Consider the following 72,089-nt stretch of genomic DNA (forward strand, 5'->3'; position numbering starts at 1 on the left):
TGTGTTTACTTTCACTCTAACCCTGCAGGTTCTTTAATTTTTCTTTTTCTTCTTCTTTCTTTTTCCTCAATCTTCGAAGTTTTTATCCAAGAACGGTTCTCACACCGTGCTTGCCAGGTAGGAACACTCCAATGCCAAAATCTGACAAGAACAGTTAAGAACTCACTTGAAGAACCGCCATAAAGATGCTCTAACCCCCACTTGACCGCGTTGATGAGTTAATTTTAAAACAAATGAAGCCTATATATTTCTACTATTTAAGGACATGTGATAAGAAGAATTAATCTTGATTATTTAATTTTAAGTATATGGTCAACAAACTCAATTAGAGAATAATAAGTTTAAGTAAAATTAATATTGTTTACCTAATATATAGGATTATTCATGTCATTTTAATAATTTGACGTAGTATTGATATAACACATTAGATGAAAATGCAAGAGTATATGAGAAATTAAGATATAACTCTTTCAAGTGTCCTAAAAATTGATATGTATTTTAGATAATAAGACTATAATTATTAAGATTAATGACAAGATTAATAATTGGAATTTCTACTTCATGATCATAACTTTTACGCTTTACTTTTAAATTATATTTTACATTTATTGTTTACTCTTAAACAAATATCTTTTATTAGTGCTGATTTGACTTGAAATATTCTACATTTATTTTTTTGCTTTAAAACAAATATCTTCCTTAGGGGTGATTTAACTTGAAATACAATTAAATACTAAATATAAACATCTCATTAAATAAAAATTCATAATATGATTTGATATTTTACTAAAGACTAACTCATTTACCTAATTAGTATTTTTGTAAAAAAAAAAAAATACAAATATTTTTCATACTATATTCTTGTTTAAAACATTGTTGGATTTCAAATGTGAGAGGTTTTGTGATCAAAATTCAGATTATGATTTTGTAAAAAAGAAAATCAGATGCGTGAAAATTATTAGGTCTTTTTGCATAAAATAACATATGTTTAAAAATACTATTTAGTATAAAAATTATTAGTTCATGACTTTTGACTAAGGGAAACCTCTTTTGCTATAATATTATTTACTTAGTCCCATATCACTGTTAGTTTCTTTTTTTTTACCATGTAAGTTCTTAATAGATACATGTGATGAAATTTTTCATAAAAAAAGGTTAGGCAATGAAATAATTAATATTAATAATGTAGTATATAAAGTGCTGATTTTCTGAGTTGTAGTTTCACAGCGTTGTTTGTTCTCCTTCTCTTCCCATCCTTCGTTCCTCCTGTCCTGGCTCCCCTTTCCCCCAATGCTGTAATTCTCTTTCTCTTCCCACATTTTTCTTCTATTTTTTAAACCTAATCACCCTTCTCTTTCTCTTCCTCATTCTTATTTCATTCAACTCTCATTCGTAACACAACCAACCCTTTTCGCCCTCTTAATTTTCCCTATGAATTCTCTCTCCCCCTCTCTCTCTCCACACCCCATTCAGCCTGCTTCATTCTTCACTCCTTTTTCTTCATCCGGTTTCATTGCAATTTTCTATTGAATGCATCTGATTTGTGTTTGCAATAAAGACCACATACCTTGAGTTCACAGGTTTGATATATTAAAAAGCATTTTTTTCTTCGTTTTTGTGCTCTTGCCTGCATATGAATTCTGGGTTTAGTCTGTATTTTTGGCATCTGGGGTCGGGTTGTTTTGTGCTGTGGGGTTTTAGGTCTGTTTGTTTTCGTGTTTTGATTTGTTAACTTTGGTTGATGACTAGGGTTTTTTGGGGTGGAGGGGTGCCTGTGTTTTGGAGGGTGGTGTTATCTTATTCAATGGTTGTTGGATTTGTTTGTCTGAGGATTTTGTATTGGTGAACTGTTTCAGTGGTTTGGAGATTTGGGGTTTGGAGTTTGAAGGTGTTGGTGTTGGTTTTTGCTGTGATTTTGTTGAGTCATGAATCGTAGAGTGAGGAGGAAGGTGGCGAGGAAGAACAAAGGGAATGTGGTGCAGTCTAGTTTCCCTGAAGATCAAGATGAGGTTTTGGATTTGGAACCCCAAAGGCAAGGGTTTGTTGATTGGAAGTGCTTGCCCGATGATACAGTAATTCAGCTGTTGTCATGTCTGAGTTATCAAGATCGAGCTAGCTTGTCGTCAACTTGTAAGACATGGAGGTCTCTTGGCAGCTCCCTGTGTTTGTGGAGTTCTCTGGATCTTCGTTCTCACAGGTTTGATGCCGGCATGGCTTCATCGCTTGCTCCCAGGTGTGTGCATCTTCAGAAACTCAGGTTTCGCGGGGCAGAGTCTGCTGATGCGATAATTCATCTTCGAGCTAGGAACTTGCGTGAATTGAGCGGTGACTATTGCAGGAAGATTACAGATGCAACTCTCTCAGTGATTGTGGCTCGGCATGAGTTACTTGAGAGCCTTCAGCTTGGACCGGATTTCTGTGAGAGAATAAGTAGTGATGCTATTAAAGCAATAGCTCATTGCTGTCCTAAATTGAATAAACTTAGACTCTCAGGCATCAGGGACGTAAATGCTGATGCTATTAATGCCTTGGCTAAGCATTGTCCAAAGTTGACTGATATTGGGTTCATTGATTGTCTGAATGTTGATGAGGTTGCGCTGGGAAATGTGTTATCAGTTCGTTTCCTTTCTGTTGCGGGGACATCAAGTATGAAATGGGGTGTGGTTTCCCATCTTTGGCATAAACTTCCTAACCTGATTGGGTTAGATGTTTCAAGAACTGATGTTGGTCCATCTGCTCTTTTAAGAATGTTATCCTTATCACAGAATTTGAGGGTTTTAATTGCTCTGAATTGTCCCATCCTTGAAGAAGACACCAGCTTCTCTGCTAGCAAATATAAAAACAAGTTATTAATCTCTCTTCGTACTGATATTTTTAAAGGGCTGGCTTCTTTATTGTTTGATAATACAAGGAGAGGAAACAATGTATTTTTAGACTGGAGGACCTCAAAGAATAATGATAAGGACCTCAATGAAATTATACCCTGGCTTGAGTGGATGCTATCCCATACACTTCTGCGTTCTGCTGAGAGTCCCCAACAGGGTCTTGATAGTTTCTGGGTTGAACAAGGTGGAGCACTTTTGCTTAGTCTAATGCAGAGTTCTCAAGAGGATGTTCAAGAGAGGGCAGCCACAGGTCTTGCAACTTTTGTTGTAATTGATGACGAAAATGCTAGCATAGATTGTGGAAGGGCTGAAGCAGTTATGCGAGATGGAGGCATACGCCTCCTACTTGGCCTTGCAAAATCTTGGAGAGAAGGGCTTCAATCTGAGGCAGCCAAGGTACTCTTTTTTCCTCATTTGTGTATATAATTTGGTCAACCTGATCATTTCTAGTCACTTTTACTTGTACTGTTGTAAGAAAAAAATGATATTTGCATTTTGTTGAGGTAGTACTCTTGATATTTGATGCCTTTTACATGCATATTTCACTAGAAATCTTAGCTAGCAAAAATCTGACACAATCAATGTGTATTTGTCCCAACTTTCTAAATTTGTGTAGGCCATTGCAAATTTGTCCGTCAATGCCAATGTGGCCAAAGCTGTTGCAGAAGAGGGTGGGATTCAGATTCTTGCTGGTTTGGCTAGGTCAATGAACAAGCTGGTGGCGGAAGAGGCTGCTGGAGGATTATGGAATCTCTCTGTTGGAGAAGAGCACAAGGTTGGAATTTGGATTTTGTATCTTGTTTAGTTTTTCATTTGTTGAAATTTAATGCTTAAAGTATAAACTAAGAGGCTTCCATCATAGGGTGCCATTGCTGAAGCTGGTGGAATACAAGCTTTAGTGGATCTTATATTCAAGTGGTCCTCTAGTGGAGATGGAGTTTTAGTAAGTTTCTCTGATTTTATGGTTATGAGCTTGCTAATGCCCTTCTATTATCCAGTAATGTTGCTGTTTTACAATGCACGTGGCAGTTGGTTGATTACATGGTTTTTATTTTTCAGGAACGTGCGGCTGGTGCATTGGCTAATTTGGCAGCTGATGACAAGTGTAGTACAGAGGTTGCACTAGCAGGAGGTGTACATGCTCTAGTGATGCTTGCTCGTAACTGCAAATTTGAGGGAGTGCAAGAGCAGGTAGCATTACTTTTTATTATTTGGGTACCATCCAGTTCAGTTGCTAAAATCTTTGAAGCTGTTTTATTTGGTAGATGATACCTGCCAATTGAATGTTGGAACTTATGATAGTTATTTTAAAATACTCTTATGATTGTGTTCGTGATTATCATTCTTAGAATTAGGGCCTAATTCAACCCCACAAGACTAGCTTGTAAGGTGAGGACTACTCAAGCTGTATGAGCTATATTTGAGCCATATCTCTAGTTGATGTAGGAATAAACACTATCCTCGAGGCTGCAACTAAGGCAGCTCCCATAAAGGCTGCAGCTAAGACCGGCTAGGGGTGACTGCATTTAAGGCGGCTTTCCAACAATAATTGTTATTTCCTTTTTGCTCCTGCCAAGGTGGTGGGGGCTACGAAATTGTGTGGTTGGTGGGATTATTTGAACTTTTACCTACTAATCATTAACTAAGAAATTGGATGTCTTAGCAATGCCTAACTCCTGTTGACATCGGTGGTGCCATCGCATTACAAGGTGCTTACTTGCATCTAGAATTTCAGTCCAATTCTTGATTCCTTAATTGAATTTTTGGGACTTATATTCTCTATGACTCTATCTTATCTCAATGTTGTTAAATGGCAGTGCCATGGCAGATTTTTTGCCAACCGCCAGAGGCAATTTGTGAAGGGAGGCCTGCTATGGCAGCGCCATAGGCCACAATGGTATGTTTATATGGTGGAATTTTGGCCTTCTGCCATATTCTGCCATCTACCATTGATAACACTGTCTCATCTTTCCTATTCTGGATAGACAATGACGTAGACATAAGTGGAACAAAAATCATGCATCTACTATTTCTACGTGCAGCTATCAAAATATGCATGGAATTTCTTTTTCTCTCTGCTGACTTAGGACCATCAGTTACACCTTCTGCAAGTTACTTGAATATGTCATTTCAGTTTTGATGGAGATGTAGTCTACATTGTGTCTTATTCTGGTCAATGGTCATGTGCCAGTGCCACATGGGGGATGACATGCATGTCTTAGATGTGATATTGCAAGTATAGACAATGCTAATGATGATCTAGCTAAGAGATGCTTAATATCATCTCCTATGAATCAGCATGTCTTCATGTTTACCTTAATTACAGATGCATGTGCATTACTTTTTAACTTAAATATTGATTCTTCAGTTGTATGTTTTTTAAAATCTTGTCCTCTCCATTGAGGGATGCACATGAATTGGTGTGGGATGATTAACATAACTACCTTTAAACATCAGGCTGCTCGGGCATTGGCTAACTTAGCTGCCCATGGAGATAGTAACAGTAACAATGCTGCTGTTGGACAAGAAGCAGGTGCCCTTGAGGCTCTTGTTCAACTTACTTGCTCTCCCCACGAGGGTGTCAGGTAATCTTTAACTGGTCTTTGCGTGTGCGGGTGCGTGCTATTGTACTTTTTTTTAACGGTGTGTGCTATTGTACTTTTGTATTGCTTTTATCCTTTTGTTAAAAAATAAGGGATTAGATGAACTAGAGGAAGATAGATGGAGGAAACACATGTGAATATGTTTTGCTTATGAGACTCTGAATAATTGTGATACAAAACATTGACTTAACACCTGTATTAATAAATTATATTTCTCAACACTCCTGCTTAAGTTTGCTACAGATAAACTCACTTAAAATAATATTAACCTTGAAAGTTGTAACTTCTGTATGGACTTCACAATGACTTGAACCACAGTATGATCGGAAAAAAAGGGGCATTGCTTGTAGAAATAGGCTTCACAAATCCATCCATTTATACACCTTTACCCAACAGTTTAAGCTTGTGGGATAATTGATTCATGAAAGGTTTACCTTTAATGCTTCTTCTTTTGACCTGTGATCTTGTACCTTGAAAAATATTGCATTCACTCCAACATTGCTTTAACTTTCTGATATTTATTCAGGCAAGAGGCTGCTGGTGCACTTTGGAATTTGTCATTTGATGATAGAAATCGAGAGGCCATTGCCGCAGCTGGTGGAGTTCAGGCCTTGGTAAGTTTTGTACCATTGAAAGCCAACTTTATTTAAATAGAAAAAATAGATAGTATTAAATAGAAATAAATAGATTCAAGGGATGATAAGAAACATTCCAAAAGACTGAAAATCTGAGACAGATAAAGGGACATACCTGCACTATAAACGATTGTTGAATTTAGAGCGGGGGAGTGAGGGAGAGAGACTGGGAGATAAAATGGTATTGCTTTCTTCTACAGCACATCCTTGACGCAGAACATCCATATTAGAGATATAATATTCTACTGTTAATAGTCTTCTACAATACATTTTTGAATGGATATAAAGTGCCTTAATTCAAATTGTTTTTCCATGCATGAGAAAGAACATTGAAGTTAATCCATTTTTAGGGAACAAATTTCAATCATAAAAGTGAAGTTAGACTTTTTAAAATGCATTAATGTTAATTTCTATTGCAATCATGATTTTGTGCAATAATTTTTTTGGAGAGATTATGAATTAATGTTTCACAGTCATTTTCAATTTTATTTGATAGTTAATATGTAGAGGCTATAGAGATGAATATTTTTTTTTTCCTTTTCTGAAGAAAAATAATCTTTTATGGATCTTGTAAATCCTTTTACCAGATCATTGATCTTGTAGAACTGTAGGAGACTGAAAAGTTTAGTATGTTGATGTTTTGATACTGTGGTTTATATAGGTTGCTCTTGCCCAAGCTTGTGCTAATGCCTCCCCTGGACTTCAAGAGAGGGCTGCTGGTGCTCTGTGGGGATTATCAGTCTCGGAAACTAACAGGTACTTTTAAGAGTTCAGTTTATATCTTATCCCAATCCCAATGATATTGCTCCCCGAATCTTATTCTTAAGACTTTTTTTGGAACTCTTATCGTATATGATGGAGTATTGGGGTAGGCCATTTTTGTAATAAAGATGATATTTCTCTTTTATAACTGATTGATTACCTTATTTCAGAATTCAGAGTGTAGTATTATTAGTTTTTGGATTTAGATGAGTTTATTGTATTGGTCTTTTGCTTTCTTGTGTTCCCTTTCATTATTTTATCTCCTTTTTTTGGTTCCTGAGGATTCTTTGTAGGTCCTTTCCTTTTTTTTCTTGCTTCCTTTTTGACAAATCCTTTTTTCTTTTCTTTTTATTTATAAAAATAAAAAAGATATTTAGTTTTGAATCTTTTCACCTGCTTTCATAATTCCAATATTTGTTATCCTATCTCCATTCTTATTTTGAACTTAAATCTTTATGATGAGCCATTGAGGAAATTTGAAAATCTTAGAATAGGCTTTCTACCACTTTTTTTTTCCTTCCTTTTCCTTTTAATTTAATTTTTACTCTTTTTCGACCTTATTGCAATATCTTCTATGATTATCTAATTCCAAATCTCTCTCTTCCATTCCCTTCAGCTAATTCCATATAGGCATAGGTTTAATTATTAATATCCTTTTTTCTGATAGAATTTTGGTTATTTGTGTGGGGTATGCTGGTGTTTATGTAATTGCATATTATTTTAGACTTCTCAGTGTTATGGGTTCAGACTTATCCTGTAATTTTGTCTTTTTTATTCCTCCTCATTAATTCATCATAATAACTTAGTCTGGAGTCAAAATCTAGCATAAATCATTTATTCACTTAAATGAAAATATGGAATTAATGACATGAGTGCAAGGCATGAAGGGAATGCATTGGAATCACATCAGACAGTCAAGTGCCATTGATTCTTCTGATATCTTAAATGTGGTATACATGCAGTGGAAAAGCCAAGTTTATGAGTGTTGCTAGGCTTTTAGTGGTGGTTGATTGTTGTTCCGTTGTGGCACAACAGGGAACAACTCTATGGGGATCTGTAACTGTGTAAACTTAGTCTCTATTCAGTTGACTTTTTAGGAGGGGAGGGTGATTTTTCTGCTTGGATTCTTTTGGAATGTTGGGATCTTATTCAATTAAAATTGGTGCATTTTCTTTTGTAAGTGCTAATGTCAGTTGATTCAAGTTTCATTTTTGAAATGGAATTGTAATTCAACTACTGAAGAGAAAGAAAGTATTTAGTTATTTAACCTCTTTAGGAAATAGAACATTCTGGGTGGAGATTGCGTTTGTTGGACTGAGTGCTAATCTCTAGGCTAAAGCTATAATCAAGGTGCAACTTTTTTCTACTTAAGTGCATTTGTTCTAGTGCTTTAATCAATCAGACTTCCACCAACCTCTGCCTTGTCAATGCAGAATACTGGCAAAGTTACCCATCCCCCTCCCCTTCAGAGAACTTGCCTCTGGCAGTTTTGTGCCTTTCTAGAAATTGAAGTCACGACCTTTGATTCTTATACCATTTGTTTGATTGATCGCTTACAGAAGGTTAGTGGGAAAATTAATGGCTTAGCTAAGTCTGAAGAATGAAGGAAAAATATTGAGGGTTACCTGAGAAGCATATGTATGGGACAATGTTATCAAAATTACGAATTTTACTTGTAAAATCACACGATCCTGAGTTTTTGGATGGCTTCTGTGCTCGATTCAGTGTGGGATCGCTGTGGAGTGGATCGTACTAGGATCGGCAAGCAAATTCACTGAGTTGAAGACCCGCAACATTGTAGGTTGGGCAGCCCAGTGCAGAGAAAACCCATTTTCGTGGTTTAGCCCTAACAAGCATTTCCCTTTATGCAAAGTTTCTCTTCTCCCACTCAGCCAACTGATTCGTGTCACCTCTACTTTGCCACACAGCATGACATACTCTGTTCTTTCTCTACATTCTCTGTTTGAGTTTAACACGCCTCTTGTTTTGATTTTTCTTTCTCCCCATTTCCAACCTTTCCCTCTCGGATTGCTTTTAGTTGTGTGTCTTGTTTCTTTTTGTTTCCTTTTTTTAGGGTTGGTTTCTAATCCTCTCTCTAGGATAATTTTGGTTTATGTGGATCATATTGATCTGGTTGTGTCTAAAACTCACATTGGGCACGTTCTGGGCCTTTGAAATAAAGCCTCTGATTTTGGTTTCTACCTGCCCCTCTTTCTGCTTTTTTTTTTCTTCTTATTTTTTCCTTTATAATCATTAAAAAAAACTAGTGTACCCCAGGGCCCAGAGGCTCCTCACCTTTATAATCATTATTAAATATTAAATTGAATTAAGATATTAATAGTGTGATCAAGCTATCAAAGGAAACTAAATAATATGATTAAACTGCTAAGGAAACTAAATTAAAATAAGGAAACAAGAAACTAAGTAGTTAATTATGCTGCTTTAGCGGCAATTTGCAGGGTGTGGTTGCAGATTAGCAACAAGCATGGCATGGCGCAAAACGGTAGTGCGGTGCAAGTTTGTCGTCGTGGTTGAAGCGGCCGTGTTTTGCAGATAAACTGAGGGCCATGGGCATAAGTGGTCGTGATTCTAAAGAGGCGTCAATTTTTTTTTTTTCTTTTCTAGCGAGGCAGAAATGTTCTGCAACTTCTGGCAAGGTAGAGATGTTCTGCAATTCTGACGATGCAGAAAGAGCTAAAGAGAAAGTGAGAGATTAGGTTTTCTTGTGATTTTGGTGAGACAGAAAGAGTCGGAGAGAAAGATTAGGCAAAAGGAGTTTTCTGAAAGAAGATGGTGGCTGATGGGAGAAAGAGAAAGAAACAAGGGTTTCTCACTTTATTTTACTTTTTGGGTCAGAGTGGGTATTGGGCCTAAATCTTAGATTGGCCACTCATTTATTATACTATTGTAAAAACATAAAGTACTCTATAAAATTTAAAAATATAGAAAAAATATTTATACATAAATAAAAAATATAATAATTAAATGAAATGCATATAAGTAGAAATAAAATAAAATAAGAATAAAAATTGTTCTGAAACATTCTTACTTGCAATGCATGATTTTGTTTCTTTTCTTTGACTAATATATGGATTTGAATTTGGTAAAAGAAAGTTGTCATTCCATGATATCATTATCTTTTTACACTAGATTATACTTATTTTTTTTTTATTAATGTTGGTTTTTGTTTTTTGTTTGCTTAGTGTTGCCATTGGACGAGAAGGAGGTGTTGCACCTCTGATTGCACTTGCACGGTCTGAAGCAGAGGTAACTTGTTCCCTTGATGTTTGATGTTTATGGATATTTTTATTAATTGATGCTAGATAAGTACATAACAATGTACTTGCACGGTCTGAAGCAGAGGTAACTTGTTCCCTTGATGTTTGATGTTTATGGATATTTTTATTAATCAATACTAGACAAGTACATAACAATGCCGAAAAAGCATCCCATTTTGGTGTATTAATTAGTTCATTGTTGGTCTTGTTATTATTTACATTCTTTTTAAGTCGCTTTAGAAGCTGTTTGCACTTATATTGGCTTGTTCCACAATTCTTTTCTCTTTTAGGGTTTATTAATAGTTTTTCATATTAATTCATAGTTTGCATCACTTGTTATCTGGGTTATGCAGCTGGTTTAACAGAACAACTTATATTTGCTGCTAGCTGCTAGGCTGTTGTCAGCATTTTCCTTTGGTTTTTAATAAAGTGCCTTCTCTTGGTTATGATAAAAGGTTTACTTTGAGTTATTGTTGTCATAAACAAACAATCACAAAAGGCTTAAGCTGATAAGTGAATACATGTGAATGGTTTTTATATTACAACTAACATTCCCTCTCATGCAAGAGCTGTTTTGGCTCGTAGTGGGGATAATTCACAGGGCTACCTATCTTGTGTTGAAATTCAACTTTTTACTAGAGGAATGGGGTTGCAAGGATTGAACTCTAGACTATTTTCTGATACCTTGTCATAAATCAACAATCCCAAAAGCTTAAGTTGTTAGGTGGAGATAAATGAATGATTTATATTACATCTCTAACAATTGGAGTTTTGGAAATTCTTACCATATATACTAAACCTTTTCCCAGATGAATCTGATGATAGAAAGAGTAACAAGTAATGGCTTTGGTTGCATACATATATACATATAATCAAGTGTAACCATTGTGCCAAAAGCCTTGGTCTTCTTGGCGGCTGGTGCATCTTTTAATGTATCATGGACTTCCATATGAATATCTGGTCTTGTTTTTAAGCTTTCATTATTTGTATTTAGCCTCTTGTGGACAATACTTTGTTGTGTATATTACTATGTGAGTTTTGGCTCCTTCATACTTTGCCCATAAGTATTTCTCATCTCACAAGCATTTTATATATTTTGTCTGTATACTTTTTTACCATCTTTATCTGTTTATATATGTAAAATCCTGATTAAATTCAAACTACTTTTCACTTTCCACTTTCAGGATGTTCATGAAACTGCCGCAGGAGCACTATGGAATCTTGCTTTCAATGCTAGTAATGCTCTAAGAATAGTAGAGGAAGGTGGAGTATCTGCACTTGTTGATCTCTGTTCTTCATCAGTATCAAAAATGGCACGATTCATGTCTGCGTTGGCATTGGCATACATGTTTGACGGGAGGTAATTAATTTGATTAAAACCTGCTGTGTGCATATCACCCTTTTTGTTGGTTTCTTAGAATGCTTATTTTCTTATTTGATTAATGTCCTTTATTGAAGCTTGTTGAGATATTATGTTTATTATGGAGATATGATGGAGCTTTGATTTATGTTGTTTCTGTTCATATTTGATTTGATTTGTATTTATAGTAGAATGAATATGTGAAGCAAATGAAAATGACTTTACTGTAGTAAAATAAATTGTTTAACCAATGAAACTTTGGTATAAGAGATCATTTTATGCATGTTATTTGAGCATCATGATGTGTTTTGCAGAATGGATGAATATGCTTTAGTAGTCACTTCATCTGAAAGTATTTCTAAGAGTGTGAGCTTGGATGGAGCTAGAAGGATGGCTTTGAAACACATTGAAGCTTTTGTCCTTATGTTCTCTGATCTACAAGCATTTGCGGCTGCTGCTGCATCATCTGCTCCTGCAGCATTAGCACAGGTTACTGAAGGTGCGCGCATTCAAGAAGCAGGACATTTGAGATGCAGGTATTTTTTTCCCCTCCTTATACTCTAGTAGAAGTAGCTCTTTTCATTACAGTTGTACCTTACTACCTCATACAAAGGTCTTATTTTCTGATTATGCAAAGCCATCTCCGGTTTTTGTGGATTTGGTGTCAAAATTTTATTTGTTGCAACAGTGCATACAATTTTAAGTTTTTAGCACTTGCACTTTTCTTCATTCATCTGTATTCATGCAGCTTATGTATTTATTATGGGCATATAGTGGATATTTTGACCAATCATATTCTGAATGCTTGCTTCATGAAAGTGTAGTGAATATTAAGTAAGAAGTGAAAAAAATTATCTACAAGTATGTTTTGTTTTCTTCTTTCAAAGTGCATTTTTTACTCAATGATAATGTTTAACTGAGAAGTCTCCCACATGTTTATTTCATGGACCATTAAGACGGGAAGGAGTTACACAATTATTATATGATGGTTTAATATATCTACCGTATTTTATTTGATTGTTTCTCAGTGGTGCTGAAATTGGAAGATTCATCACTATGCTACGGAATCCATCATCTATACTCAAGGCTTGTGCAGCATTTGCTCTTCTCCAGGTAACTATAGCAAGTAGCAACATACTTAATTTTCTTTTTTATATCTATATTTGGTTCAAATTTTGGCGTTCCTATGTGTTGATCTTTCAATTGCAGTTTACCATTCCTGGTGGACGACATGCCATGCACCATGCTAGCCTCATGCAAAGCCTGGGAGCATCAAGAGTTCTGCGTGGTGCAGCTGCTGCAGCAACTGCTCCACTTGAAGCAAAAATCTTTGCCAGAATTGTTCTGCGCAATCTTGAGTATCACCAGATAGAGCAAGCACTAGCGTAGATGAGTTCATTTGTTGTTTACAGTCCCCTTTCTCAAACCATTTTGGACTTCTAATATTTCACATGTAGACAAACTGTCCAATGTGTCATAAGAACACTAGTCGGTGACCGTGATGCATGTGATGTGAAGCAAGCTATAAATTGACATGTTTCTATTTTCCATCTTTGGAACTGCTTAGAAATTAAGATGTATTTCTTTCCTCCCCTGTACCAATCTCTTCATATCAAGGCTGCAACAAATAGGCACCTTGACATAAATTTTATTGCCTTGATGTTTTTTTTTTCTTTGTATTATTCTACAGTATTATGTATAATCATGATTTTAGGTAAATTTATTTAGGGCTGGAAATGCTTATTGTCCTTTTTAAAAGTCTTTTTTAGTCTTTCATTTATGCTTTTAGTTTTAGACCAAAAAACATTTATTCTTTTAGTTAAAGTTTGCTATGATTGAAATTTTAAAATTACTATTATTACAAAGACAAGCATAACTGTGTTTGTTTGCATTTTTATTAAATTTTAGATATTTTATTATTATTTTATTTTATTCACAAACCATTTTTATAATTTAAATTGTAAATTTTAACTGAAATTTATTAACTCAAATAATCCTGTCACTATAAGTTTTTTTAGGAATAAATAGTTTATCTACTGATAGGTTTGTTAATCGATTTTTTTATAATAAGAGAATATTAGAATGTGTAACTTGTTACTGTTAGTCTGTTAGATTAGTGTTGATTCATCATTATTAGTCCGCCTATTTTCTCCCTATAAATACCTCACTCTATCACATTATCATATATCAATACAATCATTCTTTTTAGTTTTTAATACTCGATTTTCTCTTTTTCAAGTTCAAAATTAGAGGTTGAAAAAACCTAGCTCCTGCACTCTGATCCCAATTCACTGTAAATCCCTTCTTTGACACCATCGGAGAATGAAGTTCCACCACCAATTCATTGAATGATTGAACACCATTGCCTTATGTTCAAAAACATTTTTTGATCGTTCACATCATCTATGTTTTGAACTCGATAATAAAAACTTTCTTACGCTGAATTAACAAGTTGAGTCCTATCTTGAAAACACATCATAATGTCCCAATCAATAATTTTAATATTAATAAATTAAATAGTAATAGTTGTCATCAAAATACAAATAAATAAAATTTATGTATTTTCTTGATCAATTTGATTTTTTCTTAAAAGAAAGTATGTGAAGAATAATTTACAATGAAGGATTACAAACTTGTAATGTTGAAAGTTATACTAATTTTTACATTATTGATAATTTCGTATAGAATGGATCTTCTTTATCGATTACATAATTTCTACTTTTAAATTGTATATTAATTCACACAATACGCATGACAGATGTGCATGCGTTTAATTTTTATATCCTATCCGTATAAAGAGTCTTATATTATTAATCAATTAAAAATTATTTTAAATATTACTTTGAAAATTTGTTACAAAAGTCAACAATATTATTATATGTCACGATCTATTATTGGGAAAATGTAACTCAATACAATTTTTTTTGGACAAAAACTACTGCATACATGAATAGACGTATTTGATTTCTGTTTGATTGTAACTTTTTTTCTCAAGTTACTATCTCCTCATAACAACTGATGCTTTGATCTTTTTTATCCCCCAAAAATTAATGTTTTAGAAATTCAAAGTCTAATTAGCTATCTTTTCTCAATTAAGCCCTTATTTAATGCCATATCCTTTTCATAACTATTGATGTTTTATCACTGACAATAAAATATTAAATAAGAACATTTTAATTCAAATATAATTATACTTTGCATTCATTATATATTTCTCAATTCATATTCATGATTTAAAAGTGGTTAATTTAAATAGCACATATATATGGCAATGAAGGAATCCAACCTAAGACATTTTTGTTCACAAATTTCAATTTTATCAATTGAACAAACCTCACTGACAATTAATTTATAATTTGTTATTGCTCATTACTTTTCTATGTCTCAACATTGCTTTGAATTTTTTCCATTGTCACAATAAAATAAATAGAAATTGTCTTTTGCTTTGTATTACAACAAATGCAAGATCTCTAGTCCAGATTATTGCTTCTTGATTAGTTCTTTCACACAAAAGATAAAAGAGTTTCATATTTCTCAAACATTCTAAAAAATATAAAGACATAATTATATTAAATACGAGAGAAAAAAATGTTTTTGTTCATTTTGTGACAAAGAATAATTGTTGAAGGCAGGTTTTTGTGGCCAAGACTATGCCAACCCAAAGTAAAACAACAAATAATTTTCAGACGAGTCTTCCAAACTTTGCCTGTTAATTTTATTATAGGTGATGACTCTTTATCTTAACATCTTCAACAATCACTGAATCAAGAGAACACACAAACGATAAATATATACTTAATTAAATAGCGACAACAAATAATACTTAGAAAGATAAGACATCCCTAATAAATGGTATTGTATGTGATCATCATGCCATTGTTTATGACTAATTCATTTGCATTTCATTGTAGTCTTACCTACACTTTCATTATATTATTGAATTGATCATTCAAAAATTCTGGAAGTGTATGCAGTTTGTATTCACAAAGAGTTTAATGATTATACATGGTTGATGTAAAATTATTTTACCTATTAACTAATAAAAAATCATTGTTAGTATATTAAGGTAATTATTATAAAAATTAACAAACAGAAGGTGATTTGTGAGAAAAAGAGTGACAAAGTTTCATTATTAGTAATTATTAAGCAAAAATAAGAATGAAGTTAAATGAGCAACCCCCACTATGAAATTCAATACTTAAAAAGAGGAATTAAGATATTTACCTTAGGCCATTATGTTTTGATATTTGTAACATACTTGAGTAGCATGTCAACCACTTCTGATGAGACCTTTGAAGTTGATTTCTTTAAATTTTTAATCTTAGCATTTGTCTCCTCCTCAAGCCTTTTTACATTAGATCCAGAACTCCCAGTGTTCTAAGGAAATTCAATCCAACAACAAAGTAGTGAAATATTATGAATCCAATGAAAATATGTCCTGTTTTTAATTTTGATCTATAATACTATAAGACACCATTTTATACCTCTGAAATTGACTTTTGATACTCCTCTTCAATGTGAGATCTGTATTCTGTTGCCTCCCTCTCTGCCTCATCCTTTGCCTACTTTAACCTTTGGGTCCTAACTAAAAAATTAAACACAATTCATTCATTCATTCATATTAAATGATGATAAGTTTATATATAAGAAGCACAGCTTTAAATTATGCGATAGTGGTTGCCTTATTGTCGCGTTTCTTGATATGTTGAGAAGTTATAGGCAAATGCAGCTACAATTGTGGTCATGCAGGGATCACAAACACTTAAAAAACTGACGTTACAGCTAAAATCTCAACTCCAAACCATTTTTTATAAACCTTGATAACAATACTATAAAAAAAAAGGGGGTCTTACAATTTCTTGCATTAGAAACAATATGTTGGGCTTCTTGTTCTGCAATCAGCAGCATCTGAATGCCTCCTTGTCCTTTAAAGGGATCCATGGTAACTGTATATCAACAATCAAAGAAGTTATTATGATTGTGAATTCAATTTAAATGGTTTGATCATCATCAACATTTAACTATTATACATCAAAATGAGAAGAGTCTTAAGAAACACAACATGAATTTCTTACCTATACAAAGGAAACTATTCCAAAACCTTGGTGTATGAGGGATAACTTTGACGTCATTTGATGGAGATTATTGTTTTCACAATAACTCTCCGAAAGCAATGGGAATAGTTTTGTTATGTACCAAGTCAAACCGCATATCTTGTGTTGTTGAACAGTAAAATGGTTTGTTATAAAGAAACAAGTGTTAAAATAATTCATCAAAGAATTTAAATTTTATTTCTTAATTTTGAAAAAGTACTTAAATATGACTAATTTATTATTTTAATTAGTCGAGGAGCAAAATCGAAAACACTTTATTTTTCTAAATGAATAGATTATTTTTTGTATTAAATTCACTATCAATGCTATTCACATACAACTTTATTCAAAATATAAAAATTTATTGAAATTATATGTTTTTTAAAGGCTTATTATAATTTATTAAAATTATATGTAAGATTGAATTATATGCAGACAAATAAAAAATATTAATAAGACAACATCACTCACTCACTAAGAATTACATGAATAGGGACATGACGACTAAGGGTGCAAGATGCAAGGAGGTACGAAAAGTGAGTGTGACGTGGCAATTAGAAGAGGGAATGACAAAGGATATTTTTTGAAGAAAAATTTAAGAAAAAGAGAGATTATTTCGATCATGGGTTTATGTTGATGGTGGAAATTATTTCAATCTTCTGGAATTTTGACCTTAAATTTTGATATGACTTTTCACTTTTGATTCTAACAAATAATGTGTATGTATTTTGAGACTTTAAAATAAAAAAATTAGTTGAGTTCTTTTTAGTCACACTAATAATGTTTAACTTTCAATTGAAAAATATATAAGCGTATTTAACAAAAACTAGTTTATAACTACTTTAAGCCTATAAATTAAGAACTAAAAAGTTGAATACTTATAAATAAGTTAGGAATAAGAATAACTTAAAAATTAATAAAATGATTTATCAAACACACTAAGTGAGTCAAAATCTAAATTAAAAAATTCAAGATTTTGATGCACAAACATTTATCTAAATTTGATTTGTTAAAATTAATTTTGATTGTGATTTTGGTTTTGTGTGCTTGAACAAGTATGAAATCTTGTTAAAATCAAATTTAATTATGATTCTAACATGTAAAATTGTAATTTAAATTCAAAATGTGTCCATTTGTAGATTTTTAAGTTATAACCATAACTAAAAAATGTTACCAAACTATAATTATTTGAGTCCTTAAATAAAACCAAATGCAATGAAAAGTTGGTAATTTCATAAAGAAACAAGAAATATAAACTACAAATTTAATTGCATAAATTAAAAATAAATGTATTAAATTGGAAACAATAAATATACAAAGTAAAAAAACATTTTGAAATTTTAAGGAAATAAAACTACAAAGATCTATGGAAAACTTAAATTTCTTAAAATGTAACTTCACATTAAAGTAAATTTGAATGAATAAACTTTAAACAATAAGAAGGAAATTATGCAATTAAAAACGAGTAACTAAAAAATAAATATATTGCAATGAATTGTAATGAAAAGCGAATAAAATTCTTGAAATATATATAAATTGAAGATTAAAACAAAAAGGAAGCTAGTAGAAGAAGAATTACAAAAATTTAAATGACTTGAAATATAAAGAACTTGAGAAATCCATGGAAGCGAGTAAATGGCCAGAATCAATGTAAAGACTTTTATTTAAATGTGGTTGAAAATATACACAGTATTTGCATAGTATTTTTCAACAACAAAAATGATTTACAAAGAGTCCTATTCATAGATTTTTGGCTCTTAACAATCAAGAAACCATTATCTAATTAGTAAACAAAAAACTAATAAAGTTAACTTCATTTCCAAACACAAAGACAAAGACACTCTAGTGTTACCCTCAAACGTGGAGGAGGGGGATCACTTTACCAATGCATCCAATTGATGTGGCAGTGGAATCTCTGATAACCTCATTTCCAATGCCACATAAATATTGTTGCTGCAAGCACCCGTTCACGGAATCCATATGATGAAATAAATGAAATGTCAATGGAATAAGCTTCCGAATTGAATTCCTCCGAAAATCTCTTCAGAAGAAACCGGTGGGTAGCTGCAGCGGACAAGCTAAAATGCGATGTAGCAAATTGGTGATCGGAAATTAGAGAAAGCCAATACTTACATATGCATTTATAATCTTAACAGAATATCTTCAATCAACTCTCGTTAGCGAGAGTCTGAGGCTTTTCAATCTTTTCTTCTAATAAGTGAACCATCGAACCACTATTTTTTTATTTTTTTTATAAATTCTAACGGGTAATAAGTGAACAATTGAACCATTATTTTTTTTTTTTTATCTAACCATAGATATCCTATATGGAGACAATTTCGAGTTGAATAGAACCACTATACACCTATTCTTATAGGGCTAAAAAAAATGTAAATAAGGAATGATAATATTTAAAAGATAAAAGATTTAAAATTACAAATAAATGAGATATTTGTGTAATATGAATTTTGTGTATATATATTTTTAAATTTAAGCATCGTTTAGGATAAATTGGATATTATTTCTGATTTTGATCATAAATAATGTGTTTTTAGATATATATATATATATTTTTTTTTATCTTTTACCATTTTCAAATTCTTTTTTCTTAATTTATTTTCACATTTGAGATCATTCAAACTTTGAATATGGATATATCACACCGATTTAAAGATAGCTTTCTGTTTAACATAAATTAAATTTTAAGATTACTATATCTTAATTAATCTTACAAATTTAATTGTAATCTTAATATGATATATCCAAATTAATCACACGTATTGATAGATGATGACAAAGTGTTAAAATCCCGAGCATGTCATACTCTTTTTCCTTTTCCAAACCTAATGCCATGCAAATGTAATTCCTATGCTCAAGCACTATGTGTACAGGGAGCAAATTTCTGCCTAGTTTCAAGCACCGTGACGTTAGGTATCCAGAGGAGGCTTCCAACTCCATTTTTAAGGTTTGGCATTAAGTCTTCAATGCAACAGCATTAGACCTTCCTACCTTATTAGCCTTAGCAATTAGCTCTTCACCTAAACAATCAGTTCACAGCTTGGTAATCTAACTAATGCTCAAGATTTGTATCAAAAGAACTATAGAGATTGAAAAATGTAAAGAAACAACATATACGCACATTTTAGTAACTATCAAAAATTGGATAAAGGAAAACAACAAAGTCTGAAATGTGAACTTAATTTGAACCTAATTACTAAAGAAATTATCAAACTTTCTAAATCAGCAATAATATATATATATATATATATATATATATATATATATATATATATATATATATATATATATATATATACTAGCTAGGTTAAGCAAGGATATCGTAACTAAACCCATGCATATAATATAAAAGGGAAATTTTAACTTTTTCTTCTTACAACATAAAATTATAAAACTAAACAACTAAGCCTACCAAAAAAATAGTACTAAAAAATTAATATACGTAAGAGGTTAATTTATATACACTACTAATGTAAATTTTTTACAGACATTTAATAAAATTTGACTATTTTGCCAGGTAATTAATATGGTTTGGCAATAAAGTAGATATCTGTGTAGAAATGTTTTTCAGTAAGTCAGAGACTATATATGTATATATATTAAACTCATAATATATATACATAATAATGAGGTAAAGGTATTTTGAATGTTACTGAGTGGTATTTATTACATAAGGGGCAAAAGGTGTTGTCCTTGTGGATGTATCGAGGTATATGTGAAGGTGCAGTTGTAGTTTTGAGGTTCTTGTTCAGTTGCAATTTGAGGTTCTTCAATTGTAGTTGTAGTATGAGGTTCTTGTTTAGTTGCAATTTGAGGTTCTTTTTCAAATGCAATTGTGGTTGGAAGTTTTTGTTCAGGTGTAGGTTGCACATGTGTCTTTGTGTCCTTAGATGTTGTATTTCCAATGAAGGTTAATTTTATGATCTTAATAGCAATGAGAGCCAAAAGTGTAGCTGAGGGCACAAACACAACATCAGGTATGGCATTCATAAGTGCAAGTTGAGGCACTACTTGTCCTGCTTTCTTATCCATCATGGCTGCTGGTGGTGCCACTATTGCAGTGATTAACATAGATTCATCTGCTTTGTTCAGATTCACGTTCTCATTAATGAATTCAGTGAACATCTTTTGGTCTTCCTTATTAGTTTCTTTCCATTGTTCGAACAAGTCCTGGAAAATGAAAGTTTGAGTAGAGCTGAAAATCTTTTATAGTTTAATGCAAAAGTTTGAATGAAAAACATGATAAGGTATAAAGTGTTTTCCCCAAGGAAGTTAGAGATGGAAGATGAAAAACCTATCCATAAACGTGTGGTGTTATAACTTTGACACAAGGATATATCAATGTCATCTAATTTTTTAGAGCTAAATGATCTATTTAGTTTTTATTTATTTAGTGTCATTATTTATTTTTTTAAAAGTTCAATTTGATTATTTATTTCATTTTTTGGTTCAGTTTAGTTATTTAACTTTTTAAAAATTTTATTTAATTTTTTATCTTATTTTTTGTTAAGTTTAATCTTTTATCTTTTTTTTTTTCAGTTTGATCCTTCAATCTATTTAAGATTAATATCATTAATCATTTAAAAATGAACTTTTTTGGTTCACTTTTCTCCTATCTCCCTCCACTTTATTTTTAACAAAAAAAATCTTAAATGATTATTGCATTAATCTTAAATGGATCAAAAAATTAAATTAAAAAAAAGATAAATAATCAAAATAATTTTTTTAAGATAAAGGACTAAATTAAACAAGAAAAAATAAGATAAAAGATCAAATTAAATTTTTTAAGAAATAAAAAATTAAACTAAATAAAAAAATAAGAATAATTCATTTTACCAAACTTTTTATATTTTAGAAACTAAGGTGAAGTCTTAAACATCTTTTGGACCGAATTAATATCAAACCCTTCAAAGTTCAAAATGGTAGTTAATTATTGGATTTAGTCTTGCTATCAGAGAATTTAATACTATTATGTTAGTGAATGGAAATTAAACTATATGCCTTAAGTTATTATAAATATGATGCATGCAAAGGAAGTACTACATGTCATCCTAGAGGATAATTAACCTTTACATCCTTGTATGATGGTGCAATATAATGCTTGCAAGGCCATGTTGATAGTGCAGCATTAAATTTATTAGCAAGTATGAGTGATAAATATAAACCACCGTTAATTTTGAGAGTCGACAAGAAGATTAACAAATGATGCCAAGTATGACTTATATTGTGTTAATTATAAAATATGATTACGTTTCACCTAAAAGATTAATCGAGACTATAAATAAAAATCTATATCCAAATCATAAGAGTCTTAATCATTACCATCCTATGAAACTTTCATTTTCATTGTCTTCATTTAATTACTTATCATTCCAAGGCAATAACGGTAGACAAGATAACATTTTCATTGGAATTGAATTACATAGTTACTTGAAGGTATCAAGAATTCCAACTTTGAATCCATCAACAAATTGGTTATACAATGTATTCACTACCAAGTTCAATAACTTGGTCGTTGATAGCCCTGAGGTGCAAAATCAAAATGTGGTATTAGCATGTGAAAAATTGATGAGAATTATGAAAGGAAAGAAAATTAACAACAACCTTTTCCTCCCATGAAGCTCATCGGAAATTCGCAATAATTTTTTTTCGTCAACACTTGAACACAAAAGCTGCAATTCAACAAAGATTTTGAACACAAGGTAGGAGGTGATAGGGAAGTGGGTTAATGATATCTCTAACTTTGCCGTTAAAGAAAAGGATGACTTTCTCTGTACACTACAAATACTAATATAATATCCAATGTTTAACTATTTATTTATCTGATTCTTGGCCTGGAATAGCTTGCGACTATACTCAAAGTAGAATATAACTTGTTTGAATAAAGGCAGCTTATATTAATCTATCTTCATTCACACTCTGGATTCAAAGTTGAGAATCAATCTTTGTGGCTCGTCCCTCTCTATTTTATCTATATATATATATATATATATATATATATATATATATTACTGTGATACGTAAGAATATGAGAATAAATAATAATTAATCTTAGATTAAAACTACAAATATTAGTAAGAAATTATAAACTCCTTTTATAACACTATCATTGTTGTTGCCACTAATATTATCACATTATTACTATTATCATTATTGTGTGTGCTGACAAAAGTGACTGAGGATGGTGATGGGTCACATTAGTGATAACAACATTGGTGAAAGCTATTTTTCTTAAGCAAAATTAGTTTAGACAAAAACATTAAAAAACATAAAGTTATTTATTTTATTAAAATAAGTGTTTTTTTAACAAATAAGTTTGTTTAAACTGAACTATTATTTACCATTTAATATGAACAATGACATGCCTCAAAATATTAGATGCCACCACTTTTGGTAGTCGTTCAATATAAATTGACATTAAATTCCGAAAAAGAATTATCATCAATAATCAAGGCAAAATTATATGTAGGAAAACCTTTCCCTTAAAAGTCCCGGCTATCATTATAGAAAAATTATCATTTAAGAGTAACTTTCCTTTACAAAAGGAGACAAATGCAATGAAGCCTCTATTTACAATATAGAGATGTCACTAGGCAGAAACTGTTTTCTCATTTCTACAGTCTTTGCGGTTGCATACATTTCGAAAGGGATAGTTGAGGTTACCGCATTTTTCACAAGTCCAACTACCTTCAGGGATAACTGCTGTATTTGGTTTGTTTGAGCTCTTCAATAAAACATGGAAAAGTAGAAATCAGTAAATAATGTTACATTGAAAACAAGGAAAGAAAATACCCTCACCCTAACAAAAATCTATTAAAAGAAGGGATAAAAGCAACATAAGGTACACACTATAACATGATAAAAAGTTAAGTTGCTAAGTAGAAAAATCATCCAAACTAACAGGTAAAACTTGAAAGGTAAAACATTGAGCTAAGTCTGATTAGTTTAGAATATCACATATTTTTACTTTTTAAAAAAAAGCAACATTCGCATATTTTTCTCATTTTGTAATTATTTAAAGATTATTTTCTAAAGACTCTCCCTCTTATAATTCATTTTATCTTTAGGTGCAATATTCATTCATGATTCATGTAAAAAGGAGCATTGCAAAACAAAGATGAAACACTTACAGGTTTGACGGCTCCACAATGTTTGATGTTGCAAGTGGTTCTAAAGGCAAAATTAACATTGTCACACCTTGGACAAATCCAGTCCCCTTCAGACAAACCATCAGGCCCTGCACAAACAATGCAACATGGTTCATTTTTTTATATTTCTTTTTTCTTGCTTAATGTATTAAGACAATTAAGATGCAATGTTAATGATTCTACTGCAAAGGTTCATATAAATGCAGAATATAACACATACACTTTGATTTTGTCTGTTGCCTGAGTGTGTCAGATGATTGATAACTGCAAAATCTGAGCTAATTTGATAGTCAATTTTGACTAATAATGATAATAATTTCTTCACATTATTATTGATTTTAATGAAATAACGAAGAAATTAACATCTTTGCAATTTTTTATTAGCAGAAATAAACAAAAAAAAGAAGATTTCAAGCACTTTAGAAGAAATTAAAGAAAATCTGGAAGAAAAAGCATTGAATAAGGATTGGACAGCTCACTCAGCGCGCAATCCAAACTTAGCGCATACTCTCGCTTAGCGGGCGAGTTCAAGCTTAGCGTGCAGTCTCACTCAGCACGCAACATAGGCTTAGCGCGAGAAGGCCCACAAGGAAGCCCAGATTCGCATTTAGCGTGAAAGTCCGCGCTAAGCACGAGGTCAGCGTGAAAAGTAAGCTACCTTAGGCCTATAAAACGAGTAGGAAGCAAAAGGAAAAGAGACACCAAGTCTCAGCTATACAAAGTCTGAGCCTATCCCTTAGAGGAAACCTCTTCCTTAGCCATTCCCCATTTTCTTGCTATTAGTCATCCAACCCCTTCTTCCATGAGCCCCATAAGTGTAAAACCTCTCATGGGTATGAGAGGCTAAATCCCTTTTGTTGGGAGCCTAGAGGCCAAACTCTTGTAATGTAATTCTTCCCTATTATCTATTTAATGCAATTCTATTTCTATTATTCTTCGTTGTACTTTTCTGTTATTATGGTCTGATCACCCATATAATGTTTAAAGGGTAATGCATTGAAAAATGATTATTTTTTAAAGAACTGGGGAAGGGTATCTAAATAAATTCATTGCTAGAAATAAATTGATATTTGTTTTGCCCTAAAGAATTCTTGCATCTCTTATCTTAATGCGGTTTGTTACTTTTGTCTCTGCAAAGAAATTTGGGGGGAAAGGATAAATAACTAGGCCCTCCATGTGAGAAACCAAAGATAGGGTAATTTAGTAGATGCGGGTGGAAACAGGGATTTCATTAAGTAGAGAAAATCTTTTACATTACATTATAAGTAGTTTTGGCATATTAGGCCCCAACATTATCACATTCTGATTTCACTTTTTGCATTTAAGTTATTATTTATTTTCTTGTTATCTTTTTCTTTATCTTACTCCAAATTTCACACTTCCAATTCTTTATCTTTATCTTTTTCTACTTCTTTTCATTACTTAATAATTGGGTTTGCATCACTTAAGTACAACCAAAGTTCACGTGAATTCGACACTTAGACTTCCATTTTAATCTTTACTACTTGTGATAAAATTGATACACTTGATAATAAGTTAACAATGATGTTGAAGATGGATCTTGATGACAGATGTTAGAGCCTTAGTTTTGTAATTTTATTAAAAACTTCGTACCCCATTGCTCAAAGGCTCTTCGCTATGCGAAGGTATGGGGGAGGGATGTTGTACGCAGCCTTACCCTTGCATATGCAAAGAGGCTGTTTCCGGAGTTTTGTAATTTTATTATGAACCATAAAGTCAAACTCTAAAATACCAGCTATGAACTACAAAGGCTAGCGGGTAGTAGTTGAAAAAACAACAGGTAATTATTACATTTCACACTCCAATAGATTTCTAAAGTCTTTTATGTTAATACTTCATATTTTCAATATATCTTTATATAATATGGTGAGAAGTGAGCATTTACATCGAAACTTGCTTCTTTTCCTTGTGGAACAAGCTTTGCTTCTTAAACTGAAGTTCTTCAAAAACAACACTTATTTATAAGTATTTTTTTTTTCTTTCCCACAACACATTGGTATAACTACTAAGCCAAGTTCAATATTTTAAAAAACTATTAAGCTAACCTTTTGCAAAGGACAACTAGTCGAAGAGCAAGAAAATTCTTAAGGTGAATTAATATATGAAAACAAGAAACAAACAAATATACCAAAGATACCATGATATACAGATAAATCAAGAGGTAATAGATCCTGAAAATACCTCCTCTGCGTTTTCGAGATGCAAAATTATCAGCTACTAATCCTTCAGCCCATGGAGGAGGAGGACTTTGAAAGCCATATCCATAGCCATCAATTCTGGGCCTTGGGCCATAATTAATACCTGATTCAATGGTAACTTAAATAATTATAGGTGCACAACTAAAGAAACACCGATACAGTTACTAGAAGAATACCTCCAAAGCTTGCAGGTGGGAACATGGGCAATGGACTGTATGGTGCACGAGCCCTAGCATACAAACCATAATCATACTGTAGGCCAGGATGAGGTATTGGGGATCCAAACTGACTTGGTATTCCATATGATGGAGGAGGAATGCCAAAACCACCATGGTAGAAGGGATGACTGTTTCTATATGGGCTTATAATGGGGGCTGGCTGCAGATCCCAATCAATCAAACACTTGTCAAAATTAAAAGTTACCAAGCATAAAACAACAATTATACAAATTTTTAATTCATTGTTGTCACTTAGAGCTAATTTTAACCAAGAATTATATGCTAAGAAAAATCTATATTCATAATTAATTTATATACTGGGATAAATTAATTTTAATTATTCAAGCTTAACATCATATACTGGGATAAATTAATTTATATTTATAGATACCCATTCCACAAATTTTTCACCCAGAAACTATAACATGAAGTATCAAATATTTACAGGAGATTTGGATCTTTCACTATTCAAGTAATAAAGTTACTAGAAAAAGAGATAAATATATTTGCTTCTACAAACAAAATTCCAAAACTGAGAAGAAAACAAAAAACATGATATGAAATAGAGTCCACTGTGGTTTCCTTGAAAGTTTTTTCTCTTCTATTGTTTTGGAACGATAGGTCATCTATTTGTACACATCCAGTTCAGGAGTTTGTCCATTGCATACCTTTTCAAATAAAATTATTCATTCACCAAGATATGAAATGACAATCCAAAACAAGCATGCACTTACTGGAGTTAGAGTTAGGGATGGTCTTGGGGCACCACAGTGTCCCTGGTTGCAAACAGTTCTAAAAGAAAAGTTTAAGTTCCCACAATTAGGACAGGTCCAATCTCCATCTTTACGCGAAGCTGATTCCAATAAAAAAAGAACAATCTAAGTGTTATAAACATTTGAACATTCATATGCCAGGAGCATTGAATTAACGTAAATAGGTAAACTTTCACTAGGTCCATGCATGAGGTCATCTCCTACAGAAAATAAGGGTCATCAAAAGGGACAGTATTAATGCTTTTCAGATAAGCTAAAAAGAAGGTCTCTCTTACTCTCCGCTCCATGGCAGCAACAATTTAATTAGTACATGGAGCAATGAAAATGAACATGGATTTCATGGTTAAAACCAAAAGAAAATCAAGCAAAGTAGTTTACAATTGTAATTGTCATCGCACTCTTTAATCACTGTCAAATCAAATTTCCTATCAAATTACAAGCCCTTTAAGTGCAAATATTTTCCCCTTTACATTTATTTTGGAAGAGAATGTTTTCTTTCCCCTTTTCTCGACCTCTCTCATCAAGAAAACTTCTCTTGGCAAACAAAATTCACTTTCAAATATAAAACAGCTTCTCCCAATCAATAAAACAGGCCCTCTCAGGTTTTCCCCTTGACTACAAAACCAGGTTCAACTTCTAAATGAATGACATCATAAGCAGCACACCTTTTTCTGAGACACTACTCTGTGGTCCTATTTGTATAAACTTTTCAGCAAGTTTCATAGAAGAAGAATATAACCTCTCAGTGAGTACTAAGTACTTAAAATAAAAAGATAAAATGAATTAAACTTTTATCTAAGTTAAAATCAACTTATACACTACCACTGAGTATGAAAGCACAAATTCTCTCCTTTGATTACACCACATTTTGTGCCTAACCAAAAACAAATTTCACCTCATAAATTTGAATTCACACAGTCCAGAATACAAAAGCATAGTGCTAATTCCTCTTCATGCAGCAAAAAAAAAAAAAAAACATTGTTGCAAGCCCAGATAATAAAACAAGACACGGGGAAAGGAAAAGAAGCTACTTGCAGTATTAGGCACCATAAAGATCATATATGTACCGTCGTTTCGAAACCTTTTTGATCCAGGGGAACCTCGATTGTTGACCTGATAGCAAGGGTACACGAAACCCACACAGTAATACAAAGAAAAAACGAAACTTTAGTACGAATGAGATAAATATGGAACATTGCATGGAGATTGAAGCAAACCCACCTTTGTAGAAGCCATCGGAAAAGAGAAGGACTCGGAAATTGTCAGAGAGGGGACAGAGACGAGTCACGAGTGAGACGAAGACATTTTTTTTATCGGTACGATTTTAACACGCTATAAGGGATTTATAACCAAAGTTAGATAATTGATTGCAAATTGAACACGTATTACTTATAAGTAAAGAGAAATTAATATTATTTATTAAGGTTAATTAAGTGTTTAGTAACTCCAATTTTTTAGATCTCAATTTTTAGTCATTTAAAATATTTTTAACAAATTCTTCCTTTAAAATATTTTTAACATTTTTAGTTCCTCATTTCTTTGTTACTCAAGATTAAACCTTGAGATTAAAAATGGACAAAAATAAAAATAATAAAAAATTAAAAGTTTTTAAATAAATTTTGAAATGCTAAGAATTAAAATATAAAAAAGTTAATTTACTAGAAACTTAATTGACAATATTTATTATTTTATTGTAAGTTAATTATTAAGTATGCACAAAAAAATATTAAAGCATAAAAAGTGATTTTAAGACATTATTTATATTTTTTTATTTAATTAACCATATTAATTGTAACTTTTTTTCATGAAGTCATGATTATGAAAATTAAATATATTAAATATTGTAGTTATTTAGGAATTTTATTAAATAAGTTCTTACAAATTATATATCTGATAGTATCTGTTAACATTAAAAAATGAAAAAAAAAATGAAATAACTAATTTAGCCGTATAATGATTAAAAGTTTGAGTCATCTTTATAACGTATCATCATGATGTAATGTTACGAGTGATTTTACATTCATGTGATTAATATAAAGTGAAAAAAAATGTATGATCAATTTTTTTTTTTGTGCATGACCATTTTAATATAAAAATATTGCACATTAATATATATATATATATATATATATATATATATATAAAATAAATGTTAATTTAAAATATTTTTGTATAAAACATTTCTTATTTTAAAATTAAAGTTTTGTTACGTTGGTTACATATGATAGTTGGATTCAATTCATTTTATAAAAAAAATTGGAAAAAAAAGTTAAACAATTTTACTTTTCCACAATATGTTGTATCAGTAGACGTATCTATATCTATATAATATTCCCTCGGTTTTTTTTAACTGTCCGATATTTTGAAAAACTTTGGTTCTATTTATATATAGTTTTCAGAATCCCAATATAACATTAATTATTTTTTTCTCAATTATACTCTAATCTCTATGAATTATTTTATACATTTCTTATAAAAATAGATAAGAAATAACTGAAAAGAAAAGACTCCAGCGTTCCAGATAACCATTCTTATTTATTTAGAGTGGATTAAAATTTATAATAAATAAATATTTTTAAACATTTATTCTATTTTCAATTTAAAAAGATCATTTAAATTATGATATAAAAATATTTTTATATCATTTTCAGTTGAGAATAGAAATCTCATCTCGGATAAAATAGAATTACGGTGACAATAAATATAATTTTAAGTAAATATAAAAATACAAAAAGATAATAAGTCAATATATAATAAATTTATAGTATTTTTATTTCATGAAAATAAAAAATAAGAAATCAAACCAAGTATATTTTTAGAATTTTAATCTTTTAAAAATAAAAATAATTTTCAAAAAATGAAAACAGAAACAGATGAAAATACACTCCCGAGACGCATCCTTAATTTGTCAAAAGACACAAATTACAACTCAGAACTTAAAATTAAATGTGAGAAATCACATTAAAGAGAAAATTTCAGTTGCAAATTGCAATTCTGAAGAAAACTTTTTTTAAATTTGGTCACAATTTCACGATAACCTGTCATATATTAATATATATTTTTTTGTTTTTGCAATTATTATCTTGCATGCAACTTTTTGATCATTTGTGGTGCATGGATTTTTTTTTATATATTTTGATTGAATATTTCAAAAGTTAATATTTTTTAATTTTTTAATTATGTTATTAGTAAAATGTGTATGTTGATTTTGTGAGAATAATGTCTGTTGAGAGAACCTGTAGATAATCTTTGGTGTATAATTATATTTTTTCATTCAAACTACTCGAATTTGAATTTGTTTGATAATAACTTTAAAATTAACACTTGTGTTTATGAAATAATTTACTTTGACATGTTCTCTTTAAGATGAGTTAAAAGACAAGGAGTGAGGCCTGAATCACCACACTTCACTTGGCTTGCAGAGTTGCAGTGAACACTCTTTTCATGTTGTCCTCTGTCATTCTCAGAACTCATGCCTCTCCACACAGGCTCACCTCACTCTTCATCCTTCGAACAAAAACACTTACCCACATCACATCACCATCTTGTGTGCAGTCCACTGTAACACGCGTGTGCTCACTGGTATACGATTCTTACCACCACCACTACAACCACGCGAGATTTTCCCCTCCAACCCTCCACCTCGACGTGGACCCCAATTCCCTAACTCACGATCAAGCCGTCACCATCGTCGCTTCCCTCGCCTCCGACGCCGGTTCAATGGTGGCATTGAGTTTCTTCAACTGGGCCATTGCCTCCTCCAAGTTCCGCCACTTCACGCGCCTCTACATCGCGTGCGCAGCATCTCTCATTTCAAACAAAAATTTCGAGAAGGCCCACGAAGTCATGCAGTGCATGGTGAAGAGTTTCGCCGAAATCGGGAGGGTCAAAGAAGCTATTGAAATGGTCATCGAAATGCACAACCAGGGGTTGGCTCCCAGTACCAAAACTCTGAACTGGGTCGTTAAGATTGTGACTGAAATGGGGTTGGTTGAGTATGCAGAGAATCTGTTTGATGAAATGTGTGCGAGAGGGGTGCAACCGAATTGTGTCAGCTACAGGGTCATGGTTGTTGGTTATTGTAAATTGGGTAATGTTTTGGAGTCGGATAGGTGGTTGGGTGGTATGATTGAGAGAGGGTTTGTGGTTGATAATGCGACTTTGAGTTTGATAGTGAGGGAGTTCTGTGAGAAGGGTTTTGTGACGAGGGCATTGTGGTATTTTCGGAGGTTTTGTGAGATGGGGTTGAGGCCTAATTTGATTAACTTCACGTGTATGATTGAGGGGTTGTGCAAGAGGGGTAGCGTGAAGCAGGCTTTTGAGATGTTGGAGGAGATGGTTGGGAGAGGGTGGAAGCCGAATGTGTATACTCACACGGCTTTGATTGATGGTCTGTGCAAGAAAGGGTGGACTGAGAAGGCGTTTAGATTGTTTCTTAAGCTTGTTCGAAGTGAAAATCATAAGCCGAATGTGCTTACGTATACTGCCATGATTAGTGGGTATTGCAGGGATGAGAAAATGAACCGCGCTGAAATGCTGCTGAGCCGGATGAAGGAGCAGGGATTGGCCCCTAACACGAACACGTACACGACTCTCATTGATGGGCACTGCAAAGCTGGGAATTTTGAAAGGGCATATGAGTTGATGAATGTGATGAATGAGGAAGGTTTCAGTCCCAATGTTTGTACCTATAATGCCATTGTCGATGGCCTTTGTAAAAAGGGAAGGGTGCAAGAGGCTTACAAGGTGCTTAAGAGTGGGTTTCGTAATGGGTTGGACGCTGATAAAGTTACTTATACTATTCTCATATCTGAACATTGCAAACAGGCGGAGATTAAGCAAGCGTTGGTGTTGTTCAATAAGATGGTCAAGAGTGGTATTCAACCTGACATTCATTCATACACTACATTGATTGCAGTGTTCTGTAGGGAAAAAAGAATGAAAGAAAGTGAGATGTTTTTTGAGGAAGCTGTGAGATTTGGACTTGTTCCTACGAACAAAACTTATACATCGATGATATGTGGTTATTGCAGAGAAGGTAATTTGAGTTTGGCTTTGAAGTTTTTCCATAGGATGAGTGACCATGGTTGTGCTTCGGATTCTATTACTTATGGTGCTCTTATAAGTGGGCTGTGCAAACAGTCAAAATTAGATGAGGCTCGTTGTTTGTATGATGCCATGATAGAAAAGGGCCTTACTCCATGTGAAGTTACTCGAGTAACTTTGGCTTATGAATATTGCAAGATAGATGACGGTTGCTCTGCTATGGTTGTTCTTGAAAGGCTGGAAAAGAAACTCTGGGTCCGGACAGTTAATACCCTGGTCAGGAAGCTATGTAGTGAGAGGAAAGTAGGTATGGCAGCGCTGTTCTTTCATAAGTTACTAGACAAGGACCCTAATGTCAATCGTGTAACAATAGCGGCATTTATGACTGCATGCTATGAAAGCAATAAGTATGATCTTGTTTCTGATTTGTCTGCAAGAATATACAAGGAAAACCATTTAGCAATCAAAGTCAGTAAGTAACAAAATTTATGATGTGATTTGATGCTTTCTAAGGTTGGTTACATCTGGATCAGTAACCAGTTGGATTTTGCTGTCGAAGTATTGGGGTAAAAAATATACTTGCTGGAGATGATGTGAGATTTTGGCATCTTGATACTGAATTCTGCATTCGATTACTATGTTAATGTGATCAACATTTGGGGTTATGAATGGCACAGATTCTGTAATTCATCAGGTAGCCTTACATTTGCCTCTTCCCATTGAAGTTCTAGAAAGTTTGAAATCCTCGTGAAGTTCATTTCAAATTTTTAATGCTTATTTGATTTATCATTCCGTTGTAGTTTCTCATTAAGTTTTTTCTGTTTTCCTTCCCTTATTTCTTTTTTTTGTATAAGTGGAACAACAGATGCAACAGTCAAGTTAAGTTTGTCCATGATATTTTACATGTTTCAGGTTTCCTTTGATGAGTTTGTCTATCACTTAGATGTGTCAAAGCAAGGACGTCTCTGGTTGAGGTGAGCTGTAATGGGAAGGTTATCGTATCATTATTTTGATTATTATAATTACCTACATCCTGCATGAGACCGTTAACTTTGATAATGTCGAAAATCTTGTTGGCTTGTCACCTGTGGATCCAATATGTATTTAGGGAAATGGCTGTCTCAATTGGATTATAGGGAAATGACGTTCTCTTTTGGCTTGTTCAAATGGCATAGCGTCACTCACCCTTTATCCCAATGGCCTCTCACTTTCTATCAATAAGAAGATCATATTTCGTTCAAAGCCACTGCGGATTTGCAAATTCAGAAACAATTCTCTATTGAAATTGATTTGATGTCTAAGAAAATTTTTGGTCTACAGCAATATATACAACTATTAAAATCTAAGCATCTCCTAGCAGATGAAAAACAAATGAAGAGAGATATCATGCCATGATTGTTCATATGGTGTTGCCAGTTCAATAAATGGTAATCTGATACTGGACCACAGGTGGAAGTTTATTAGAACTCAGTAACATGCTGTTGTTGTACCAATGTCAAGAGTCTCAAGACAAGATACCATCTTCTGCTGGCAGGTGTATAGCGTGCAAATTTGTTGAGGAAAGTGCTAGCTGATTTGCTTATGCAAAGGATGATGTTGCTGAAATTCTTCATACCAAGTGTGGATTTCAGGCAATATCGCAATCTCTCGTAACGTCAAATGTGAAGAGTAAGTATATTATAATATATCATATCTATTTTATCAGCACTGCTTTTTTCCCTGTATTTTTCTCCCAGTTTGTACTCTGTAGCATTGTTATTACAGTGTCTGCAACCTCCATTCAGGGTTGCTATTCTTTTATTTACTTATTTTATTTACTTCTTTTTATGCTAACATGCGAGACATTGTATCTTCCTTTAGAAATCTTCAAATTGTATTTTCCAAATAATGAATAAATAATTGATAATCTTGGTGTGTCATAACGTGTTGGTTATTGTAACATAGGAGCAACATATTATTTCTCATTTTTTTTATCATTAATAATGGACTTATACACCGCAAAATATTAATAAAACATAAATTTTTATCTTAACTTTAAAGATATGTAAATTAGACAAAATTTGCATAAAATATTATAACAAAAAATATATTTGCTGGAATGCATGAGATGGTATTATGATCCATCATCCATCCCGACCCTATTTATGAAATAAGTATAGGCAGTAATCTTGTGAGATCTCCGTTAACATAGGAATCTGAGCCTTTCCTATTTTGCTACTCACATTTGGAATAAGTAATCTTGAATTTAATAATAATATGCTTAAGATTAGTTAATTGTTTTTATTTCTCATGTGTGTGTGTTTTTTTTTTACAAAAAATTATCATGTGTTCTGTACACACATAGAAATAATGAAGTTTAAATTTGAAATCTCAGGCAAATTATTTAAATTTCCTATGACTGGACTGACTTGAATAGGTATATCGTATCCATATCTTAGAAATATGATTAGTATTTTTTAAGTTAAATATGTTTTTTTTTCATATAAATATATTAAAGTGTTTTTGTCCTAATAAATTTTTTTATTTGTTTTTCTTTCTTATAATATAAAATTATAATGTATTATTTTCTGAGTGTACGTGACTAAAAGTAAGTCACGCATTAGCTTTATTATTTCTTATTCTTTCTCTTCCTCTTTCTCATACCCTTCCTCTTCCTCGCCAACACCAACGATGCCTCCTTCCCCGCCTCCTCCTCCGACGACTCCTTTGACGGAAAGCCCCCACCGCACCCCAAGTAGCACTTCCAACAGCAGCACCAACTTCCTCAACGTCACGACAAGAAGGTCGAGGCCAAGAAGTGCAAATAGGAGAAGGAGGAGCTCGTCAACATTTTCTCCCTCATTGCCTCCTTCATCTACCTCCTCGACTTCTTCTCCGAGATTTGTTCTTGTTCTTGATTCTCGTTGTTGGGCATTCAAATCTGTTCATGTTCTTGATTCTTGTTCTTGGTCAGATCTTGTTGTTTTGTGGTGGGGGTGGGTTTGCGACGGTGGAGGAAAAGGTCCAAACCGTTGTTGTTGTGGGTAAGGGTGGTGGGGAAAGGGGGGTTTTGATTTGAATTTGGATGTGTGGGTGGGATCCGTGAGTGTAAGTGTGTGTGATCTTTTCTGATAGTTATTGTGTTTGTTATGAGGTGGAGGTAGAGAGAGAGAGAGGTGGTTCAATTCATACATTTTTTAATTTTTTTCCTTGTAATTTATTGTGGCTTTTAATCCCAAGAATTTGTATTTTAATATTTAAATTAAAAAAATATTACGTAGGTTTAAATTTATCGACACCTAGCTTGGGACCAAAAAATGATATTATAATTTTATTGGGACAAAATACAGAAGAAATTTTTTACAAACTAACTTCGATATATTTAAAGATAATTAGTTATTATATAGTTTTTTTTAATGAATTAGTTATATACAGTTATAATTGAATGGTTGTGTTGGTAAAATTCATTCTCTATGTAAATTTATTAATGGCATAATAGAAATAACTTGTATTAAGAAGAAGAAAAAAAGACGCGACTGCAACACAACCAGCCGGATAAGTATGAACCCTTAAAATGTCAAATACATTAATTCCCCCCCACAACCTTTATAAGAGCCTTAAAATAATAATTAATAAAGGGCTAACTGTTTAATGTTAGAATCAACGAAAGCATCCTCTATTTACTGCTTTGCATAATGTTTCAGTGCGAAATTGGGCCCGCTTACCAAAAGAAAAACCGACCCTCTTAAAAGCATCGGTTAACAAAAACCTTATAATTAAGGAACAGTACTATTGTTAAAAGTAATGATTAAAGAAATTGAATGAAAGTAGGTACGCAGGGAAGGACAAGGCTTCCCCTGACCTCATTAGCTGGCGGCGATGCAAAGGTAGGGTTGGTTGTGGAGCCCCAAATTACTAGTGGGCTCCAATTAAAATACTTCGATTTAAGAACAAGAGTGCATATCTATACACATTAATTTGTTTAATTTAGAAAGTTTTACATACTAATTGAATCAAACCAACTTGATCAAAAAAGGGAAAATCAAAGCATTCCTTTCCTTTTTCCCTCTTTAATTGTTCGTTTTTACCACCTTTCCTCTTCCTCTGCTTCTCTTTAACTCAAACATAAACTCAAATTAAGCTTTTAAACACCAACAAATGCATACCATATTTTACCAAATTAACCTCTACTTTTTGTACACTCATTCTCATCTATGTTTCATCACTTGCTGACGATAACCTTTTAACCACCGGAGGGTGGAGTTAACAAAAAAAATTAAGTATTGCATAATGCATATATCTATCGTTTTTAATTTGGATGAGGTTGTAAAAATCAACCAAATAAATTAATCCCCCCCCCCCCACATGTTTATGGTATAATTTTTTGATTTATTTTACAACTAATAATCAAAATCCATAGTGCAAGTTAAAAGTTGAACATGTATCAAACTGTTTTTCTTGGTTTTATTGATATTTCATCACAACTTGAACTTCACCAATGGTGTATGCAAACAATTTCATTCAAACATAACAAGTGCACAATGGTGAACAAAATTACACTCTATGAACATCATATTAGATTACAAATATCGTTGAAGGCTCATTAAGCCCACTCAACGTTCCACCTTGACATGGCTTCTATTCTTGGCTAATTTATTCAGTAGATCAGCCAGGCTCTTCCTCCTCTTTGCCCCTTGTGATTCTGAGCTATCATCTGAACACGACCACGATGGTGATGAGGGTGGAGAATTTTCCGCTAACCTTCTCTTGGAAGTTGTCACCATCACCTCCTCCGACAACATATCGGAATCAATAAGGTGAGGAAAATTCAGCTTAGCTTTTCGCCCACGCATTTTGAAAGCGGCTTTATCATATGCCAAAGCTGCTTTCTCTTCAGTATCATAAGTCCCAAGCCAAACCCTAGCTCCATTCTTCTTTGGATCCCTAATCTCGGCCGCAAACTTTCCCCATGGTCTACGTCTCACCCCTCTGTAATGCTTCCATGTTGGTGGCGCGTGGACATCACGCGCCACCACAGCCGTTGCATCCTCACTTCGGAAAACAATGATGTTCTCCAAATCACCATCACATTTAGGGTCTGAAAATGGATCATGAGATGCAGTTTGGTGGGTTTCAGGCATGAGATTGACGGAATCGTGTCCAAGTAGGTATTGTTGAACAGATTCCAAGAATTCAAAGTCGGAATCCACGGTGGCGGAAGCCATGTTTTAATTTTTAGCTAACTTTGCTCACTGTATTTGGTGGAAACACCAGTGTGTGTGCCATGAACTAAATGGTTCAATGTTTCATATATAGCATCGGAATTTGTTTAAATAATTGTATTTTTCTGATGACTACTGTGGCACAACGTGCAGATCTTTGCTTATAATATTCTTAATGGTTGCTTCTTTGAAAGTTCCATGGATTTTGGCATCTTGCTTATTCAACTTTGAATTTTGGAGTGTCAATATTTGTCGTCACCTGTTTGTTCACTTTAAATATTACTAATTGCAAACTCTATTTGTATAAGCTTTTAACAATAAGTTTATGGCCTTAAATATTGAATTATTTTTATTGTATTGTGAGTCACACCTCATCTAACTAACCGAGCACCCACCATGTATTTAACTATTTATAAGTTAGCCTATTCCCGGTTTAAATATTTGAAAAATTGTCTTTAGCTTTTATTTAAAGACCTGATAAAATTTTATACTAAACTGATTTTATGTTTATATATATTGCCCTTCAGCATGCTATTTTATTTCGCTTTTTAATTAAAATAAAGTAGATTTCACTCAAATATAACACCAGTGTTGAATCTCATCATGATTAATTATAGTCACATTTAGAGGTAAATATTCACATAAAGTAAACCTATTGCATGAGTTTACTGCATCATGTCTATGCTAGTATTTCTCTATTTCGATGTATCCATTACCTGATTGACAGATCTATTACTTATTTTAGTTTTCTGGTGAGCTTAGCGTCTACTGTTGCCAAAGCAAATGAATGAATATATTTGATTTGATTTTAAAATATGACAATTCTGCCACATATATTCGTTATGTAGTTTTTTTTTTTAAATTGTCCTTTTCCCGTCATGATATTTCTAGCATATGGATGGAATATTGTATAATTAAGAATAATCTTTTTTTATTTAAGAATTTTTTAGGTTCCCGATCTTTATTTAATGTCAATACTTAATTTTACTCTTCACTATTATTAGTGGCCATACTTATCTGCATAGTTTTCTATCAGGTATATGTGGTGTTCATGATTGGCTAGAGGCCTAAGAATTTATAGGTGAGAATGTTAGGAGAACCAACGACAATAATAATATGGTAGGGAAAAAAGAGGGTTTCCTTTTTGACATACTTATTTTTATTTTTTTACCTATTAGTTTATACCATAAGATAAATTTGGCATAATTTAAGCGTGTTTCCCTTACATATCATTTATTCCTTTATCTTTGGAGCAAACTAATTCTCTCAAAGGCTGTCCTTCATCACTTGTCTCTGATCACCATAGCCTCGTTGTTAATTAATATATTATCTTCAATTCTATTTTATCCTGTCTATCTGTATATATTACAAATATTAATTAGCAAAATTGAGAAGTAAAATATTTTATAATATGATTTTTCTAATATGTATTCATAAACTCGATCGGTTTAAAATAAGAGACTCTATTTCAATTAATTAAAATGACGTCATGTGAGGTATTATAAAATTTTTATACTTATCTTTAATTCTTAGGGTAAAACAAAATTTATTAATCTTCTATTAAATGATTTTAACTACTAATAAAAGTATGCATTATATGACTATTGTCTTTTTAATTAACGCAACAAATACTACTTCTTACAAATATTTTAGCTTTGGTTCTCTATCATGTATACGTTGGAATTAGAAAATCTGTAATGAAATTTATTTATTAAAGAAGGATCAAATATGTCAACTTTTTTTAAATATTAAAGTTAAAAAGGATGTAGTCTGTATTCCACTTAACAAGATTCTCTCTCATATATAATGAAAATTTTCTGGGCAGGATTAAGTTGTTAAATATAATATATAAAAGAAGTTAATTAAAATATTAAATAGCCATGGGGTTGAGTGATGGAAAGTCAGTTTTTTTTTTTCTGACTTTGACTGATGGAACGTTGCTATTATCAGGCGCAATACGTCACGCATATAACTGAATATACATTAAGAATATATGTTACATTTTAGAAAATGTATATATGTGATAAAAAAAACGTAATCATATTGATAAATGAATTATAAAAAAGATGAAGGGAATAACAACTTCTAGACTTCGGCCCACTTTCGTAGAACTACCTAAAGTTTGTCTTTTATATATATATATATAAACACTCAACAAAATTTATCCTTTTTAAATAATACATGATGATGTATAGAACAAAGATGATCATCAACCTCTCAACGACCCAAGAAAAAAAAAAGAGAGGAAAGAACTCCATCAAATTTTATTCATATAAGTTAGGCGTTAATTATACTGAGTTTTATTTGAATAAAATACGATATATCATTATATATTTTCAAGAGTATTATCTCAGTCAACTAAGGGTTAGAGACTTAACCCAACACGAGCGGATAATAGTCATGTACCACTTGTGTTCACGTTCCCAAAGGTGTCTCTCTCTTTCAAGAGGATCCGTGGCATGTCAAGCCCTGGTAAGGTTCTTCACTTTGCATCGAATTAAACCAAATGCTCCACGACTTGTGTGGATCCCGTCAATTCCTTTGAGTTTCATTCTTGCAAACATTCATTCGATGAAATACTTAAAGCGTTAGCTACAACATTACAAGGGTTGATACGCAAAGTGAATTTTTAATTTTTTAATTGTCCAATATCCATAATCTTCGCATAAGATTTAGGCAGTTTTAAAGGATAATTTAGTCCAAATAAATGTATACACCAAATTCCTATATACTTTTTTTATATATTGTTATAGATAATTAATTAAAGAAATATTGTAACTACCTTGATGTCAAGAGTGTTTTCCATCAACATGCATCTCCACCAAAAGTTACTTTATATTACATGACTTTGATGATGATGATGATGATATATATATATATATATATATACTCTTGTGAGAACACTTTCTTACACAAGAATAATTAATAACAATCATTAGATTCAAAATAATAGATGATTGAGATTAAAATATTTCAAAATTAAAATCTAATATAACTGTTAAATCTCTAAAAGATTCATCAAACAAATCACGTCCTAAAATATCTCAATTATCGTTAACTCGTCACTATTACCATGACTGTCACCACCTCCGTTAGCATGATCGTCGTCACCGTCGCTGTTGTCACTACTGCTATTGGCATGACCGTCGTTGGCGATGGTGGTGATGGCAACAGTGGTCATAACGACGACGATGGTGGCAACTGATGACAATAGTGGTGACAACGATGACAATCATGATGGTGGAAAGAACGATGATAGAGGTCATAACAACAAAGGTGGTGACGACTGATGATAGTGATGTAGGTGGTGGTAATTATAGTGGTGACAACGATAATCATGACAATATTAATTGAGATATTTTAGGGAGTAATAATTGAAATATTTTTAGATTTGTTTGTTGTTTGGTTACTTTTTTGTCTTAAATATTTTGATGTTGGTTGCTAAGGGAGTGTTTGGTTTGGTTGTTTTCTGTTTTCATTTTCACTGAAAACAGAAAACGATGATGAAAATGTGTTTGGTTGAATTTCTGAAAACATTTTTAGTGAAAATGAAAACAGGAAACAACTAGAAAATGAAAACAATAAAATCTCGTTTTAAGTGTTTTCAGTTGAGAACATAAACCTCATTTCAGGTAAAATGAAATTGCAGTGACAATGAATGTAATTTTAAGCAAATATAAAAATACAAAAAGACAAGAAGTCAATATATCTTAAATTTTCAGTATTTTTATTTCATGAAAACAAAAAACAAGAAGTTAAACCAAACATGTTTTCAGAATTCTAATCTTTTAAAAATGAAAACAGAAAATGAAAATGCAAACCAAAAACACTCTAGTATATTTTAATTAGGCCGGATATTATCTGCCCCTATATATATACTAAGCTAAAATATATATTTTTCATCCTTATAATTAAATATGAAAATGTTCAAATTTTATTCCTGTAAAATTTTTAATATATTTTTTGTTTTTATAAAATTATAATGTGTCATTTTTTATTCAAAAATAAATTCGAGTAAATTTAAACTTACTATAATAGTTTTTTGCATTAATAACGCATAAAGAAGACAAGAAAATATTTTAGTCAAATGGAATATGTCATATAAAAATAAAAGTAAGAAATATATCTCAATTCACGTAATGCATGCAATGTGAAAGTCCAGCAAGCCAAACTACATTTACAGTAAAACTAATTATTGGTTATCAAAATAGCGGCATGCATGCAACGTGCGGGATATATAACAGGCATAGGCATGCAGATCAACTACTTTGACCACTGACCACTGACCACAGACCAGTCCACTCTCAACAACCAAATTAAATGTTTTGGTTATGAAACAAAATAAGACTTGTAATTTTAATAATAATAACATCACTTTAAATATAAATTTTTAAATAACTATTATAAAATTTAACAATTATCTATACATATATTTATTCATAATAAATGACATGTATTTAATTATATTTTAATTAAATTTATAAAATAAAATAAGCTTACATTCAGTTGAAAGAATTAGTCATTAAGAAAATTTAATTCAGTTGATTAAGTAGAGTTTATGAATATTATAAAAAAATTTATACTTATTTTTTATTCATAAAAAAAAGAATCAGTCATTGTCATTCGCATGGTACTTGGTTTGAACTAATTATTTGAAAGTTTTTGGTAAATGATTAGACGTAAGCATGTCTTGATAGACTTAATCGCGTTTTTATTGTTTCTTTTGCTGGTCGTGATTCCCTAATCGAGTAGTATAGTTTTTTAAATATTCAAATTTGATCCAATGCCCTTTATAATTATACAGATCGATATGTTGATGCTAATTAATCGAATTAATACTCTCAAAGTCTATACGAACTTTTTTAACCACGGAGCTTCACCTCTAGTTATAAAAGAAAACATTTGAAAAACAAAATTGAGCATTCCCTCTTCACAAAAAAAAGAAAAAGAAAAAGAAAGTGAATATATATAATAAAAAAAAAGATTTAAATTCAATCAACTTAGTTCATTTACGGAATGAAAGAGTTCTCAAGGCCATACCATAATCTTTGACAATACTCCTTTTAATTGATTTCATATTTAAAATAAGTAAATATAGTATATCCATCCTTTATTCAATCTAAAGTGTATCAAAATATTAACATATATTGATCAATAAAATTTGGCATAATAACAAATATTTGAGTCTCCTAAATATATTCGACGAAAGTTTGATTAAAATTAAAAGTGATAGAGTCGCTACACTTTGAAAGGAGTTATTTTCCCGTATAAGTTTAAAATTATAACCTAAGTACATATTAATAATATATCAACTTACTAAATTTTAAATACACCATTACTTATTATATTTATTATAGATTCATAATTGTTAACAATATGAATAGTAATTATAGAAAAATAGAATTGATCAAAAAAAAATAAAATCAAACAACATTGATCAACTACTATATAGTGTGTGATTTTAGGTATGAACGCTGTTGCGCTAAATATTCAAAAAAGAAGAGTTTGTCATCTACAATTATTTTATCTGATTTAATCATAATTGTTTCTTGTAAAAGATGTATACATTTTGTTTTAAAAATAAATAAATGAATTCAGTAATGTGGGACTGTGTTTAAGCAGTTACTCAGGCAATAGTATATCACAATGAAACTGAGTTTTCTGGCAATAAAAAAAGCATTAAAACATTATCACCATTGCTAAATTAGATATTCTATATTTTTATGGCTATACAATAAGTCAGTGGAAGAATATTTCTTTCAATGCAGTAAATATTGGCATGTGACGAATACATGCAGCTCGCCATATCCACTCACATGGCAATTGTTGACCTTCCGAGAAACAAGAACAAGTACTCATAATCTATTGTCTCTCAAACACAATCTTGCCACATCAAATAGTAAGTAAAGGAAGATGCTGACAGTTGAGTGAAAACGTGAGAAAGAAGAAACACACATGAGAGGGTATTTTGACCAAAATAGTACAATATTATTTAAAAAATAATGTTTATAAAGCATGAGAAAAAGACTGTACATTTTATACTATTAACAACTTCTTCTTCCTTTTTAACCACTCAATTAACTTTGTATCTCCAATTTATGAATAATATTGAAAAAAAAACTAATTACTTATTCCAGATGAATTTAGATATGTTGGTCCAATTGATGTAGTTTAAAAATAATTAGTCTAGGTGTATATTTAGCTCTTTGTAAGGTACCATATAAATTAGCATTATTCTTAATTTAAAAAAATTAAAAATGTATATAAATAACACTTGGCCAATCTACTTAATTTTTCTAAAAGAAAAGTGCTTTTTAAAACATCACTTTTTAAGAAGTAAATATTCAAATAAGATTTGCTTCTTAAAAAAAATTGAAAAATGTTTCGTTAAAAAAAATGTTTAAATAAACACATAAAAACATTGTCTATTTTATTAAAAAGAAGTATTTTCTTAAATAAGCTTAAACAAGCAAAGTTTTGAGTGTTTTAGATGCAATAAAGTTATATTTACAAGATGCTAATGCGTAACAATGAATACAATGTTAATTGTTGTTAGGGTTTATGAAAATATCATTCTTTTTGGTCACTCGCACAGCCTATCCAAAGAAGTCATTGGATGCTAGGTTATTAGAATCTTTAGAGTCATAGTGCTAAGGCAAAATCTTCCCTCTCCTCGTCACAGCCTAAGATGGATCTTATAGCACGAAAGTTTATTCAAGTCAATTATGATGGAGGCAATCCCTTATTCCAGCATGCATAGCTTCTATTATTTAAATTCACATGTAAATATAAACCCGTAATATTACAAGAAGCATTAAGAAACCGGTGATGTCAATAATGAATAATGAATAGCAGTTCAACCAAAAATCCACCATATTTGATGGTGGATGGTGCTGCAACTAAGTGCAGAAACATGACAGTGATGTTAAAAAACTGTAATATATACTATAAACTAAAATGTCCTGCAGATTTTTTAATGAAAAAAAAACTACCAATTAATATCAAGAATAATAAATATAAAAAAGACAAAAGAAATTCTTAAAACAATCAAATAATAATAATAATCTAAAAACCATAGTGACTAAAGACAAACAAATAAGAACAACTAAAAAGCCAAAACAATAAATGCACAGCGAGAAGAAAAAAAAAACATAAAAGGTGAATCCATTATCCACATGCTTACTCTTGTAATCACTCCATGTTCCATGTGCAAACAACCGAAGCATATCAAGATAAACAGAATTCTCTGTTGCTTGAAGCTGCAATGTCATGGAAAAAGAATGGAAACAGAAATCGATAAAGTAATACTCATTGAAGGTGTAAAATCGATAAACAGAAGCTCCAACGATGATGATTGGAGAAAGAAGAACCTGTAGAAGGTTGGGGAGGGCGAGAAAGCGAAGAGGTTGGGGTGAGAAGTGGCTTCAACGAGAACGGAAGTGAGTGCGTTAGCGTTGGGGGAAGCAGAGGCTTGCTTCACCAACTGCTCCATCACCTCTCCGATCACTACTCTCTTCTATTCTTTGCCTTAACTAGTGTGTCATTCAGGGTCACGTGGATCATTGTTGACTGGGTCATTAATCAGATAGTAACATGTAAAAATTAGCTTTCGACGTCTAATTTTAGTTATGAAACTCAAATAATTAATTTGAAGAGAAAAAAAGACTAACGATAAATTAAAATATAAAAAATCAATTTAGTAAGTGAAAAAAAATAAAAAAAATATTTTTATAATTAAATCTTAATTTTAATAAATATTAAAAATGTGACACCCTTGTCATGTGATTAAATGCGTGAGATAATTGTCATTAAACTAATTTATCACATTTCTTTTACACATTTGAGGAGTATTTATGCTGATTAAAATAAAAATGGCTCACCTTTCGGGGAAATAAAACTTAGTAATATTAATAGTTAATTAAGGTAAAATGTATAAATTCTTTAACCTGTATTTTAAAAATAATTGAATGTGTTTAAACAAATACAGTAATTACTCCATTTTTTGAACAAAATTTAGATGCAAAGTATTCATAGCGTTCTTCCATTAAAATTAGAGGATCATATTGTTAAGAAAAATATTCTTTATATAATAAGTTGTCAAACAAATTTTACAATTAACAGATAATATTATAAAAATTTCTAATTTAAAATCAATTTTTATACAACATTATCAAAATATAATTTGTAAATTTAAAAATGCTTTTTGTATTTATTTATAATAAATTACTATAATTATATTCATATAAATATTTGCAATTGGAAAATGCAATTTGTTTATTTATGCAGAGCTTAGGTGGGTGTTTCTCTCTCTCGGCGCCAGAACCTGGTGGTGTTGTGATTCTCTTCTCCATTCCAAAACCTAACAAGCGAGAGACCGACCACGTTTGATGATGGAAGATTCACACTGCAACACTGCAGCGGTGCAAGCCACCAACGATGACGCCTCCGCCAGCAAATTGTTCGAACATCTCCTTTTTTTTCTTGTCTTAGAACAATGCGAAATTGAATTATAAAATGAGATATCTTGTTTTGATTTGATTAGTTTATGGTAATTGCTTCATCCCTCCCACCTACTTTTATTCTTGTGCAATTATTTTAGATTTTTAAAAGTAGTGAATTTTCCGTCATTTATTCTTTCTGAAAATTTTAACGCTTTTTATATATTTTCTGAAAATTGTAGAAGGTTAACTTAGATGGTTCCTTTTGGGGATTCCAGTGTGGATTAGCATAAGCACTAATGTAGCTGAATCTTGTCTCGGTAGTAATGAATGGCTCTTTAGTAGCATAAAATGCTTTTGGTTTCTGATGAAAATGCAACAATGTAAAGAGAATGTTGTTTACTCATGGCATGCCATGCTTAAAAGTTAAAAATGGTTTTAAGGAAACATTGGCTGGATTGATTACATTTCTTGGAGTGACTGAGGAGTTTTGAATACTTTATGGTATTGGTAAATAGTCATACTATACTGTGGGTTGATGACTCAATGAATGGAAAAACCTCCCATGGCAGCCAGCTGCAAAGTTTTTTTTTTTTTTATCGGAAAATGTTAATTGTTAGTATTGTTAGTTTTTGTTAGCAGAGGGGACCAAACCTGTGACCTTTCCCCTCTTCCCTTCCACCTTAACTATTCAACCTACCTTATATCTCCTAGCCAGCTGCAAAACAGACAAGGTGCACTTGGTTTCTAAAATGGAAAAATGGGACTTATCCAAATTTTTTCCACCTCATAATAATAATAATACTGATTGAAGTTCATGCATATTGATTCAATTCTAAATGAATTTTAATCCCAAATAGCAACCAGATTCAGTCTATCCCTCTGTTCTGAGTACTTGGAAAAGTCATGCACCATGTATGTATGACAATCCATGTAACATTGGTTCAGTATTGTTGATACTTGATATTTTTCTTTGTCATTTTTGGCTTCAAAATTTCATCTTGTATTCAGCTTCTATCAGAGTTTAAATGGATTATAATGTTATATTTATGCAATTAGTAATTTGTTTTTTGGTGATTTGTATTGTGTGATGAATATTTAATCTCCATAAACTGGTTGTAGGTCATGTGTGAAAAAGGGATACATGAAAGATGATTACATTCATTTATTTGTTAGACGACCTGTTAGTAGATCTCCAATAATTAATCGAGGTAAGATTCACCTTCTTTAAGGAATTGACTTTTTTAAGTACCAGCACTTCAACTTAGTAGTTTCTTGGTGCTTTTGTATTGTTTGGGAGCATATAGGTTACTTTGCTCGCTGGGCTGCTATTCGGAAACTTCTCTATCAGTTTCTTGATGGTGAGAAGAAGTCATATGAAGATCCCCCAATAAAGAAGCAGATATTATCACTTGGAGCTGGTTTTGACACAACATATTTTCAGTTGCAGGTGCTTTGTTGAGATGGGATTATGCATGTGGACAGAAAGTGTGAAACTTTGTACTTTGTTACCACTAGTTCCAATTTTCCTTGTTACCTTATTTCTTAGCTTCACTCATCCATGACATGTGCTGCCTATTTACAGCTGTAACTTAAATGTTCAAATCTTTTCTTGGCAGGATGAGGGTAAAGCACCATATTTATATGTGGAAGTGGATTTTAAGGAGGTAGAAATTTGAATACCTTTTAAAGGGTTTAGTTGCCAATGCAGCTTTTTTTCTAGTTGTTTATGTGTTTTGAGTTGGATTGATTTACAGATGCTTTGTCATGTTTATTACTGTTGAGTTTAACTAAATACATATCTAATTTCAAAATGAAGAGGAACAAAGCTGTTTATAGTTTTTAAATCTTTAGCTTTATTGCCATTTATTGGTAAAGAAAGTTAAACCACTATTATATTTGTAATCTAGGTAACTAGTAAAAAGGCAGCACTGATTGAAACTTGCAGTCCATTGAGGAATAAAGTTGATGTGACAGCAGTCCTATCTAGATGTAAGCAATACTGAGTATGATGCTTTAAATGGGAGGGATGTTCTCCACTGGTATTTATTCTTATTTTTTATGGTCCTCTTCTTTTGTGGTGATACATTGTTCCAGAGTGCAAACATTAATTAAGAGTATAAAAATTAACACCCTTAAAGTTTTCAAACTCTACACATTTAGTTCCTCTAGTATTGCATAGCAGCCCCTTTCCCTCATCGATTGTTTAGCCAGCCAAACAAGAGAGAAAGGAAAAAGCATAGTGATGCTAAGTGAAATTTCTGGTTTCTTGTGGCTTTATCCAAGATTCCAGCAGAAATCTCTTTACCAGGATCAGAGCCATGCATGTCAAGTAATTCCCCCAAAGTGGATTTCTGGCCTAATCAGAGAGCCAGTCGGTTATGCATGCAAAAATCTGCATCACCATTTAAATGCTTATGCTAGTGTAAAGAATTAATTTTTGGGAATTTTAGATGATGTAATAGATGGACGTGAAGCTGGGTTGCAAGGAGTTATGATGTTACTATACTATAGAGGGTATTATAGTTTCTTAAAAGATGGAATAAATTATTTATAAATTCTTAAAACAATTTTTTAAAGATGGCTTGTTGTGATTGAAAGTGCCTAAATTAATTATCTGAACATCTGTGAGCAAAGCTGGAGTTGGGACTTGGGATCTAGACCCATCAAGTGATCTTTCATTATAAATAGAGAGAATAAATTTCATGATACTAATCTGTAGCCCTTCAAGTATATGCATTAAAACTGCATGAAAAGCTTTGGTTGGATAATCTGCAGGCTCAATGTCAGAAGATTAGAGAAACTTGGATTCTGCCACTAGGCCTAATCTCAGAACACATTTGCTTGTAGCATTTTAGAATAAAATCAATTTAATCTTTTCACCGTGATCGATGGACACTAATTCTAAAAATTAGCATGCGTAACTACTGCTGATCCATACTAATGCTTGTAATGTTTCATTCTTTGCCAGAAAAAGGAGAAGTGTTCAGTGCACACTATAAACTACTCCCTTCAGATTAGCGTGATGTGCAACAATTACATGCTATTATAACTCATGCTGGTTTGGATCCAAGGTATGTATTGAGAGTCATCTCTCTTTCTATCTCTTGTTCTTTTGTGTACAGTTGTGAAATTCTGTTAGATATAATTGATTTGTTTGGAGGCATCAGCCGCTTCTCAGAAAGAGGGGAATAATTTTGAAACCTCTTAGAATTAGAAAATTCTAATTCAAAAAGGTTTTTAAAGACAGTAATGATTCCTTATCCTGTTCTTCTTCTGTTCTTTTTCTTCTCTAGTGAATTTCATGACTGAAAATATTTTAACTGTAACTGAGAGGATTTGTTACGTAGAAAAAGAAAGATAGATTCATATTCCCATACATATAAATTATATTGGAACAAGAAAAATCTTGGATTACTTTTTGAAAAAAAAAATAGAAATCAATTTTTTTGGAGTAAAAAGACTATTCCAATTATAATAATAAGAAAAAAACAACCTTAATAAATGAAAGAAAGAGACATCTTTTATCCAATATCGAAGGATTTGAACCAAGATTTTCAGGTGAATAGGATAGGGTATTCGTATATCTGACTCATGATTTAAATATATCAGTTTATCTTCGAAAAAGGGAAAATGGAATGAATTGATCGCAAATTATTATAAGATTTTATGATTTCAAATTCCTTTAAGGAAGAGATAAAAAAATTGTAGGGAAAATAGAATAGTTTTCAGTAAAAGACAATAGTTCTGAATTTAATATTTGGACACGACATCAATATTGTGTTTCTTTACACAGATTACAACAGAATATGCAACTAGAAGTTTTAGAATGATTTCGAAGACAATACTTCTGAATTTTTAATTGGAAAGTGATAATTTTTTCCTTTTCACAGTTTTTAATTACATATTTAACATAATGGAAAATGACTGGAAGAAATCAAGTTTGAGCCTAAGAATTCTTGATTTCCATTTTCTTTGTATGGCTTCATGTGCTTACTGTCGTATATAGTTATTGAATCATGTTTTTATATCTGCTAAAGAGATTCACATGCTGGAGTATTTAATGCTTATTTCTTGTTGGTTAATCTTTAGCTACTTTATGTGTGTGTGTGTGTGTGTGTGAATGTGTATTTGGTTTAATTTAAATTAAACTCCTTTTCTTTCATGACCAAGGCTTGATAAATCGATTCATTCTGATATTATTATCAGTCTGCCAACTTTTATAATTGCAGAATGTGTTCTGATCTACTTGGATCCTGATTCAACTCGTGCAATTGTTGGTTGGGCTTCCCAAACATTTTCAACCGCAATATTTTTTCTTTATGAGCAGGTTGGAGCCTTAAAAGTTTCTTTTTCTACTTCTTTTATGTGAAGAAAGTAGGATGTTCACATTATATGGTTCTTTGCTAACAGATCCACCCAGATGATGCTTTTGGACAACAAATGATACGGAATTTGGAGGTATGGATGTAAAAAAAATAATTTATACTTATCTCAAAAGTGTAATTTCTAATTTTTGTACCTTTGTTTTTGTTCATTATAGTTATACTATTTTTCGGAATTTGGAGGTATGGATGTAAAAAAAAAATTTATACTTATCTCAAAAGTGGAATTTCTAATTTTTGTACCTTTGTTTTTGTTCATTATAGTTATACTATTTTTGTGCCCATAAGGGTATTCTTACTGGATTTTGTTTTCCTTATAGTTTTGGTTTTTAGTTTCTTCTAGAAGGAAATCTTATTCTCTGCTCTTTGTAACATCAATTTTATTTCTTACCCAGCAATCACTGCTGCACAGATTAGTCTTTTGAAGTTTATTTCCCTAGGACACAGTTTTTACACCCTAGGATTCTTTCCATTCAGGCGATGACACTTATGTAAAGGTTTGGGTTTTATAATCTATCTACTATGCACAATGTGTATATTAGTCAGTTTCATTCTATTCTGGGATCATTCATCAAATTGGAACTTTCATTCCCAGAGATCGGAGTGATAGTGAAGTAGTGAACTACAATCCCTTTTGGTATGACTTGAGTATTATAAAGAAGGAGACAGGAAGATAGAAAGGGAGTGTATAAGAAAAGGTATCACTTGAGTCATGTGAAGCGAGCCTCACAAACTCTTACTTTGACTGAAAAATTGGAGTGAGAAATTTCTTAGTCTTTGTTTATAACCACTCTACCTTGAGTTTCAGATTTTTGGGTTGATAATACAATGCATATTTTGGCCAATAAACATTGTGTTTTTCATGGATAAGAATATAATGTCTAATGAAATGAATATTTACTTTTTTTTCCCCAAATTTGTGCCTTGTGGACTTCCTTTTACAATCTAATGTCTGACATATTTTTTCAATATGACTGGAAAAACAGCTTTCATAAAAATGTCTCATTTTACTGCAAGAAATCACACTGTGTAAAATGAGAACTGGTGACATTGTCAATTTTATTTTATTTATTTTATTGTTTTGAGTTTGTTGAGGGCGAGCCCTGGTGCAGCGGTAAAGTTGTGCCTTGGTGACTTGTTGGTCATGGGTTCGAATCCGGAAACAGCCTCTTTGCATATGCAAGGGTAAGGCTGCGTACAACATCCCTCCCCCATACCTTCGCATAACGAAGAGCCTCTGGGCAATGGGGTACGAAGTTTTTATTGTTTTGAGTTTGTCATAATCATTTTTGCTCAGAGCCATCCTATAATGGAAAGTCATGCATTGTTTATGGGGGAAAATTTCTGGTTTCTGAGTTGAAAAATGAACTGTTTAATTTATTTGAATTAAAGATATCTATCTCAGGTACATAAAAGTTGTGTCTAAACACACTAATGAATTGATTGATACTTCCATAGATAGCAATCATTGATGTATATGAAATGAAACCATAACATGATTTGACTTTCCTGTTTTGCATTAGTGTCGAGGTTGTGATCTGTTGGGTATTTATGCTACACCAACTTTAGTTGCAAAGGAAAAATTGTTTCTGGACCAAGGATGGCAGGTAAATCATGTAATTTTTGCTAGAAAAGAAGTCTTTGTTTTTATTTATTTTTTAAATATTATTGTGCATCTGGTATGTGATTTAATTTACATTTCTGGAAAACCTTCTAAATGATGATGAAGGAGTCATCTAGGCATGGATAGTATGAGAACATAGCAGACTAAACTAGAAATGGTTCAGAGTCTACATTCTTGTTATCATAATTGTTAGATTATAATTATCATCAATATCATCAGAAATGGTTCATCATGTAGTATTAGTCTATCACTAACATTAATATTCTTATGCCTTCTATTTTTTCTGGGTATCAGAAGTCTGTTGCCTGGGACATGATGAGAGTTTATAATGATTTTATTGATGCCCAAGAAAGACAGGTATTTTTTCTTCTTTTTTTCTCTTGCTGAATATCTGGAAGTTTGTGTATTAAATTTACAAATTCTTCAGTGTTTTCTGATGTTTTAATGCTAAAGGCAATTAATTAGCTGAATAATTACAATAGACTAATTATCTTAAAATAGGATGATACTAGTTGTTTGCAACAGCAATAGCCTTGGGGCCTGCAAAGATTAAAGTAGACTAAATTTCATAAAACAAATTTATGGTACCCTTCTATAGTCATCATGGTCATTTTATTGTGTCTGGTTCAACAGTACAATTATGGACAAAAAGATTATTTTGATTAGATTCTATTTATGTAAAAGTCATGGTGTACAAACATAATAATGGAAATAACCAAATTTCTTAGGGTGGGAAGGGTAGTGGTCCCGCATCAGCTCTGCCTAAGTAAGCATCAGTAATATTTGCCTTTTCTTGGTGCTTCAATTTCTTGGCTTCTCTTTTAAGGAAGCATTTTGCCTGGTTTTCTATTCCTATCAGCATTTTAATATGTAGAAGGTACTACGTTCTATCAATATCTTATGATTGTCATATGATGGAACTGTTTGATTTCTATTAGATACTAAAGTTCATATCTTCATATGAAAGGCAGTTTTTTCTTCCCTGATTCTCCATCCCCTCTGTTCTTTCTATCTACTTTATGGTTGGTGGTCTGTTTCTTTCTTTTGTAAATTGTCTAAAGATACTAATTTGTGATACTTTACCGTTTAGGATTGAACGGCTGGAATTGTTTGATGAATTTGAAGAGTGGTACATGATGCAGGCGAGTCAGCTTTTTATTATTGTTCTGTTAATTGTTTGCTATAAAAAGTGTCTGAACACTGTTACACACATTTTGCTGGGGCCTTAGGGAGGTGTCTAGGCCATAGTTTATGGTCTCTCATTTTAAGTGGGGATGTGAATTGTTTGTTCGTATTTCTTCTTTTTTATTCATTGGTCAAAGACTAAAAGTAAACAAGAATTCTTGATGTAACCAATAGTCCAGTTGAATGCAAGTAATTGGTGGTTACATGACCCACAATTTAGCAATGTGCTTTGTCATTCATTTATGAAGAGTTCCTCTTTTGTTTATTCCACTACTACAATCTTAATTTTTTTTCCTTTCTATTGATGTTCAGGAGCACTACTGTGTGGCTTATGCAATCAATGATGCCATGGTATGATCTTGATCATACTTGTTCAGTCATATGCAGCAAACTAGTAAAGTTCCTTCATTTACTGTATGGGAAGGGAATGGGAGTGTATAGGACAGCATATCATTTAAATCAATTCACAAATAAAGTGACCATGTGTATTCTTTATAATATCTTGCTTGGATTGAAATTAAAGACCACATTACTTTACGGTACCACTTCTAGCAATCTTAGATTATCATCATGATGAGTGATGACAAGATAATAATTTGGAAAAAGGATGAGGTGGGGAATAGGATTCTGTTTCTGAAGATGATTCCAAACATGAAAATATAATATGATTTTGGTGGGTGGGACTATATTTATTCCATTTATCCTATTTCTTTTTTGTACTTTGGGTTTTGAGGAACTATTAGCTTCCTTCCTCATGAAACACGGGGATACACTCCAATAACATATATATATTTATATTATATATCACTCTTGCCAAGCATCATCCGTGGCTGTAAGTGTTAATACAGCAAGTATCACGGGGGCACGTGCCAGCACATTGCAGGGGATGTTGTCTGGTAAAAAAGGTTCTCAGCAACTTGTTAGTTATTGTATCAGAATTCAACCATATGGATGATTAGTATTTTTGTATAGATCCCTTGAGAAATTGTTTGTTTGACACAAAGCATGGATATTTTCCATTTTCTGCTAACTGTTTGGCAAAGAAAACGTGGTGGCTCCCACACTGCACAGACTGTAAAGTCACATACTCTAGGCCTGTGTGGGGTGGGGATGTCCATGTGAAAGAAATATGAAAATAGTATGTATTTTTTCTGCTTTTCAATACAAATGGTTTTTCCATGCTTTGCATTGCTTTAAAAACTGAGCTCGATCAGATGGCTCAACTGGGAACTGGTCTTGATCTCAAAAACCAGTTCATCTCCGAATCAATTAAAATCGGTAAAGAATTGAGCAAACTAGTCCACAGTTTGTGAAAATCAGTTTGAAGAGGTATTTTTTAAAAAAAGTATTTTTTAATTTAATTTAAAACATTTTTAATATAAATAAAAGTTATAAACCGTCTTGGCAATTACAGTTTTTTTTAACTTGTAAAATATATAATTTGGTTATTAATATTAATTTACAATTTTTATATTTTCTTATAGTTTATATTATTTTATTGCAATATTATATAAGATTAATAATATACTATTTATTAGATTACAATTAAATCACAGTTGGACCAATAAATCATCAACTAGTACTTTTATTTTATCTGTTCAATATTAGGTCAGTTTTTAAAACATCAATATTTTGGCTTTCTTTTGCATGCCCTTTTTGTTTCCTCTTTCTCGGGTTGAACTAACAGTGTTGTATTGGGATATGGCTGAACCTGAGCCCTGAGCCCTGAGCAGTGGCACTGTATTTTGTCTGAGATATGGTGCCACGTTTCGTTTGATGGGTTGGTCAAAACGTGACTTGTAAGTACAGAGTTTACGTTGATGAAGCAGAAGGCAATAGTGGAATATAGATTATTATTTTCACCCTTGCTTTTGTTTAGGAACATAAGTTTTAATTATCATTTATCACATTGATGAACTGATGCATGATTGTTTTGACTTAATTAAAATTCTGAAATTTAAGTATTGGGTATTCAATTGTATTTAATGTTTGAAAAGAAAATTCTTTCATTTGCACTAGTTCTATTCGACTCGAGTTTGTCTCTTGCAAAAGATATATTGGATTCATAAAAAAAAAATTAACAATTTCTTAGCAATGAAAAGACATCGGTAAGCTATCCATATACAAGTGACTGTTAATTATACTCTCTCACTTTAATGAAATTACACATTAATATGTTAATTTTTTATATTTGAACACCACACTACTTTTATGTATTGAAATTAGCTATATGATTAATAATAGCAATTGTTTATTAAAATAAATTGCCACCACTAATAGGAAGTTGCATTGCAAGGGACTCAGAGAATGAAGACCGTTATTAGCAGCAATGGTGCATTGTTTATTAGTACTATCTCAGATATCAGATCGATTACCGTGGACAGTGCGCTTTACTGTTCAATTGTACAGACGTACAATTCAATTACACTTTCTCAGTTTCTTGGGTTTCCATCGGGTCATGATATGCACACAAAAACCTGTATATCATGGAACTGTTGTACAACCATCACTCTTTTTATTCCGCATTTTAAAATTCTTAAATAAGATTTGAATTGCTTAATTTGGATGAGTTTTTAAAGTGAAAGTAGGTAAAATAACAAAGCATGAGTATTTTTTAATAGAATTTTATTTCAATATATTGACATCGTAAAAAAAAGTACTGTTAATTAATTAAAAGTTATTGTAAGTGGCTTGTAAAATATTTATTATAAAAATCTACAATTTTACTACTTATAGCAATTCATGATAATAATGTGGGAAAATATTTATATTACTTAGAATATACAAACTATTTAGTGTATGTACACTACTTTTTGTGTGCGTGAATATATAAGAACCAGCATTCAAAGAGTTTCTCTTTGGATTAATACGATCACACTAGCTAATTGGGATATAATTTTATTTTTTTTATAGAAAGTCAGCCAATATTGCATACAAAGTATAAATGACAGCCAACTAAGCAAGGGTCTAACTAAATAAGTATAAACATAAAATTGTATATAAGCAAACAACTAATGTTGTATCAACGTGAATACCAGGGGACTAAATTCAATATTTATTTATTTGAGGATTTTCTTCCCTTCAGCACTAGTAAATACAGACTCTCGGATTATTAAATAACTTTTAAACACAAACACATACTCCACATTAATTTAAAATAAAAAGATTATGACACTAGTACCGCAATAAATATGATTAAATTTGCGAAAACTTGTACGTAGACATATAGCATAAATAAGTTTTGTCGCTGTCTTTATAACCAATTAATAATAGGTCAAATTATGGATATTTGCATGACGCTACGTACTCAAACCGACACACCGATTCCAATTAGTAGTATCTTTCCTACATGCAGGTCATTATTCCTAAGTCAGCATATTCCTTTAAATGATTTACTATTATTTATGACATTGAGAAATACATACAGTTATTTTTAGAAATAATAATAATGAAATACTCCGTGAACAAGCATAGATAAATTGGGTCCACAAGAAGAAAAATTAGTTGGTGTGGAATTTAAATAGTCGCATTCAGAAAGATGGACCTTGGTGGAGGTGGTGTTGAAAAATAAGGGGTCCCGTGTGTGTGGCTTTTTAGAAGTAAACATATGCATCATTTTCTCTGGATTGCTGTGCTGCCCCACCACCATAGTAGCCCTTTCATATCAGTTTTCCATGCACTCCTATAATTATGGAGAATAATTTATTAATGCAGCTTTAAAGTAATTTCTTCGATACAATGATTTGTTTCCAGTTATTTGGCTAGAGATGATTTTACAATTTGAGTTCAAAGGTAGTTTAACTTTAAAAGTAATACTTGTTTTTATTTTCTTTTATCCATTTGACGTAAAATATTCACACGGTTAATGATTCATTTTCGTAAGAAAATTTAATTGTTGACTAGCTTTAGAGATTTATTATTTCAATCATATTTTTTTTATTCATAAAATTTAAAATCAAAATATTACTTAAAAAGATCAAACTCATTATCACCCATAAAAAAACTTTGTTAATTGATGATTGTTCTTCGTTTATATACATTATTTTAAGTTTATCATTAGGTAACGTGAGATTTTTAACATAATTATATTTTCTCACACACGTAAACTGGATATGTGAAATTTATAGGACAAAATATTTGTATATGGTCTCGTAATAAGCTGATAACATATGATATAATATAGTTTCAACAACAACTACTAAAATAGACCTTCATGCCAATCTCAAAATATGTTTGTGTTTTAAAAGATATAATATATGTACGAATAAAGCAGCTTTGAGAAATTCATCAAAAAAAAAAAAAAAAAAGCAGCTTGAGAATATTCAAACTCGAAATCACAGTCTTGGATTGAATGCCGCTTTTGTGGTTGTTAATAGCATTATCTATAATTAATCAGCATAAATGTTTAGGTAGTAATTAAAAGTGGTAAGGACAGGAGGTAGTATAAAATTATAAAGTACCATAAAAATTAATCTAGTAGTCAAAATATGTCCTAATTCAACGTTGAATTTAATGCACCCGATCGACTATGAAAACTAGAATAACAAAATCAAAACCTAACTTTGTTTGGTTTGGTGTTGATTGACTTGATATACAGTTATGATCACCTGAAATTTAATTATTTTTTGTTTTATAAAATATCACCTAGCTTATAATATTACCAAAAAAATCAATTAATAATGTTGTTCACTTTTTTATTAATAGATTTAAAGTTCAATTAAAAAATGTGTTCGTCCTATTTCTTAATTTTTATTAGCTTTTATTTTCAAGAACTTAATTTTACTATCAAGAAAAAAAAGTATTTTAGTTCACAGTAAATTGAAATGGGCTGGGATCATCTTATCATAAAGTGTGTTAAGCCCAATATAACCCGATCTAATGCATGGTTATCTAATTTTTTTTTATTTTTTGAAAGGGATATCTAAAGTTTTTTTACACAAAATAATAATTTGTGTAGATAAAAAATAAATGAGGTGATAGTTTGTATCTACTTATGAATATCTCCAAAGTAGAGAAGCATATATCTTCCCAAGTACTTTCAGGAAGTTTTCAATGCCATGTTTAAATGTCCCTGCAATTAATGGTGTGACAGCTATGGCTACCACAGTAAATTAATTTGTACAACAAAACTTTGTTTGTTTAGTTTTATGTTACAGAAGCTGGTCCATTTTCTTGCATTGATAACTCACTCACAGGTCTGGCTATGAGAAATATTTTTTATTAAAATAATGGTGTAAAAAATAGTAATGAATATAAAAACTAATTAACGAAAATTTTCATGGCACTGTTAAGAGTCATATACCAATACTTGGGGGGGACATTTTTAAATCAAGATTATTTGTTTTAGCTGGAAAAAAAAAAGAGTTCTATAACAGTGGTGTAGAAAACAAATTTTATTTTTAAGAGAATTTTCCTTTCCAAAACCAAATGTTTCCTCCCATCCGACTCAAACAGTTATAAAGATAAAGCAGTGAATTTATGCTTTCAAACTCTATAAAACCTTTCATCTAAGTTAACCTTTCATAAAAAGTACCTGCTATTTTAGATTTATTTTTTAAAAAAAGTCAAGTGAAGCACAAAACTTTATTATTATATATGTACTAATGAGCATAGTAATTGGAAACAAATTCTTGAAACTTTGGGTATAAGAATAGTTTGATGAGTCCCGTGTGGTGGTGGAGTCCGTAAGCTTCACGTTTTGCTTACTCACCCTAGCTAGTAGCCCTGTCTCAATAAAGTCCACCATATCCTCATCTTTTTGCCTCAGACATCACTCACACTTTTTATTTTCTTCTTTCCAATTTTTTTTTTTTTTTACTTCATCTCACCACACGAGAAATTTAGCACGTTCATAATCTTTTCACTGCATTTCTTGGTCCAAAAAATTTTTGGAAGATGGAAGAGTGTTTCTTTTTATTTTAAGAAGACCAGAGCACGTCACTAACAAAGTGGCTCTACCTTTAAAAGACCTTCTTCCTCCAAATTTATCTTTGTATTTCATTTTTTTTTAACTATCTTGCATTACTCTATAGCTTATCAACTAATAATATATGTAACACTTTTTTTATTTGAAGAATTGAGGTCCAATTAATAAATTTATTGGCTAGGATATTAAATTTCTTATATATTCTTATTTGCTATTTTTTTATTGGATTTTGATATTAAAAAGAACCATCCTCCTAACGCCTTACCTTTGAAGTTTCAACCCATAGTACAGTGAAATGGGTTGACAAAACATTGACGCATATCATATTAGGCCACATTTAGTGCGATTTGAAAATAGTATGACATGTTTTGACAAGTCTAATAGAAAGGCTACCTATCTAAAAATAAAGAGAAAATGTCCTAAACTCTATCCTTTTTAGATAGATATCTTAAACTTTCATTTCATCCTATTTAATTTTTAAATTATACGAATTGATTCAATAAACTCTTTTATTAAAATAAGTATAAGTCAGTAACAGAGAAGAGAACACATTTGGACCTTGATTTAGGTTCTGTCTATTCATTAATTTATTTGTTAAATTAACAGAATGAATTTCTGAATTGAGAAAGATAAATAAACTTGAGGCAAGTACTAGCACCCCCTCCCCCTACTTGCTCGATCTCACGCATGAAATCCGCACTTTACTCAATCCACACCCACATGGGAATTTGATGGATATTTATAAATATGCATGCATGGATATCCATCTATTTATTTATTTTTAGGAAAAATCTATTAGATTTTGAAACATAAAAAAAAAAAGAAAATTCAAAGCGGTAACACAAAAGGTGATCACTTGAAAATCCCTCAATCCTCAACCAATATCATCAAACCCATAAAAAAATCTTACACATATTACTCATACAAAAAGAAAATGCAGAGTATATCTCAGCTTCTATGAAAGTGTGTTTGATTTAACGTTAGACTAAATAAATATACATTTCAATACATGTTTTGTGAGAAATGAAAATTCAAATTTTTTTATTTAACCACGTTTGGAGTCACTGAACAAAAAATCAAACATGCATGTAATAGTGAGTGAATGAAGTTAACCTGTATTCAAATATTTAACTCTGCTATCAAAAACAAAATCGCTAGAGACTGTATTCTACCGTGGGGTCAGTGGGGATTTGCAATTTGCACTTTATCAGTCACTGGCATGGTCCTCAGCTCCGAAACTACAGAGAAGTAACATCATATTGATATTCAAGTTAGCTAGCATGCATGATCCAATTGAGCAAAAAGGGAGGGAAAATTCGAAAGATGAGATGTTAGCAAAAAAGAAAAAAAAGTTTAAGAAAAAAGAATATTTTGATAGAAACGTCACTATGCTTTTTTGAAGAATTGGATACTCTTTCAAGTGACCAAAGGTGTGTGGGGTTCCATGCATGCTAGCTTATTCCCATTGGAAAGTCCAAGAAGAAAGAAAAGCCCTTTAATTCACACCGTTACCATTAACGGTAGAAGGCCAAAGACAATGTTAGCTTCTTCTTTTTTTCTATTTTAAATAATATATTTTTATACCATTAAATATGCCCCAAAAAAAGGTGTGCATGTGATATGTCTTGAAGTGAAAGGTAGGGTGCAACAAGAAGATTTTGTGAGTAGGAAAGATGGAGATAGCTAGATAAGAAAGGCTCTTTCAATTCACTAGTTTTGAATTTTCAGCCTTTCACCCCTCACTCTCTTTTTATCCTTTGCTTTACTTCAAAAGGTTCCACTTATTGGTAGAATATTCATGCATGCTGCTGCCTGTTACACTTCAGTCTTCTCCCTTGCTATGCTTTGTCATGCACGTATTTCATCTTTTGATAAAATGAGCTGATAAAAAAAGTTGGAAAACAATGTGTGAAAGTTGAACGTGAACAATCGTAGTCAAGAGGTTGTTTTAAGAAGTGAAAGTGAAGCCTTCAACAACTAACGCTATTGCGTACTTTTGACTTCCAACGTAATCCACATAAGGATTAAACTTATATTTATGTATTTTAAGCAAAAAAAAACTAAACTAATTGGATTATGGAATCATATGCTTAATTCATCTTAAGAAGAACGAGAAATTCTTTTGACTTTATGTTGTGGATATTGATCTTGATTTCACACTTTCCACCTGCTTCAAATCTTCTTTATTGTCTTTTTTCCTGTTTCTTCTTTTTTGGTTTTTGTTTTTCCTCCACAGGATACTCTTTATTATTTTAAGAGAAATATCATTAACAATTTTTTTATAAATACACATTATTATTAATTAAGTCTCACTCTTTTTTTAATAAATTTCATTAGTTTCATAACTTTAAATAAATTTTGATAAATAATAAAAATGTGTTGTTAAATATATCAATGATTAATAAATTATTAGTTTGAGAGATATTAGACTCAATTTTTTTTAACAAATTAAGATTTAAATTTGAGTTTTGTGAATATAAAATATAATTAAGAGAGGAGACTCTTACCAAAGGTGATCATGAATGTTCTTTATCCAATATTAATAATCAATAAAATTGATAAATAGTTCATACTAATATGATAATAAAAAAATATGAAAGATAATAAACTGTAGCTAAGTTTTATCATCCCTAATCTACTAGCCTTGTAGCTTGTATATCCCTTTTGTAATTTGCCTCTATATTACTCCATTATTGTGACCTAAAATATGTCCAAATAAAGTGAAGGCCGAAAACACGATAATTTCTATTATGAAAAGGAAACTCTTAAAATGTAATTTTATTTTATCATAATGTCGTCAAGTTGAAGAATTATGAAATGTGAGATCAGAAAATTCCACAGCATCCTATAGAGAAACGAATTACACAAGACATGTGGGACTCAACAGCTTCGAACAGCAAGGCACCTTTTGTTGTATTGTTAATGTGAAGTATTTTTATCAAACAAATAAAGGTGTTTCGTTTGGATGTGGTTGCCAAGCAATCATGATAGCGATACAAGTTGCATTCCTATAGGTGGAAAATGGCAAAGATTACTATAAAGAAATTGAGTTATCAGTAACTATTTTATCTCATAACTTAAGAAATTTCTTACCTTTTCATAGGAGTCGAATGCCTCTATCGTTTTGTTTTGAAAGAAAACAAATTTGATGACTAGATTTTGTGGAAAAAATTGATGCCTTAATTTCAAGGACAATGTGCTAACGTCCAATTAAAGGCCTTTCAATTAAAATAACGAGATCGCCGAAATCCATTGATGGAACTATTAATAACGGGTTTGAAATCATATCTTTTTTTTCCTAACTAAAATAAAAATTATTATAAAAAAATCTTTTAAATATTAATATTCTCTCTGTTGTTTTATTATAAGTTAATATTTAACTAGACGGATAAAAAAATATGAAGGGAACAGGAGAGACAATATTACATATTTTTTAAAGTTTAATTTTTAAAAAATACGTTTTTAAATTAATTAAATAATTTATTAAAGTTATTATAATATTATTTAAAATTGAGATGTGAAGTTACTTATCATAGTATTATAATTATAAAAACGAAATAAAAGAAGTGAGAATAAAACATTTTAAGACACAATACCAACTCTTCTTCCTCTAAAATATTAGTGAAATAAAAAATAAACGAGAGATCGGAGAGAAGAAAAATACAAGATGTTTTTATCTTGGTTCATCTCACTAATATCTAACTGAGATTATACATAGTTCTTGACTAGCTTCATCCAAGATTTTTTTCCACTATATCCCCTGTCTGTAAAAATAAACTTTATTATTTTAGTTCCTCTCAACCAATAATAACTAGCTCTTGACTAATATCTAAAAGAAATTTTTTCACTATATTCAAACTTTTTTTTTCATTCTTTATTCACTATTATTTATTTTACTTATACTTTTTTTAATCTCTTTACGTATCAACTAAAGTTTGAATGTTCACTTATCGTTTTCTTTTCTTACTTAAACTTGATTAAAAAATTAATTGGCGCTGATGTCTCTTGTTTTCAATTATAATCTCTGACGGCTTGGAATAAAAAAGCAAATTATCTAAGACATTTTAATTAAAACCAAATTTGATTAAAAATATTAAATGTATAGCTGACTTCCTGATGTGACAAGCCATCTCTGACACAAGGGATGCGAAAGGCATTCAACAATTTCATAGTTTTTATTTTTCTTTGAAAAAGCTAACATGTAGTTTGATTGTAATTTATTCTGTTATTGAACAGTATCTTAATTGTATTATGAAAATATGAGGATGCTCAATGAACAACTAGGGCAGTTAACCTTTTTTTTTTTAATACTACTAACTAATTTGCACATTCATCCAAGTATTACGTATATATCATTGAAAAAGGAACTCTTAGATCAACTCATTTCACACGGGTTAGTGAACAAAACGAAACGACATTTGGACAGATTGCATTATGTAGTTCAGCATAAAAGTACTTTTTTTTTTACTCTATTTTTTGCATATTAGGAATTTATTAAAACAAAATGGAAAAGGAAATGGAAAAGCTAACTTGGTTGTTCAAAGCGTAAAACTAAAATAATTTACATCTTGTTGAGATGTGTAAAATAGATTTTGATCTAGTTGATAAAATTTTATGTGATGGTTATCCATTTAAGCATGATTGTGATCGGTGATGATAAATTATAGTATTTGCAAAAACACTTCAACATTACAGTGAAAATCTATTTCATACATGTGCACTTGATATTCTTAACAATGATCTATTTATTGTTGTCTTGAGATAAGTTGAGGTGGATTATGGATGCAAGGTTTTAGTTGGATATTGTTTTATTGAAATATATTTATGTTATTTCATTCATAATAAACTTATAAATACTATCTGGAATATGATGAAAAATATGAGAGATAGCATAAAAAATTGATGCTCTTACTAAGGGGTGAATGACAAAATTTGTTTATCTCTTTACATAACTCATTATTGAGTTTGAAGATAAAGAAATAAATGGACTACATTTAGAAAATAACAAATAAAGACCAGAATGGCCCCAAGCTAGAAGTTGAAGACCATCTACAAGTGCTTTGCAATCAGTTTCAAATTCAATGTTGTGGTAGTTGATGTCTTTAAGCCAAGTCAGAACTTGCAAAAGACCCCATGTCTATGCTTCAATGGGTTTTGGATTTCCGGTGAACCAAGTTGTCTAGCCTTGAGAAAATTACTTTCATGATCTCTTAAGCACATGCCAACACCAAAGCAACTTTGTTGCATCAAAATTGCATTTTTGATCACTCTTGGTTTAGTTGGAAATTTTAATTGTTCGAGATTTAAAATATTTTTTTAGTTCATATAATTTAACGTTTTAAATATATCAAAGCATTACCCAAAAAATTTCTCATCAATTGATGATGTAATAATTTTTTACTACACTTTGAAAACTGATTTAGAGATGATTAGACTAGTTAAACTTAGAATTAATTAGATCACTAATTCAAACAAACAAATATAATAATGGTACAAAAAATGATTTTTTAATATCATTGATAATGGATATCTCCCTATTAAGTTAGAAATTAATTTCATTCGCTATATATGATGACAGTTGATGCAAGAGAAATTCACACAAAAAAATTAAAGGCATTCTCAATAAATTGTTTATCCACCTATAAATATAACAGGAATTTGTACCATTATATTAATCCTATAAATTAAAAAGCGTTCAAATTGGTAAAAAAAAAAAACTTACTAAAATTCGAAACAAGAAATTGGTTTGAACCATACTTTCAATTTTTGTTTTTTGAAATTCTTTACTTCTAACACAATCTTTAAATAAATAACAAGCACATACATGAGATTTATAATTAATTTATTTATTACGAATTTTTATCTTATAACACATGCAATTTGATCAAGTAAGTTAATTTAAAATTTCATTGGACTTAATTTTCTTATAATGCTACATTAATTTACTATTCGACATATTAAAATATGCATTTGATTATTATTAATTTGACTTCACTCTAACAACAATTAAGCTAACAATCTTTTTTAGTTATATTATAGATATAAAGTAATTCTTGATTTTGTCAGTTGTAATTACAGAACCTAAATGACTACTCTTTTAATAAAATCTTATTTTATTTATTTATAAAGCTGAAACTCAAAATTTCAAAATCCAATTCTATTCGAACCACCTTAATATAAAAAAGTAAACTAAACATTTTCACCCAATTGAATTAGCTGTGTCGAAATGCAAAAATATTAGTAATAATTAGAGTACAGCATTGAACCAGTATTAAACCCCCATCATTACCTTTGTTTGAATGTGTTTCTTATCTTATCACACAGTGGTTTTTAATAAATTCCCAAGACAATACAAACAAAATAGAAAACAACTAACAAACCGGCACTTGTTTGAGCCTAAAACGCACCTCCAAAGGACACTCTTTCTCCCTCACTCACTTAAAAACTCAACACTTTCCCAATGGGTTGCACGGCGTCCAAGCTAGAAAACGAGGACACGGTGCGCCGCTGCAAAGAGCGCCGCCGCCTGATGAAGGAGGCGGTGTACGTGCGTCACCACCTGGCCGCCGCCCATTCCGACTACTGCCGGTCCCTCCGCCTCACCGGCTCCGCCCTCTCCACCTTCTCCACCGGCGAACCCCTCTCCGTCTCCGACCACACCCCCGCCGTCTTCCTCAACAACTCCCAACACCTCCAACACCAACACCAACACCAACACCAACACCAGCACCAACCTTCTCCTTCTCCTCCGCCGCCGAAACTCGACCCCATCCTACCCCGCCGCCGCAAACCACCGCCGCCGAAGCTCCCGCACATCCTCTCCGACTCAAGCCCCTCCTCCACCCCAAGAAGCCACGTGTCAAACTTCTTCCCCACCGCACATTCTACTTACTCCTCCACCCCTTCCCAAACCTCCTCCGTTTGGAACTGGGAAAATTTCTACCCTCCTCCACCTCCTCCCGCTTCCGGTTACTTCCCCGAAGAACAACAACAAAAATTCTCCCACACTAAAACACAAACACCTTCTCATTACTCTCACAAAACACAAACACCCTCTCATTACTCTCACAAGACACAACAACACACCAATCTCCAAATCCACGACACTGATTCTGAGAGATCTGAATACGATTACTTCGACGGAAAACTCGAAACCGAGAATGAGAATGAGAAAACTGATTCTCATTCTCATCATCTTCCGGAGGAGTATACTGAAACTGAGAGGGAAGAAGTTCAGTGTAGTGAATGGGGGGATCATTATAGTACCACGAGTTCTTCTGATGATGGTGATGATGGGGTGGAGGGGGATGTGGAGTCGCGCTCCGAGATCGGGACCCGGTCGAATTTCGGGTCGTCGGTGCGGACCGAGTCGGTGGTTGGCGGCGGTGGGGCGAAGGGGTTCGACGCGGCGTCTTCGGTGGCGGCGGAGATGAAGATGGTTGTGAGGCACAGGGACTTGAGGGAGATCGTGGAGGCTATTAAGGAGAATTTCGATAACGCGGCTTCCGCTGGGGATAAGGTTTCTGACATGCTTCAGATCAGTAAGGCGCAGCTTGATCGCAGCTTCAAGCAATTGAGAAGTAAATTCCCCCTTTTTTTTAAGTTTCTTAACACTGTTTTTGCTGCTGATGCTCTTCTTCTATCATTTTAATACCTTATGCATTAATTTTGCAAACACAACTTAGATGTTGCTACTTATCACTTTCTCTAATCACAATTGGAATTTCACCCAGAGAATCTGGGTAATAAAGATTTTCAAGGTAAAACATTATTTTTAATTAGAGAGTAACATCAAAAGTGTCTAAGAAATTGCATTTAAGTTTTTTCCTGATGCAAAGTTTTATTAAAAAACACTAATTACTATTTTTAATTGGGGGGTTTTATGGGGTTTGAGATTGGTTATTGGGGGAATTTATTTTTTTTCTTCTTTTTTTGCGTCAATTTCGGATGAAGATTATGTTTTTTATTTTATTTTGAAACAGTGGAATGGAAATTGTGGGTAGGTTTGAATTGAATTTTGATGGGTTTTTTGTTTTTTTTTTTGCAGAAACCGTGTATCACTCGAGTAGCATATTGAGCAACTTGAGCTCTAGTTGGACCTCGAAACCGCCGCTGGCGGTTAAGTACCGGCTCGACACCGGTTCGCTGGACGAACCGGGCGGTCCAAAGAGTCTCTGCTCCACTTTGGAACGCCTTTTGGCGTGGGAGAAGAAGCTCTACGAGGAGATTAAGGTAATTTTAGCTTCATTTTTTTTGGGGGGGGGGGGTGTTCTGTTTTTGTTATTTGGGATAATAAGGCGCTTCCCTTTTAAGAAAAATTATTTATATTTTTCGAGACGATAAAAAGGTGAAGGGAAAAAGGAAAACGAGTAAGTGAGGGTATGCGGAGTAGGTTATGTTGGACTTTGGTAGCGTAAGGTCACAGCAGAATTTGACTGTTAATTGTGAAAATGACCTCTTTTTTCCTTTTTTATCCCTTGCGAATTGACCAAAATGGCCTCGGTTGTTGGGACCAACCTTTATTATTGTGGTACAAATAATGCTCCATGATAGGAACATACTTATCCCGAAAATACTTTTACACATGTCTTGTAATGATTTAAGTGTCTGTTAGGTCTTACGGTTAGCCTAAGAATTTTTCATGGTTTTAGATAATTTCCTGATTTGACATGAATTTGGGCAAGTTTTGAGGTGTAAATATGATAATGTCAATTTATTGTGTGAAATGACCGAAATACCCTCACTCTTTAACTCTTTGCCCCAATGAGACAAACTGACTAGAAGGGAAAATAGCAATGAAGGAATGAAGAACAAAGTAATTAACAGATTTAAGTTACTTGAGCACTTGCCTGTTTCTTCAAATTTTGTCCTACATGTGGTTGACTGTTCACACTCAACTGGGTCTAGCTTACCATTTTTTGTTGTCTGCAAGCTATGTATGAAGGGCAAACATTTTCTGTCACATACACGTGTGTTTAGGGTTACTTACTGAAAAAGCCACGTTTCTTTGGACATACGGCACTAAAAGAAAAAAAAAGGTAATGACTAGGATATTGTTATGGATGTTTGAAATCAACCATAAATGTTGTGTCCGACTTGACTGCCTTTTTACCAAACTGAAGTCAGGTGGTTCTGTTGCATTAATTTTGAGCCAAAAGCCTAAAACCATGTGGTTTGGGAACGAGGTATGCTATGCTAACACTTTCTACAAATTGTGCTTGAATTTAGGCTAGAGAAGGTGTGAAGATTGAACATGAAAAGAAATTGTCAGCACTGCAGACTCAGGAATACAAAGGAGAGGATGAAGCTAAGATATTCAAAACCAAGGCTTCCATAAATAGGCTGCAGTCACTAATAAGTGTTACATCTCAGGCTGTGTCTACCACCTCAACTGCCATTATTGGCCTTAGGGACTCTGATCTTGTCCCTCAGCTTGTTGATCTCATACATGGGTATGTCTCTTCTTCTGCAATAGCTTTACTGTTTTGGTAGCTCCAAATGTGGGGAATAGCTAAATAATCAAGTTCTAGTACAATGAGATTATATCATTTCATCATTAATCAACAAAGTGAAGAACTTTGGTGATCAACAATCAATTCAATTTGACATTAAACCAGTCCTATAGGAGCTCACTGATCTGCCCATTTGTACTACTGTAAATAAATGAACTTAAATAAATTCATTGGGTCCCAAAAAATTGTCTAGTATTTTGGACTATTGAAAATTTTATGTGTTTTGATCTTGTTTTGTCCATTTACAAATTAAATGTGACATTTGAGACTTCATGATCAAACCCACTTTGAATACTGTGCAGCTTGTTGTGTGGCCATAATTTACGATCATGCTGTGGCTTGCTCATAGGATATTTTTACAACCGATATTGTAAATGTGAGGGCTTTGAGCTGTAACAAATAACCAACCCTCTGAAAGAAGGTTTAAGTTTAAATGTAAACAGTTGAAATGCTTTTTATTTTCAAATCCCCCTCATTTATCTCGTGTGAATATGCTGCCTAGTATATGGGTCAAGAAAATCTTGGGTGGTAGTTGAAAACTTTATGGCTTACTGGCCTCGTATGCAACTTGCTTTATCTGCTCTGTGTAATTGCATGTGCCTCTTTGTACCAAACTGTCCAACTACTGCCTACCTCTTATAATCAAACCTTGGCCCACCACTTTTACCTGTCAAAATGTTATTTTGTCTCTTTTAGGCTCCATTTGAGCAAAAATAATTTATTGATGGAGTTTGGTATGCTCAAGCAACTATTGTAGAGGATTGTATAACCCTCGTTAACTGATTCTAAGCTATTTTGACCTGCGTGTTCTATATATGTTGTAAAAAATTATTGGTGTTACTGATAATAATCTGTTTTACTTTATTGTTCCTAATGCCCTCAGGGACAATTTTGCCATAATGTATGAAACCAGAGGTTTGTGTATAAACATGATAGTATGATTCTGATGAAAGCTCTTTGGTTATTGCTATTGATCTTGTAGTTGTAATTTAACTTAACGCAAGTGATAGTGTAAGATTTGTCACACTTTCACCACGAAAATAACTTCATATAAAAAATGATTATGGTAATACACTGATGAAATATAACTAGCAGATCTTGCATGTAAAATTGTAGAAAATCTAAAACCTTAATTTTTATCTTAAACATTTTGATGGCATAAATATTTTTATCTTGGATTAGTGTGAAATTTTTTGAGCATGATATTCATGATATAAACTTCGCTGCCATTGTCATCTATCTTAACCACATGAATCACGATGGCTAGATGTTTCCACATTCTGTGTAAACCTTCAAAGTGGCAGATGATTATTGAGCTTAGTTCGTCATTCCTTAGTGTTTGCTTATTTTGTACTGAAGTAGAGACTTTTTTTAGCTCCTATTTGCAACATCTAAGTACAGAGGTGCCAGAATTTCGCCTAAAGAATTTGCCTCAGTGCAACAGTTGTTTATCTCTTATGTTTCTGAATTAAAAATGGGGATGGCCTGCTCACAGATAACCGCGTTGTCTTATTATGGTTGTGAATTTGTGATATGTTAAATGTAGATTCATGTACATGTGGAGATCAATGCACCACTACCATGAAATTCAAAGCAATATAGTGCAGCAAGTCCGTGGTCTTGTGAACAGATCATCAAGAGGTGACTCCACTTCTGAACTCCACAGGCAGGCAACTCGGGACCTTGAATCAGCCGTTTCAGCTTGGCACAACAGTTTTTGTCGCCTTATAAAATTTCAGCGCGAATTCATCCTGTCCTTGCATGGCTGGTTCAAGCTCAGCCTTGTTCCAGTCCACAATGATAACATCAACGGCAGGGAAACCTCTGAAACATACCAATTTTTTGATGAATGGAAACTCGCACTTGACCGTGTCCCTGACACGGTTGCATCTGAAGCCATCAAGAGCTTTATCAATGTTGTCCACGTGATATCTTCCAAGCAAGTGGAAGAGCTCAAGATCAAAAAACGAACCGAGACTGCATCTAAGGAACTTGAGAAAAAGGCTTCCTCTCTGCGAAACCTAGAGAGGAAGTTCTACAGCTCATATTCTATGGTAGGCATTAGCCTTCCTGATTCTGCACCTGACAATGGACAAGTGTTGGATGCGCGTGACCCACTTGCTGAGAAAAAACTAGAACTGGCAACCTGCCAAAGGCGTGTCGAAGATGAAATGCTGAGGCATTCAAAAGCTGTGGAGGTAACAAGAGCCATGACTCTCAACAATTTGCAAACAGGCTTGCCTGGAGTGTTTCAGGCATTGACCAGTTTCTCTTCCTTGTTCGCTGAGGCCCTTGAATCAGTGTGTACCCGTTCATATGCCATCAAGTAGGTTAGGTAATTCATTTGTTCTGCATGGGATCTAAGTTCTTCATAAGGGATGGGGGATTTTTTTGGCGGCAAGCTCTTATTGCTCTCACTATTTTGAGTTATATTTTGAAATGTAAATATGAAGAATTTTGAGGTTCCACCTATTTTGATGGAAAGAAAGGGAATTTTCTCATTGTACAGGGAAATTTCTTGGTTTATTGTATCAGAGGGTTGCAATTTTTAATATGTCAATAAATTATACGCATCGTGCTTTCATGTTCCATTTATAAATTTTTTCCCCCTATAATTTGTGTGTATGTTTGTTTTTCACTTTTTCTTTACCCCTTTACCCCTTGAGTTTGTATATATCTTAATGCGTTATGTGGGGACCATGGAGAAGTTGGAATTTGGATGATACATTAAACTTGTACTACAATTTTTCTTATTGTATGAGTTTAGTGTTTATAATGTTAAAATTTATACAAGTAATCAGAAATGATTGATATGAATTTTAACCAATAACTTAAAAAAAAAAAATCAAATGTGCACTAAATAAATGGTTCAGGATATTAAAACACTTAGTAGGTCAAAATCAGATGACTTGGTTCCTGTGAAATATTTTTACAATGTGAATTTCCCTTTATCTTCATTTCCTCAAAAGGAGGTGAGTGTGCTAATTGAGGCTGACATGAATGGACACGAACGGGCCTCAATTGAAAGTGGAAAGTTCCACACAGCACATGGCATGTGGAAGAATAGATGTGTGCAAGTTGCAAGTTGCAAGATGCAAAGTCATGATCTTCCCTAATATTGATATTTATTAATTTTAACATATCTTATTATGGTTCCTGTGCAATTGGAAATGTGCTCCTCTATCACGTAGTCATTCTCCATTTGGAAACTCCCGTCACTTACCTTTCACATTCAGATCCAGATTCATCCATGCTTTATTATTACTTTTTTTCCTTTCTTTAAATGGTCAATTATCCTTGTGGTACAGGGAAATGGGAAATTTTATCCCACGCGAAGGATTCTATTCAAACTCTTTTTTTCTTTCTTGGTAGAGACCTATTCAATCTCCTTTAAGAAATTAATAATATTAAATCTTATATAGTTTAAAATTTAATTGATATACTTGTAATTTTTAACATATTAAATACGAGTTTTGTCAATGCAAACATCCTTATTTTTTTACGTGGAACTCTAATGTCAATTTGGTTTATTCAACGTTTATACTTATGTCTATGTGCACATCTTTATATATATATATATATATATATATATATATATATATATATATATATATATATATATATATATATATATATATATATATATATATCATCTCCTAAGTATCTCTTTGCCATTATTATGTTTTTTTTAACAATTATGCTATATAGTTGTTGACACCAAAATAATGAAATAAAACTTGACAGAAGAAAAGATGCATGACTTTTTAGGAGGGAGAAGTT

At 32.1% G+C, this 72,089-nt stretch overlaps 6 protein-coding genes and 2 pseudogenes across 11 annotated transcripts; 4 read left to right on the forward strand and 4 right to left on the reverse strand.

The window, feature by feature from the left end:
* The first annotated feature begins 1,209 nt into the window (after nucleotides 1–1,209).
* Nucleotides 1,210–13,271, forward strand: LOC114425112 (protein ARABIDILLO 1-like). Of its 2 annotated transcripts, none has more exons than XM_028391878.1 (13): nucleotides 1,210–1,580; nucleotides 1,750–3,281; nucleotides 3,502–3,660; nucleotides 3,748–3,828; nucleotides 3,945–4,076; nucleotides 5,343–5,470; nucleotides 6,015–6,102; nucleotides 6,785–6,879; nucleotides 10,089–10,152; nucleotides 11,348–11,523; nucleotides 11,838–12,059; nucleotides 12,552–12,636; nucleotides 12,733–13,271. In XM_028391878.1, exons 2-13 carry the CDS (start codon nucleotides 1,926–1,928, stop codon nucleotides 12,910–12,912), a joined length of 2,766 nt encoding a protein of 921 aa, XP_028247679.1. In that variant the 5' UTR covers nucleotides 1,210–1,580; nucleotides 1,750–1,925; the 3' UTR covers nucleotides 12,913–13,271. The 2 variants fall into 2 exon arrangements, with proteins under 2 accessions (XP_028247679.1, XP_028247680.1); XM_028391879.1 differs by having other exon boundaries at nucleotides 1,857–3,281.
* Nucleotides 13,272–15,756: 2,485 nt separating this feature from the next.
* LOC114367639 lies at nucleotides 15,757–16,464 on the reverse strand (annotated as a pseudogene).
* A 3,836-nt stretch (nucleotides 16,465–20,300) lies between these two features.
* Nucleotides 20,301–21,764, reverse strand: LOC114368531 (the record flags this gene model as incomplete). Its single annotated transcript, XM_028325759.1, has 2 exons — nucleotides 20,301–20,804; nucleotides 21,702–21,764. Coding segments are annotated over 2 exons (567 nt in total), but the record flags the coding sequence as incomplete, so codon positions are not given.
* A 1,332-nt stretch (nucleotides 21,765–23,096) lies between these two features.
* Nucleotides 23,097–28,338, reverse strand: LOC114425797 (ranBP2-type zinc finger protein At1g67325-like). 3 transcript variants are annotated; one of them, XM_028392759.1, is made up of 8 exons: nucleotides 28,214–28,338; nucleotides 28,060–28,105; nucleotides 26,954–27,072; nucleotides 26,178–26,379; nucleotides 25,985–26,104; nucleotides 24,003–24,055; nucleotides 23,765–23,871; nucleotides 23,097–23,358 (listed from the first exon to the last, which is right to left on the reverse strand). In XM_028392759.1, exons 1-8 carry the CDS (start codon nucleotides 28,226–28,228, stop codon nucleotides 23,205–23,207), a joined length of 816 nt encoding a protein of 271 aa, XP_028248560.1. In that variant the 5' UTR covers nucleotides 28,229–28,338; the 3' UTR covers nucleotides 23,097–23,204. The 3 variants fall into 3 exon arrangements, with proteins under 3 accessions (XP_028248560.1, XP_028248558.1, XP_028248561.1); XM_028392757.1 differs by having other exon boundaries at nucleotides 28,024–28,105; XM_028392760.1 differs by lacking the exon at nucleotides 24,003–24,055 and having other exon boundaries at nucleotides 28,024–28,105.
* A 2,014-nt stretch (nucleotides 28,339–30,352) lies between these two features.
* On the forward strand, nucleotides 30,353–35,319 carry LOC114425802 (pentatricopeptide repeat-containing protein At4g19890). 3 transcript variants are annotated; one of them, XM_028392766.1, is made up of 3 exons: nucleotides 30,353–32,732; nucleotides 32,951–33,012; nucleotides 33,488–35,319. In XM_028392766.1, exon 1 carries the CDS (start codon nucleotides 30,437–30,439, stop codon nucleotides 32,516–32,518), a length of 2,082 nt encoding a protein of 693 aa, XP_028248567.1. In that variant the 5' UTR covers nucleotides 30,353–30,436; the 3' UTR covers nucleotides 32,519–32,732; nucleotides 32,951–33,012; nucleotides 33,488–35,319. The 3 variants fall into 3 exon arrangements, with proteins under 3 accessions (XP_028248567.1, XP_028248568.1, XP_028248566.1); XM_028392767.1 differs by having other exon boundaries at nucleotides 33,573–35,319; XM_028392765.1 differs by having other exon boundaries at nucleotides 32,951–35,319.
* Nucleotides 35,320–36,450: 1,131 nt separating this feature from the next.
* On the reverse strand, nucleotides 36,451–37,324 carry LOC114367109 (ethylene-responsive transcription factor 1-like). The gene has a single exon (XM_028324219.1). It carries the CDS (start codon nucleotides 37,240–37,242, stop codon nucleotides 36,631–36,633), a length of 612 nt encoding a protein of 203 aa, XP_028180020.1. The 5' UTR covers nucleotides 37,243–37,324; the 3' UTR covers nucleotides 36,451–36,630.
* An 8,199-nt stretch (nucleotides 37,325–45,523) lies between these two features.
* LOC114366962 lies at nucleotides 45,524–53,559 on the forward strand (annotated as a pseudogene).
* Nucleotides 53,560–65,150: 11,591 nt separating this feature from the next.
* On the forward strand, nucleotides 65,151–70,900 carry LOC114425113 (nitrate regulatory gene2 protein-like). The gene is made up of 4 exons (XM_028391881.1): nucleotides 65,151–66,377; nucleotides 66,845–67,029; nucleotides 68,026–68,249; nucleotides 69,856–70,900. Exons 1-4 carry the CDS (start codon nucleotides 65,258–65,260, stop codon nucleotides 70,637–70,639), a joined length of 2,313 nt encoding a protein of 770 aa, XP_028247682.1. The 5' UTR covers nucleotides 65,151–65,257; the 3' UTR covers nucleotides 70,640–70,900.
* Nucleotides 70,901–72,089: the final 1,189 nt, after the last annotated feature.

Source organism: Glycine soja, chromosome 9 (assembly GCF_004193775.1).
Source record: "Glycine soja cultivar W05 chromosome 9, ASM419377v2, whole genome shotgun sequence".
NCBI classification, from domain to species: Eukaryota; Viridiplantae; Streptophyta; class Magnoliopsida; order Fabales; family Fabaceae; genus Glycine; species Glycine soja.

Excerpts from the sequence above, each read along its gene's own strand:
- LOC114425112 (XM_028391878.1), top strand. The coding sequence starts at position 1,926 with ATGAATCGTAGAGTGAGGAGGAAGGTGGCGAGGAAGAACAAAGGGAAT. Across the intron at positions 6,880-10,088 it reads TCAGTCTCGGAAACTAACAG|TGTTGCCATTGGACGAGAAG; the intron begins GTACTTTTAAGA and ends TTGTTTGCTTAG. Across the intron at positions 12,060-12,551 it reads GCAGGACATTTGAGATGCAG|TGGTGCTGAAATTGGAAGAT; the intron begins GTATTTTTTTCC and ends ATTGTTTCTCAG.
- LOC114425797 (XM_028392757.1), bottom strand. Across the intron at positions 26,380-26,953 it reads CATCCCTAACTCTAACTCCA|CCAGCCCCCATTATAAGCCC; the intron begins GTAAGTGCATGC and ends TGGGATCTGCAG. Across the intron at positions 26,105-26,177 it reads CCCACCTGCAAGCTTTGGAG|GTATTAATTATGGCCCAAGG; the intron begins GTATTCTTCTAG and ends CCATTGAATCAG.
- LOC114425802 (XM_028392765.1), top strand. The coding sequence starts at position 30,437 with ATGTTGTCCTCTGTCATTCTCAGAACTCATGCCTCTCCACACAGGCTC.
- LOC114367109 (XM_028324219.1), bottom strand. The coding sequence starts at position 37,242 with ATGGCTTCCGCCACCGTGGATTCCGACTTTGAATTCTTGGAATCTGTT.
- LOC114425113 (XM_028391881.1), top strand. The coding sequence starts at position 65,258 with ATGGGTTGCACGGCGTCCAAGCTAGAAAACGAGGACACGGTGCGCCGC. Across the intron at positions 66,378-66,844 it reads CAGCTTCAAGCAATTGAGAA|AAACCGTGTATCACTCGAGT; the intron begins GTAAATTCCCCC and ends TTTTTTTTGCAG. Across the intron at positions 68,250-69,855 it reads CTTGTTGATCTCATACATGG|ATTCATGTACATGTGGAGAT; the intron begins GTATGTCTCTTC and ends TGTTAAATGTAG.